The following is a 72,089-nucleotide window of genomic DNA, read 5'->3' on the forward strand; positions in this document are numbered from 1 at the left end:
GAGGGGAGCGCATATACAGTGGAGTGGGGAGCGCATATACAGTGGAGGGGGGGCGCACATATACAGTGGAGGGGGGCGCACATATACAGTGGAGGGGGGCGCACATATACAGTGGAGAGGGGAGTGCATATACAGTGGAGGGGGGAACGCATATACAGTGGAGGGGGGAGCGCATATACAGTGGAGGGGGGGCACATATACAGTGGAGAGGGGCGCACACATACAGTGGAGAGGGGAGCGCATATACAGTGGAGGGGGGAGCACATATACAGTGGAGGGGGGGCGCACACATACAGTGGAGGGGGGAGCGCATATACAGTGGAGAGGGGCGCACACATACAGTGGAGAGGGGAGCGCATATACAGTGGAGGGGGGAGCACATATACAGTGGAGGGGGGGCGCACACATACAGTGGAGGGGGGGCGCATATACAGTGGAGGGGGGCGCACACATACAGTGGAGGGGGGAGCACACATACAGTGGAGGGGGGGCGCATATACAGTGGAGGGGGGCGCACATACAGTGGAGAGGGGGAGCGCATATACAGTGGAGGGGGGCGCACATACAGTGGAGGGGGCGCACATATACAGTGGAGGGGGGGAGCACACATACAGTGGAGGGGGGGCGCATATACAGTGGAGGGGGGCGCACATATACAGTGGAGGGGGGCGCATATACAGTGGAGGGGGGGAGCGCATATACAGTGGAGGGGGAGCGCATATACAGTGGAGGGGGGAGCGCATATACAGTGGAGGGGGGCGTACACATACAGTGGAGGGGGCGCACATATACAGTGGAGGGGGGGAGCACACATACAGTGGAGGGGGGGCGCATATACAGTGGAGGGGGGCGCACATATACAGTGGAGGGGGGCGCACATATACAGTGGAAGGGGGGCGCATATACAGTGGAGGGGGGCGCATATACAGTGGAGGGGGGGAGCGCATATACAGTGGAGGGGGGAGCGCATATACAGTGGAGGGGGGAACGCATATACAGTGGAGGGGGGCGCACACATACAGTGGAGGGGGCGCACATATACAGTGGAGGGGGGAGCACACATACAGTGGAGGGGGGGCGCATATACAGTGGAGGGGGGCGCACATATACAGTGGAGGGGGGGAGCGCATATACAGTGGAGGGGGGAGCGCATATACAGTGGAGGGGGGAACGCATATACAGTGGAGGGGGGCGCACACATACAGTGGAGGGGGCGCACATATACAGTGGAGGGGGGGCGCATATACAGTGCAGGGGGGCGCACATATACAGTGGAGGGGGGGCGCACACATACAGTGGAGGGGGGGAGCGCATATACAGTGGAGGGGGGGCGCACATATACAGTGGAGGGGGGGCGCACACATACAGTGGAGGGGGGGCGCATGTACAGTGGAGGGGGCGCACACATACAGTGGAGGGGGCGCACACATACAGTGGAGGGGGCGTGCATATACAGTGGAGGGGGGCGCACACATACAGTGGAGGGGGCGCACACATACAGTGGAGGGGGGCGCACACATACAGTGGAGGGGGCGTGCATATACAGTGGAGGGGGGCGCACACATACAGTGGAGGGGGGCGCACACATACAGTGGAGGGGGCGTGCATATACAGTGGAGGGGGGCGCACACATACAGTGGAGGGGGGCGTGCATATACAGTGGAGGAGGCGCACACATACAGTGGAGGGGGGCGCACACATACAGTGGAGGGGGCGTGCATATACAGTGGAGGGGGGCGCACACATACAGTGGAGGGGGGCGCACACATACAGTGGAGGGGGCGTGCATATACAGTGGAGGGGGGCGCACACATACAGTGGAGGGGGGCGTGCATATACAGTGGAGGGGGGCGCCCACATACAGTGGAGGGGGGCGCACACATACAGTGGAGGGGGCGTGCATATACAGTGGAGGGGGGCGCACACATACAGTGGAGGGGGGCGTGCATATACAGTGGAGGGGGGCGCCCACATACAGTGGAGGGGGGCGCACATATACAGTGGAGGGGGGGCGCACACATACAGTGGAGGGGGGGCGCACATATACAGTGGAGGGGGGGCGCACACATACAGTGGAGGGGGGGGCGCACATATACAGTGGAGGGGGGGCGCACATATACAGTGGAGGGGGGCGCACATATACAGTGCAGGGGGGGCGCACACATACAGTGGAGGGGGGCGCGCATATACAGTGGAGGGGGGCGTGCATATACAGTGGAGGGGGGCGCACATATACAGTGGAGGGGGGGCGCACACATACAGTGGAGGGGGGGCGCACACATACAGTGGAGGGGGGGCGCACATATACAGTGGAGGGGGGGCGCACACATACAGTGGAGGGGGGGCGCACATATACAGTGGAGGGGGGCGCACACATACAGTGGAGGGGGGGGCGCACACATACAGTGGAGGGGGGGCGCACATATACAGTGGAGGGGGGGTGCACATATACAGTGGAGGGGGGGCGCACACATACAGTGGGGGGGGGCGCGCACATACAGTGGAGGGGGGCGCGCACATACAGTGGAGGGGGGGCGCACATATACAGTGGAGGGGGGCGCGCACATACAGTGGAGGGGGGCGCACATATACAGTGGAGGGGGGGCGCACATACAGTGGAGGGGGGGCGCACACATACAGTGGAGGGGGGGCGCACACATACAGTGGGGGGGGCGCGCACATACAGTGGAGGGGGGCGCGCACATACAGTGGAGGGGGGGCGCACATATACAGTGGAGGGGGGCGCGCACATACAGTGGAGGGGGGCGCACATATACAGTGGAGGGGGGCGCACATATACAGTGGAGGGGGGGCGCACATACAGTGGAGGGGGGCGCACATACAGTGGAGGGGGGCGCACATATACAGTGGAGGGGGGCGCACACATACAGTGGAGGGGGGCGCACATACAGTGGAGGGGGGGCGCACATATACAGTGGAGGGGGGCGCATATACAGTGGAGGGGGGGGCGCACATATACAGTGGAGGGGGGGCGCACATATACAGTGGCGGAGGGGCGCACATATACAGTGGAGGGGGGGCACATATACAGTGGCGGAGGGGCGCACATATACAGTGGAGGGGGGGCGCACATATACAGTGGAGGGGGGCGCATATACAGTGGAGGGGGGGCGCACACATACAGTGGAGGGGGGGCGCACATATACAGTGGAGGGGGGCGCATATACAGTGGAGGGGGGGCGCACACATACAGTGGAGGGGGGGCGCACACATACAGTGGAGGGGGGGCGCACACATACAGTGGAGGGGGGCGCACACATACAGTGGAGGGGGGCGCGCACATACAGTGGAGGGGGGGCGCGCACATACAGTGGAGGGGGCGCGCACATACAGTGGAGGGGGGGGCGCACATACAGTGGAGGGGGGCACATATACAGTGGAGGGGGGCGCACATACAGTGGAGGGGGGGCGCACACATACAGTGGAGGGGGGCGCGCACATACAGTGGAGGGGGGGCACACATACAGTGGAGGGGGGCGCACACATACAGTGGAGGGGGGCGCGCACATACAGTGGAGGGGGGCGCATATACAGTGGAGGGGGGGCGCACATATACAGTGGAGGGGGGCGCACACATACAGTGGAGGGGGGCGCGCACATACAGTGGAGGGGGGGGCACACATACAGTGGAGGGGGGCGCACACATACAGTGGAGGGGGGAGCACATATACAGTGGAGGGGGGCGCGCACATACAGTGGAGGGGGGGCACACATACAGTGGAGGGGGGCGCGCACATACAGTGGAGGGGGGCGCATATACAGTGGAGGGGGGGCGCACATATACAGTGGAGGGGGGCGCACATACAGTGGAGGGGGGCGCGCACATACAGTGGAGGGGGGCGCGCACATATACAGTGGAGGGGGGCGCACATACAGTGGAGGGGGGCGCGCACATACAGTGGAGGGGGGCGCGCACATACAGTGGAGGGGGCGCGCACATACAGTGGAGGGGGGCGCACATACAGTGGAGGGGGGGCACACATACAGTGGAGGGGGGCGCACACATACAGTGGAGGGGGGCGCGCACATACAGTGGAGGGGGGCGCATATACAGTGGAGGGGGGGCGCACATATACAGTGGAGGGGGGCGCACACATACAGTGGAGGGGGGCGCGCACATACAGTGGAGGGGGGGGCACACATACAGTGGAGGGGGGCGCACACATACAGTGGAGGGGGGAGCACATATACAGTGGAGGGGGGCGCGCACATACAGTGGAGGGGGGGCACACATACAGTGGAGGGGGGCGCGCACATATACAGTGGAGGGGGGCGCACATACAGTGGAGGGGGGCGCGCACATACAGTGGAGGGGGGCGCGCACATACAGTGGAGGGGGCGCGCACATACAGTGGAGGGGGGCGCACATACAGTGGAGGGGGGCGCGCACATACAGTGGAGGGGGGCGCGCACATACAGTGGAGGGGGCGCGCACATACAGTGGAGGGGGGCGCACATACAGTGGAGGGGGGCGCGCACATACAGTGGAGGGGGGCGCGCACATACAGTGGAGGGAGGCGCACATATACAGTGGAGGGGGGCGCACATATACAGTGGAGGGGGGCGCACACATACAGTGGAGGGGGGCGCGCACATACAGTGGAGGGGGGCGCGCACATACAGTGGAGGGGGGCGCGCACATACAGTGGAGGGGGGCGCCCACATACAGTGGAGGGGGGCGCACATATACAGTGGAGGGGGGCGCACACATACAGTGGAGGGGGGCGCACATACAGTGGAGGGGGCGCGCACATACAGTGGAGGGGGGGCGCATATACAGTGGAGGGGGGCGCGCACATACAGTGGAGGGGGGCGCGCACATACAGTGGAGGGGGGCGCACATATACAGTGGAGGGGGGCGCACACATACAGTGGAGGGGGCGCGCACATACAGTGGAGGGGGGGCGCATATACAGTGGAGGGGGGCGCGCACATACAGTGGAGGGAGGCGCACATATACAGTGGAGGGGGGCGCACATACAGTGGAGGCGGCGCGCACATACAGTGGAGGGGGGGCGCATATACAGTGGAGGGGGGCGCGCACATACAGTGGAGGGGGGCGCACATACAGTGGAGGGGGGCGCGCACATACAGTGGAGGGGGGCGCATATACAGTGGAGGGGGGGCGCACATATACAGTGGAGGGGGGCGCATATACAGTGGAGGGAGGGAGCACACATACAGTGGAGGGGGGCGCATATACAGTGGAGGGAGGCGCACACATACAGTGGAGGGGGGCACATATACAGTGGAGGGGGGGGGCACACATACAGTGGAGGGGGGCGCATATACAGTGGAGGGAGGCGCACACATACAGTGGAGGGGGCACATATACAGTGGAGGGGGGGCGCACATACAGTGGAGGGGGCGCGCACATACAGTGGAGGGGGGGCGCATATACAGTGGAGGGGGGCGCGCACATACAGTGGAGGGAGGCGCACATATACAGTGGAGGGGGGCGCACATACAGTGGAGGCGGCGCGCACATACAGTGGAGGGGGCGCATATACAGTGGAGGGGGGTGCGCACATTCAGTGGAGGGGGGCGCATATACAGTGGAGGGGGGGCGCACATATACAGTGGAGGGGGGCGCATATACAGTGGAGGGAGGGAGCACACATACAGTGGAGGGGGGGCGCACATATACAGTGGAGGGGGGGCGCACATATACAGTGGAGGGAGGCGCACACATACAGTGGAGGGGGGGCGCACATATACAGTGGAGGGGGGCGCGCACATACAGTGGAGGGGGGCACATATACAGTGGAGGGGGGCGCATATACAGTGGAGGGGGGCGCATATACAGTGGAGGGGTTGGCGCACACATACAGTGGAGGGGGGGGCACACATACAGTGGAGGGGGGCACATATACAGTGGAGGGGTTGGCGCACACATACAGTGGAGGGGGGCACATATACAGTGGAGGGGGGGGGCACACATACAGTGGAGGGGTTGGCGCACACATACAGTGGAGGGGGGGGCACACATACAGTGGAGGGGGGCGCATATACAGTGGAGGGAGGCGCACACATACAGTGGAGGGGGCACATATACAGTGGAGGGGGGGCGCACATACAGTGGAGGGGGCGCGCACATACAGTGGAGGGGGGGCGCATATACAGTGGAGGGGGGCACGCACATACAGTGGAGGGAGGCGCACATATACAGTGGAGGGGGGCGCACATACAGTGGAGGCGGCGCGCACATACAGTGGAGGGGGCGCATATACAGTGGAGGGGGGCGCGCACATTCAGTGGAGGGGGGCGCATATACAGTGGAGGGGGGGCGCACATATACAGTGGAGGGGGGCGCATATACAGTGGAGGGAGGGAGCACACATACAGTGGAGGGGGGGCGCACATATACAGTGGAGGGGGGGCGCACATATACAGTGGAGGGGGGCGCGCACATACAGTGGAGGGGGGCACATATACAGTGGAGGAGGGCGCGCACATACAGTGGAGGGGGGCACATATACAGTGGAGGGGAGCGCATATACAGTGGAGGGGGGCGCATATACAGTGGAGGGGTTGGCGCACACATACACTCTGCAGGCGCTATTATTTATCACTGCCGCACACGTTATTATAACTCTATGTGGGCGGGATCTGGGCGTGTATGTGAGTGACAGCCGCACTCTCCCTCTGGCTCCGCCCCTTGAGTCGCGCGACCTTTTCCCTACTTTCCAGTTCTCTCACCCGGCACACTCAGCACGCTCTCTACACGAGCTGATCACGCTCCCCGGCAGCTCTGCCATTGGCTGTGGAGCTATGGGAGCCGCGCTTCTGATTGGCCGGTGGCTCTCGCTGCCGTGAGAGCTCTGTCCTCATCTTGCCTTCCCCGCCCCCTGGTGGCTGTGTGCGTGCTCTGCACGCCGGCCCTCCCATGCAACATGACATCCCCAATGCAAAGAAGGCGAGCTTGTTATTGCTGATGAGCGCCCAGGCTCCGGCAGGCGGCACCAGGACCTGCTGCTCCTCCATCCTTTGTTACCGTGCACCAGCCAGTCATCATGCTGAACGGCAGCCCAGCAGACAGGCAGCAGCCATCGCCAGCTGTAAGTACCTCAGGGTTGTGTGTAGATCTGCCGGTGCCCCTCAGTATTGGCAGCTGTGTACGTGCACCCTGATGGGTGGACAGTGCCCGTGTAGGAGGAGGGGATCAGCTGTGTCCAGACATGTCTGTAATGGGCTGGGATTGGGGTCAGACATGGCACAATAGTCTGCCAGGGCTGGCATCGATGTCTGTGTCTGCACTGCATGTGGCGAGCAGAGGGTTAATCCTGGGGTGCAGTACCAGGAGCTGGGGTACAGTGGTGGGTACAGTGGTAGGAGCTGGAGATGCAGTGGTTTGGGCTGGAGTACAGAGGTTGGGGGTGCAGTGGTAGGAGCTGGGTGCAGGGGTCTGGGCTGGGGGTGCAGGGGTTTGGGCTGGGGGTACAGTGGTGGGTGCAGTGGTAGGAGATGGGGGTACAGTGGTGGGTGCAGTGGTAGGAGCTGGGGGTGCAGGGGTTGGGGGTGCAGGGGTTTGGGCTGGAGTACAGGGCTGGGGGTGCAGTGGTAGGAGCTGGGTGCAGGGGTCTGGGCTGGGGGTGCAGGGGTCTGGGCTGGGGGTGCAGGGGTCTGGGCTGGGGGCGCAGTAGTAGGAGCTGGGGTTCTTCTGTGCCGGTTGCCATTATTTGTGTGTACACCGCTATGGTCTGTGTTGCTGCCACATAGTAACGCTCCGATCACACCCGATTCTTACAATGACACAATAGATGCAGTTTCTTTGGCATTAACCCCTTGCATCCTGTCGCCGCCCCTGTGTTTTTCTGGCTGGATTTTGAACCCACACGCCGCCCCTTGTTGCCGCCCCTTGTTGCCGCCTGCTTTCCTGGTCCTGCCCCCCTCACATGGCTAGTTTAATGGGTGACGTTTTGGAAAGCTATATTTGGATCCCCCTAGCCGCCGCCCCCATGGGTGGAGAGGGGCAGAGTTTGGGATCCGTTGCCCTCTTGTCTCCTCGGGTGGGGTCACCGCTTGTTGTCTCCGATAAGCTGGTGACACGACTCCCATCGTCCGCTGGGATCAGCGCTGCACTACAACCCCCAGCGTGGCTTCATGCAGAGATTGGACAGTTCTGTGTGTTGTGATTAACCCTTTGTTGTGCAGTGCTTAAACGCATGAAAGACCACAGGGAATGATGACTAAGCTGTCCTGTGGTTGGGGCATGTAAGGTTAACCCTTAGTGCACTCTTGGCCTGCGGAGGACTGGTCACTGGGCCGGAAATGACCCTGGCTGCTGTGGTGGCCGCTTCCTCTGTGCTCTCAGCTCTGCTCATCTGTAGGTGCTGATGTCTGGGATTACACAGGGCTGTGGGTGAACACTGTGGCCTGATGGGTGCAGATGTCCCCGGCTCTGCTGGAGATCACTATTCCTCTATTCTCATAGGATCACTATAGATATATCACTATAGATATGCTGTTATTTCCCACAATCCCCTGCTTGCTGGGTACCTCAGTCTCCATGTTGCTGCAGGTCATCTGAGGACGCCTCACATATAGAACAGGCCGCGCTCCGCTCCATCCTCTTCCCACCATCCATTTCTGGAATAAACCACTGTGTGTGACATCGTTTAGCGTCTCCACATTTTGTTTTCTTTGCTTTTGTCCTGTGACTGATACAATCTGGGCGGCAGGGTGGCTCAGTGGTTGGCACTGTCACTTTGCAGCCCTGAGTACAAACCCCCATCTGTAAGGAGTCTGTATGTTCTCCCCGTGTTCGCCTGGGTTTCCTCCCACACTCCGAAGACCATACTGATAGGGAACGGAGATTGTGAGCCCCGATGGGGACAGAGATGATATCTATAAAGTGCTGTGGAATATGATGGCGCTATATCAGCAAAACGTAACCAAAATAATATAGATATGGCGGCATTCTACATAGAGTGTAGGTAGATGGCATTAAATGTTAAATATGTCATTACAATAGAAGGACTGAAGACACCTACAAGTGACTGTATCGGGGTCTCACGAGGAGGGGGGGGGGCATCACTGCCTTCTGGTCTTTACTTTTCTGTTCCTCTAAGGAAATACAAAGATGGACATAATAGGCGTGAACAAACCTCTAAATATATAGCAATGGGAAGATAGAATATTATTGCTCCACAGCACTTTACAGACATCACCATCGCTGTCCCCATCGGGGCTCACATTGTACATTTATGAGGATGTCTTTGGAGTGTGGGAGGAAACCAGAGGATACCCACGCAAACACGGGGAGAACATACAGACTCATTACAGATGTCCTTGGTGGGATTTGAACCCAGGACCCCAGCGCTGCAGTGCTAACCACTGAGCCACCGTGCTGCCCAGATGGGTAATATATGGGGAGAGATACAGACATTTCATAAATCCATAGTACACATGAAAATAAGCAACTCTGTAGTATATCTTCTCAGGGAAATCTGCTTCTTTCTCCTCCAGGACTCTGCATTTTCCCATTGCTGAGATAGGAGATGACAGTTGGTGCTTTTAAATTTCTATGAAGGGGGAGGAGCTAGCGGAAGGCAGACATTCTGCTGTGAGTTCTCCTGAAAGGACAGTTACAGTTCTGCATAGAACTCTATGAGCACCAACCGTCACCTCTATCTCAGTGAGCGGAAACTCTGGACTCTCGCTGAAGACAGCGTCTACCTGTGAATTACAGATGGATAGATAGAAATGAGCGGTGTGAATATAAGAGGGCTGGATCCAGTGTGTGGGAGTAAAGATTTGTCTGCACTTATAGATATGAGACGATATTTTACATACCATTAATAAAGCCAAGTAGAAGCGTCATTCTGGGAACAGTCACATTTTCTGTCCTGCCGGCTTAGTTCACAGCTGCATGCGCTGCCGGTACAGAACATGAGTGGGTGTGGAGTGACCCCTGACCTGGGTGATGTCATGTTACAAATATATCATAAGTGATTTATAGCTCTATGAAAGTGCTCGATTCCAGAAATGACCTAATTATACTGCACATTTACCTTTATGATGATTATTAGGAACAGCAGCTTCAGTCCTGGCTGCAGTGATATATTAGAACCTGTCATCGGAGCAGTGCTGAGCGCATGGGATCTCATTTAACCCCAGTCCTGACCAGGCACATTTTCAGGTTTCTTTTTTTTTTCCATCATACATGCAGTGTAAAGACCTGCACCTTTTCTTATCCAGACATTCAAATAATTTATTTATTTTCTTTTGAGATGTGGGGCCTAATTTTTGTTTTTCCGATGTGGGTGGGAAAATAAAGAAACATGCGTATAAATTTTTTTGTAATCTTTCTGTAATTATTTTTATTTATTGGACACTCTTTTTAAATTTTTTTTTTTTTTTTTTTTAAAGAGGGGGATGGGGGGGGGGGGGGTGAATGGCTTGCAACAGTGATTTGGATTAGTAGCAACTTTCCCCCCTTCCTATTTATTTATTTAGCATATGGTGCCCACCACGAAGTCATAAAAGACCTTTGGGGACAATTCAATATATATATATGACTGCATAGCAGAGCTGACTGGGTCTCTTAGGGCCCAGCAATTCCTGCTTCCTCGGCGCTTTCTATACAGCGATAGGAGTGGGGAGTCTGGCCGTGTCTGACAGCCAGCTTCCCACCCCTGCAGCTGTAGGAGCTTGTGCATCTTCTATACTATGCAGTGTGTAATGTGAACCACCCAGACTTTAAATCTATTGGTGGTCCATATGTGATTATCTGAAATGTTGTATTTTTTCTTGGTTTGTGTATATTTTGCTTGGGTGTAGCAATGGTTTATAAAACCACCAAGGTGTCATCTTGATTGTAAGATGTTGTCAGTCTTGTATCCCGGTAACGCGTGCTATAATAATGGTTCCGTGGGTTTGTTTTTTTTGTTTTTGGACCATAGGTTGACTTCATGGACATCTGTGAGTCCATACTGGAAAGGAAGAGACATGACAGTGAGAGATCGTCCTGCAGCACCTTGGAGCAGAATGACTTTGAAGCCGTGGAGGCTTTGGTCTGTATGAGTTCCTGGGGCCAACGAAGCCAGAAAGGCGACATGCTGAAGATGCGGCCGCTGACTCCCGCCTCCGACTCCTCCGACTTCATCTTGCATTGTGAATCGCCTCTATCCATGACCAGAGAGTTCCACTCTTTAGCCACGTTGGTAAGAATCTAACACCCAGTGTGGTTCTCCCATGTCTGCGTTGATTTCATCTGAGTACGTCCCACACGCAAAGGCCTACTGATAGGGAAGTTAGACTGTGAGCCCTGATGGGGTCAGTAGTGGTAATGTCTGTACAGCGCTGTGGAATATGATGGCGCCATATAACCAAAGCATAACAAATTGGTTGCTGTGGGCAATAAAGACAGGTTTTACTTTCTAGCCCGTAGCAACCAATCTGAGCTCAGCTCTCATTTCTTAGGCTACTTTCACACTAGCGTTTTCTGCAGTCCGTCACAATGCGTCGTTTTGCAGAAGAAACGCATCCTGCAAAAGTGCTTGCAGGATGCGTTTTTTCCCCATAGACTTGTATTAACGACGCATTTGCGACGGATTGCCACACGTCGCATCCGTCGAGCGGCGAATGCGTCGTGCTTCTGCGGACCGTCGGGAACAAAAAACGCTACATGTAACGTTTTTTGCTCCTGACGGACCGCTTTTTCCGACTGCGCATGCGCGGCCGGAACTCCGCCCCCACCTCCCCGCACCTCCACCTCACAATGGGGCAGCGGATGCGCCGGAGAAATGCATCCACTGCACCCATTGTGCAATACGTTAAACGCTAGCGTCGGAATCTCTCCCCGACGCATTGCGACGGGGAAATTCCGACGCTAGTGTGAAAGTAGCCTTAATCTACTCTGGGAAAATGGAAGCAGAGTTCTGATTGGTTGCTATGGGCAACGGTGGCCATTTAATTGGTAGGCCTCACTTATCAAAACCCTAATGGGGATCTATTAAGTTATTTGGGCCACTTTTACAATGTGGGCAAGAATGGGTGCTACAGGGCCTGACAGGTTTATGTCCGACGTTGACCTAAATTTGGGTGGTAATGCGTACATCTTGGTTTGTGATGTACGGACATCCCAAGTTTTTTGCTTAATGAGACGCTACAAGGCCCCTCAGGTGGACCTGGATCCTCACGTTTGCCATCATTAGAGTTGGAAGGAGCTATTGTTTATGGAGGCTCTTCACCATAGTAACCTCCCTGAGGAGATTAAACCCCTGGAGCATCATATAATAATAATAATAATCTTTATTTTTATATAGCGCTAACATATTCCGCAGCGCTTTACATTTTTTCACCCAGTATCATCACTGTCCCCGATGGGGCTCACAATCTAAATTATGAGCTGTTTGAGGCCTGCGCACCACTGGTAGAGCCTGCAGTTATTTTGACCATGGTTGATAACATTTAATATAATCTAGGCTCCAGACGAATAAATATATCTATAGTTATATATCTATCAGAGTAATCAGAACCTACAAATATGATGCACAACCAAAGAATCTTCAGAAAAAAAAAATATAGTTTATTATTGAACAAATAGTCACAACATTACAGTAAGGGAACAGACCACCAGGTGGCAATAGAGTGCAAGGGTATGGGCAATAAATACATACGGTATATCAAGTTGATGCTAAATGTAATAGATAAAATACAATAAATACCTCTATAATTTACTGAGCATAAAGGATCAAATATCCATTAGATACGTAGAAAAGGCTAGTATGCATAGGCTACTCAGATCTCAAATTTCATCATTTTAAAATATATATATCAAGTGAATACTCAGAATAAAGTGATCGCAGTGCATAAATGCTAAATTTCCCCGAAAGGATAAGCAAAAAGAAGATAAGTAGTTAATATAAACATAGGGGATATCAAGTCAGCAATAGCCTAATCCCTATAGTGCATACCGTATCCATGCATCAGATGTAGTTATCCTACGGTATTATGTTGCCATATTTATACATACCCCGATGGTGAACCCGCACGGCCCGACGCGCGTTTCGCTCCAGCTTCAGACGCGTCCCCTGTTCCGGAAGATGATGGCGGCTGTACCATGCATGGTAATCTAGCTCTGCCGCTCACTTGTTTATCTGCACCGTGCACTTTTTGATTGGTCCCATTTTATATAAAATGCAATGCGATGGGCCTCTTCTCAGTCTCCCTCGTCAAAGCTGAAGCGAAACGCTGATATATATATTTTACATGATGAAATTTGAGATCTGAGTAGGCTATGCATACTAGCCTTTTCTACGTATCTAATGGATATCTGATCCTTTATGCTCAGTACAGTACCATGTAAACCTATGGAAAACAAAATCCGCAGTGCACATGCTGTGGAAAAAAACGCACGGAAACACTGCGTTGTTTATTCCGCAGCATGTCGATTCTTTGTGTGGATTCCGCAGCGGTTTACATCTGCTCCATAATAGGAATCCGCAGGTGAAATCCGCTTTGCGGATTTACGAAAATCAGTCTGGAAAAATCCGCAACGTGTGCACATAGCCTCAGCCTTCTGTATGACACTAATGCAATAATTTTAGGCCTGGAAAAATGCTACAAGACACATAGTATGTTTACGGAGGTTCTCCAGCTTTACTGTGTCCTCAGCTTAGGTCCTCAATGTCAGATTGGGGGTCTAACACCCGGCACCGTCAACGATCAACTGTTTTTGGCTTCCCCAGCGGTTGTATGTGAATGGAGCCAGAACAGCCGAGCTCTGCACACTGTGTAGTGGTCACTACTGTGGTACTACAGATGGGCAGCACGGTGGCGCAGTGGTTAGCATCGTTACACTGCAGCGCTGGGGTCCTGGGTTCTAATCCCACCAAGGACAACATCTGCAAGGAGTTTGAACGTTCTCCCCATGTGTGCGTGGGTTTCCTCTAGGCTCTCCGGTTTCCTCCCACACTCCACAGACATACTGATAGGCAATTTAGATTGTGTGCAAAACTGTAAAGCGCTGCGGAATATGTTGGCGCTATATAAAGAGAATAATAATAATAAATTCAGCTCCTGTGTACTTCAATATGAGTTGATCTGCAGTATCTGAGAACGGCCACTACACAGTGTACAGAGTAGTACTATTCTGGTTCCGTTCACCGTTTACATCCAGCCGCTGGTGGAGCTGAGAACAACAGATCAGTTTGTGCCGAGCAGGGCCGGCACCAGGTTTATGTCGTTTTTTTTTGGTGACAATGGCGTTCCTCTTCGCTTTAGATTTTTTTTCTTCTCCTTCTTTTTTTTTTTTTTTTTTTTTTCAAATCATAGAGAATAGTGATGAGTGAATATGCCCGGATAACGTTTTATCTGAGCATGCTCTGGTGCTAACGGAGTGTCTTCAGTGTGCTCGAAAAATGGGTTTGAGTCCCCGCGGCTGCATATCTCGCGGCCTGTTCGACAGTCGCAACACATGCAAGGACTGCATGTCTAACAGCCGCGAGACATGCAGCTGCAGGGACTCGAGCATATTATTTGAGCACGCCGATGGCACTGTTAGCACCCGAGCATGCTCAGATAACACCTTATCCGGGCACATTCACTCATCACGAGCTGTATCGTGGCTGTCTTCTTGCCACATAACCTGTAATTTATGTCATTACTATTTTGGGGTCCGTATACAACATTCTGATCTCTTATTATTCAAATTTTTTTTTTTTTCATTTTATTTACATCCCAAGAAATAGTGTGGTATAGTTTTTGTATTTTTCCTCTGTACATTTCTTTAAATTATCCCCTATGGGATTTGAAGCTGCGATGACTCAATCTCGTGTATGTTACACCTCAATCCTGTAATCTGGGATACCTAGATTTACAAACATGGCGGCCACAAACGCCCTGCAATCATGTTAGAACACTTGACCCCAATTCCTACTTCTTAGATTCTACAGTCTTGATCTGTAGCGGCATGTAACAGGTTAATATAGCCTGGCTGACCCCTTTAAGCCTGTTCATTTTACATTGAGTGGTAGAGCTAAAGTCGCTTTGCGCGGTCTGCTAGAGCTATGGCTGCAGCTAACTCGCCTCCTCCTATATTAGTAATGGAAATATCTTTGTAATTTTAGTTGCAGTTCAAGAGTTTCCAAAAATGTGCCTAGATGCTGATATCGCACTTTACCTGACCTCACTCGTTGTTTTTTTTTTTTTTTTTCCCAGTGCATGACCCCTCCACACAGTCCAGAATTTGCTGAACCGTGCACCACACTCCCTCCTGCCTCCCAAGTGACCTACTCCAAACCGGTGACCGTGATGGCTAGCGATTCCCATTGTTTGGTGTCCTCCTCATCTGTGTCCAAGTCATTCCCGCAAGGGATCCACAGCCTGGAGTCTTCTCAAGAGTTGGCCGTTTCTACAAAGTCTCAGCCTTGCAGGGCAATGGTGACCAGCGTCATACGCCACACGGCCGACACTTCCGCCTTTCATCACGTTCCCCAACTACTCTCCATGGGAAGCGTGCCGGCTGGTCAAAACTTATCCCATAAGACATGTGAAGTCAAACATTCCAAGCTCACCAAAGAGACACATGCCCACAAGGATGGCTCACAAAGTTCCTCACCTCTGCACCTTCTGCCACAGACTGATATGCCCTGTCCACACGCAGAAATGGGCAGCCGGAAAGTAGCCGCTGCTTCGACAGACACGCCGACGAAATGTGAAAATGAACACTTAACTGAGACCAACCCCATGGCTCCTGTCCCCGTTTCGAGCCCCCCTGTCCTTTGCCAGATGATTCCAGTTGCTGCACAAGCTGGTGTTCTTTCTGCGTTCATAAAGCCTTCTCCGCAACCGATGTGCAATACCGTCAAGCCAATCCTACCCCAAACCACACCGCTCGCCCAGCCAGTCCTTATGGGCACGCCTATATCTCAGGGGGCCGTAATGTTCGTCCTTCCCCAAGCACCTGTTGCACAGCCACCTCCACAATGTTCACAGACTCTAATGACAGTCGGGAGCACAAAGTTACTTCCCCTCGCCCCAGCCCCTGTGTTCATAACCTCCGGCCAATGCGGCCCCCCACAATTGGACTTCTCCCGGAGACGCAACTATGTGTGCAGTTTCACTGGCTGTAAAAAGACTTATTTTAAAAGTTCACATCTTAAAGCACACCTTCGAACCCACACAGGTGAGCCGCGTGTTTGCTTCATGACTATGCCAGGCCTCGATTTATTAAGTCTGTCGTTTCGTATGCCTGTCCTAATGAAGGTTAAGCAGAAATAAGATGCTCTAAGTCCATTAAGAGGAGCATCTTATCAGTGACATGTTCCTCCAGCCCAGAACTGGAGTAACATATTTGGTGAATGCAATTCTAAGGGTATGTGTCCACGTTCAGGCTTGCTTCAGGGTTTTATGCAGGTAAAATCCTGACCAAATCTGCACCTGAGGTCACTGGCAGGTCACCTGTGGTGTTCTTGCGTGTTTTGCTCATTGTAACGACATGCTGCGTTCTGAAAAGATGCGCCACATGTCCGTTTACGCGGGTCTGCCGCATGCGTTTTTTACTGCATAGTGGAGACGGGATTTCATTAAAACCCCTCCACTATGCTGTAACATCTGGACGCTGCGTTTTTGACGCTGTGGCTCTACGCAACGTCAAAAACGCAGGGTATGTTTCCACGTTCAGGAAACACTAACACTTTCGATGGGTGGGCATGTTCACACCCCTTCCTGCTATGACTTCCTCCCCCTACCCCCCCCCCCCCTTCCAGTTCCTGTATTTTGGTAGAGCTGCAGAAACTGCCAAAAATCACAATTTGCGTGCAAATTTTGCGTTGCGCAAAAATTGTGCAACTTTTCAAAGTCTTTTATGGCGCAACCATTTTGATGAATCGGGGCCATGATATATCCTCTGGTCAGCAAGTTTCATCACCCATTACATGCTGGGAAATTAGCCTGGTCGAACTTAGGTCCCTATTGTTTTATAGGGCAGAGGATCCAGAGAAGGAACGTCACCTTTCGGACAATTGCGCAGTGACTTCTGGATTTTTACCAATTCTCAGTGGGACATATTTGGGTTTGGTTCATCCGTCCATATTTCACAGTCTGTGCATACATTGACCGCTGGTATCCTGATATGAACTTACAGCATCATACACACCTATAAAGCTGTACGTTCAGGTCAGGAGATCCGCGATCAGCCAGGGCACTGCCGTCTACATCCAGACTGGGAATTATGGCCCACATTACTACGCCAAAAGCTCTGGAGCTCTGGCTCAATTTATTCCTTACATTCCTTGTTCCAGATTTGTGTTTGAGACATTTTAGCTTATCACTGCACAGTAGCAAAAAAGGGGTTCAACTTAAATAAAAGGGCATGGCTTAATTGTGGGAAAATTACTCCAAAATGTTGATGGAAAATCTTGGCATAAAGTAAGAGTTGGCATGAGATAGATTAAATAAACTTGTCATCATGATAGATGTGGCGTATCTTCTGCATACCAGATCTAGTTTACGTCCAGTATTAACCTGCCTCCAAAAGTCCACATATGATAATTGGGGGTACACGGGTGCCTCATAGACACCTGTGGGTACATTAGTATGACTCCATACAACTCTGAACTTGCAAGTATGCAGTTTGCGTACTTCTGGCCACATTCCAACTAGACGTGTCTGGTCTCCATTGAGGGAGGCTGTGTATGTCTAGTCGGCATGTGACCGCTTTTCCTGGCACCGATGCTGTAGAATCCTGATGGCACGCTCTGTGAGGATACACAAGTCTGCAGTCGCACAGAGTGACCGTAGACTTGTACCCTAAAGGCTACGTTCACATTAGCGTTGTGCGGCGCAGGGTCGGGCGCAGCCGCGGCGACGCATGCGTCATGCGCCCCTATATTTAACAATGGGGGCGCATGGACATGCGTTGTCTTGCGTTTTGTGACGCATGCGTCATTTTGGGGCAACTGTCAGGGCGCAGAGGACGCTGCATGATGCAGTTTTTTATGCGCCAAAATCATGCAAAAAATGAACGCATGCGTCACAAAACCCTGCGTTTTGCATGCGTTATGCGTTGCTGCGCCGCACAACGCAAATGTGAACGTAGCCAAAGACTGACATCCCCTAAGGGTACGGAGTCATGTTTGGCTAAGTCACCAGTGAAACTGAAGACTTGGTGATGGAGGAGGGGACCTGACTTTTTATAGCGTTTTCTAAATTGTCATGTCGTAAACGTGTTTTCTGGGACCGCCGAATCTTTTATTGTTTACTAATTGATCTCTCTTTAACTTGCAGGCGAAAAACCTTTCAGCTGTAACTGGGAAGGATGTGATAAAAGATTTGCCAGATCAGATGAACTTTCCCGACACCGTCGGACACACACAGGGGAAAAGAAGTTTGCCTGCCCCGTGTGTGATCGCCGGTTCATGCGCAGCGACCACCTGACCAAGCACGCCCGGCGGCACATGACGGCCAAGAAGGTGCCCACGTGGCAGACAGAGGTCGGAAAGCTAAACAGAATAACCACGTCAGATCAATCAAGATGCACTGCGCCCCCGCTAGGCATGCTGGTCTCCATGTCTGCGCCAGTGTAAAAGGGACGGGTCGAGCTGGTAGACTCCTTTACCTATTAAGCACCAGAGACTGGACACACAAAACAAATCCTCCCTTCTCGGTTGACTTTACCTTGTCGGATCCCTGTTGCAGTTTTGCTTTGAAGTATATTCGCTTTCCACGTGATGCGACTTCTTATCGACCTTCGTTCCCAGCCTTTTACATAGGAAAATAAATCCTGATATTGTGGCAATAAGCATGTTATGCATTTGTGTATGATTCCGAGCAACAAAAATTTTTATACTTTTTTTTTTTTTATTTTTTTTTAAGTTTTTGATTTGCGATATAGGATGTACAGACTTTTGTGGTCGATTCTTATTAGTATAAGACCCGTTTGATACAACCGATCCCCGCGTGGCTTGCACCGCTTGGTATATCATAGCCTTTGTTATATATATATATATATATATATATATATATATATATATATATATATATATATATATATATATATATATATATATATATATATATATATATATATATATATATATATATATATATATATATATATATATATATATTATTATTTTTTTTTTTTTTTTTTTTTTTTTTTTTTTTTTCAATGTCTGGACAATCTAAAAACTCCTTTTTTTTAATCAGTCTGTAGTTTACAGTTGCACTGTAGTTGGGATTCGGCATTGCCCCTTCTGTTTTTAGAGGTGTGATTTATGCTTACTGGGGTTCTCTGGTGTCGCTCACTCCCCCATTGGGGGCAGCAGGACGGCGGTGCATCGGAACATGTCTACCAGGTCGCCTTCACCATAGGAATATTTCCAATGTGCGCAGGATGCGTGCCTGATATCTGCCAATCGTTCCAGTGTCCTGGCAGACGCACCGTCATCAGGGACGATCACCTCCAATGCGGGAGTGACTGGCACTTGGAGACCCCCTTTTAGAGGGAATTGGCCATTTTTTTTTTTTTTTTTTTTTTTTTAATCAACATAAAAAAACTAAATCCCAAATTCCAGTATCTCCTGGCGGCCCATGGATCAGCACTTGGTGGCCGCAGCCACGTGTCTGCCTCCTCCACACGGGAGGTTCTGCCGCTTGTGCAAAAAAGGGAAGCGGCCGCCCGGTCATCCATATGGCCACCACCTACTTTAGTGTTTTGTACACCGTACCGGCCACCTCTAATGCATGGGCAAAGGATAATCCTGAAACACAGCGTCAGGGGGAAGTGATGGGGTCTAAACAACAGTTTAGAGGGTTTTTTTTGTTTTGTTTTTAGAAATTTGACGAGAAAGTGGCCGAATGCATCTCTTGTACTGGAGTTCACCATTGTGTAGGCTCAACCAGTCGAATTGTCCTGTCTTGGGGAAGTTGGGGTATATGGACAGGAAGTGTTGTCATAGGGACAGTAAGATGAAACAATTTAAGACCTTGGACCGCCAAATATTGCCACTTCCTGTAACTATATACTGTGACCCCTCTGAAAGCTTCTAATGCCATTTTTAAGGGGCGATCATCAAGAATAGTGGATTAGATGTCGCCCGTGGGTGGTCTGGAAGATCAATTCCAAAATGGACAATCCCTTTAAGAATGCTTCTTATTAATTTCGTGATGGAGTCTTCTGGTTTTAATAAACTTTATAGATGTGATTTATTTTCACTTGATGAGTTTAGCAGCGAGTGTCGTCCCTTTTGTACAAATTGATTACACCCCGTAACGGGCTCCAGGCGTCAGACGTCGCCATTGTCTATAGACCCCCACCTGCATGCTTATCAAAGGGAATCTGAGACTTTGTGTCTATTGGATCTATTGCACTATACATTGTATGTTATTACATTTATTTTATTTTAACTGTATTTTAATTTTTGATCTCAAGGCTGGAGAGAGGGGTGACTGTCGCATATAGGGAGATGTAATGGATAGGGTTAACTAGTTGAGGCATGGTCCGGCATCTCTCCGGGTGTCTGCTCCTACATAGAGAAAAGTTATCTACTTGTATATATGGACCGCGCTGGAAAACGACTGAATTCCTATTGTGACTGCTTGTCCACTGTGGCCCCCTGGTGGTCCACGTGTGAAGTGACACATCCGTCTTTCCACATTCTTATTGTGACTGCTTGTCCACTGTGGCCCCCTGGTGGTCCACGTGTGAAGTGACCCATCCGTCTTTCCACATTCTTATTGTGACTGCTTGTCCACTGTGGCCCCCTGGTGGTCCACGTGTGAAGTGACACATCAGTCTTTCCACATTCTTATTGTGACTGCTTGTCCACTGTGGCCCCCTGGTGGTCCACGTGTGAAGTGACACATCAGTCTTTCCACATTCTTAGGGCTCATCTCCACTTGCTAGGAAAACGGACGAGTGCAATCCGATAAAAAATCGGATTGCACTCGGACCAATGTTAATCAATAGGTGACACTCCATTTGCGATTTATTTTTTATTTTTTTTTTTATTTTTTTTTTTTCCCAGCCAAAATCGGACTGAGAAAAATCTGTGTCGGCTGAGAAAAAAAATCGCAGCATGCTGCGTATTGCTGAGATTCTCGGACGAGACTCGCCAATGCAAGTCAATGGGTGCGAGAAAAAAAACGCATGGAATACGGACCATCCGTATTCCATCCGTTTTTTACGGATACCTTACCAGTCTGTGGCACAGAACACTGTAAATAGTCCTGTAAATGACTGTATAAAAATATTTGCAGAGAAAAAAAACGGATTGCATACGGATGTCATACGGATGTAAAAACGGATGATGCGATTAAAAATCGCATTACACTCGCATGACAATCGCACACGTTATATCAGTTTTTTCGGTCCGTAAATCGGACCGTTTTTTTCTCACACAAGTGGAGATGAGCCCTTATTGTGACTGCTTGTCCACTGTGGCCCCCTGGTGGTCCACGTGTGAAGTGACACATCCGTCTTTCCAGTGTTGCCCTTCTGGGTTCACTCAGTATTATTACCTCATACACTGATTATTTTTTTTTTTCTCGTAATCTTTAACTTTGTGTTTCTTATACCTCATTCAGCCACATAGTTAACTTTACTTCCCTTTGGTTTTAGTTGGATAAGTGCAAATCTAGTGAATATTTAGCTTCAGTCCCCTACTATAATGGCGATATTACACCTCCACATTAAGAATACCTTCTTGAGCTTTTCTATCCCCAAAAAAGTAGATTCATGTTTTTTTTTTATTATTAATAATACGGTAATAATAATAAAAAAAGCTTAGCCCATATTCGGAAAAGTGAGGGGTGAGGCCCAGAACGTGTCATGCCTGACTTCTAATGGCGCCTCCTTGTAGCCACACACCTTCTCACTCACCTCTTCTTCCCTCCTGTTCACACACAGTTTTGGTGAAGTACATGTAACATTTAGTACAGAAATCTCAGCGTCCATGAGAGCGGACTGTGTGCAGCATGCCCGGAAATGCGATGTTTGCAGGCTAGTCTAATTTTTTTTTTTTTTGTACTTTGAGCCTATGAGTATTTCCTTATTTGTTAACTATTTCATTACTTTTGTTTTTAACCTATTAAATCTGTTTGTTTCATAGAAATGTAACATTGTCACATTTTTTTTTTGAGACTCATAAAAATTTTATTTGTTTGCATAGCGATTGGTGTTGATTTAATTATTCATAACACGTCAACATGTTCCACAGAACCGCATACAAACCATAACTACTTTTCATATCTGGGTATTAACGCTCCATAAAATCACAGGGAAATTGGTAAACTTTCCAATGAATTTTATGTAGCACAAAGTAATCTCTTGTTTATATATTGAACAGACATCACTGAGTGTTGCCCAAGTGTCATTCTGTTCATCATGTGTCACTTAATGGTAGACATTTACAGCACAGGAACCATAAAGTGCTATACACCCTGTTCTGACCAGTAGGGAGTGTGCTGTTTCCATTGCCTCCTACCTCCTCTGCTGTTTCCTTGTCTCCTCCCTCTGCTCTGACCAGTAGGGAGTGTGCTTTTCCATGTTTTTTTACAGTTACATACTGCGGTTACTGCTCTGCGACTAGTCCGACTCCCAGCAATGTGTGTGTCCCAGCAGGTCAGGAGACTGGGCACCGCCTCTGCACCTCAGCCTGGGTAAGTAAGTCACCTGCCAGGCACGCCACACATTAGGTTGTTGTGACACTGCACTGTCAGCAAGTGTCAGAGCAGGGATTACAGTTAGTTGGCACCATGTGTTCTGACTGCCGCTCTGCCGCCCCCATTTTTAAGGATGCCCCGTCGCCTGAGGCAAAGTATTCAACTTGCCTCATGATAGCAGTGCCCCTGCGTGCACGTCTAGTTGAAATGTGGCAGGAATTTTGCAAATCATGTACTTGCGGTCATGTGACCACCCTCTCTCGACATCATTGGTGAACTGTGATGGCGTGAGATTCTCCATTCTAAACTTGGACAACCACTTTAAAGACTCTTTAACCATTTTATGTGAGTTACTCTTATGCAGACGCATGTGACTTCATGCCGAAAAAGCCTATAAACCAGGGGTCTCAAACTTGGCAGGGTAAATGGGCCACAAATACAAAAAAAATGTGAAATTGATGAGCTGCATTCCTTGCAGGATGAGATGGTGTGATCAGTGAGAAGTTTTTTTTAGATTACCGTATAATGGAAAAGCTAAATTTTTGGCACTTTTTATTGATTCATTTCATAGTGTTCACTATATGGGATGATTGAAGCGCTTGACAGCGTGAAACAGCTGATGTTCGTTTTTTTTCTGTCTGTATCCTCCACCCTGCATGTGATAAAAGAATAACTTATAAGCCACAGGGTAAGTGTCACTGTTTTTTCTCGGTTTCTAGTTTTGTAAATTGGGTCATTCCGAATGCAGCAATACATCACATCCACTATTTTTGGTTTAATTTAGTTTTTACATAAAACACATTTTTAGAGTAAAAATTTTTCCGCTATATTTTTTTTATACTTTTTTTTTTTTTTTTTATTTCTTTTCATTTTTCTTTTTTTCTTTTTACTTCATCCATTTACGGGACATTAACTTTTACTTGCCTGATCACTTATCTGTACTGTAGGATATTAGATCTGTCCGTTTTAAACTGACACTCCCTCTTAGACCTAGTTTATTGCAGAGCCTTACAAGGCTACCATAGATGAATGACCCAAAAGCCAATATATGGCCTTGGGTTGTCAAGTCAACTATCGGCACCTTAGGATTGAGAGCAGTATAAAGGGTTAAACGGGTGTGATCGTTGCTAATACCTGTCGGGGCTGATACATGCTGTTGACGTTGCTGGCTCTGCTTGTGAGCAGACACCATTGTTGAGCAGTATATGTACGATAGTATTCGGCTCCTTGGAACTTTTCAACCTTTTCCCACATATCATGCTTCGGACATAAAGATATCAAATGTACATTTTTGGTGAAGAATTAACAAGTGGAACACAATTGTGAAGTTGAACGAAACTTATTGGTTATTTTAAATTTTTGTGGAATTTCAAAAACTGAAAAGTGGGGCGAGCAATATTATTCAGCCCCTTTACTTTCAGTGCAGCAAACTCACTCCAGAAGTTCATTGTGGATCTCTGAATGACCCTGTGTGTATTCTGATCATGCATAGATTATGACAAATGGTCCCCCTTGCTTTTTGCCAGCCTTTAGGGAGAAGAGGAAGCAAATGGCAGGACATAGCACATTACTACAGGCATTTAAAGGGGTTGTCCAGGATAGAGGCCTGCAGTCTGTGATGCTGAGTCACTTCTCATGGACAAGCTGTGAAGTGGAGAAGGCCGAAGTCAAAAGCCAGTAGGGTACGTCAAAGGGATAAGACAAAAGAATAGAGGCAAAATCCGGGGTCAAGTAACTAAGGTAGGTCAGAGGGCATCAAAGGCAAAAGGAGTAATACAAATGAGTACTCAAAAGGCAAATTCAAGGTCCGGCAACAAAGATCAGAAAATCAGAACACAAAGCAAGCACACCACAGAGCAAGGCTACAACTGCCAATGTTCTGAGCATTGCCAGCCAGCTATATAGCCAGGTAATCTCCCTGATTGGGTGACATCTGTAGGAAACCACACAGGCCTTGCCAGATGGGACAGCTGTGCTTTCAATCACAATACAGCCCAACACGACCCCACCTCAGATTGGATGACTGGGCTGTCACTCAAAATACTGACAGTTCAGCACGCCCATAATCCTATAGGGCGGCAGAGCTGTCACTCAGTGTCCTTTGTGCCACAATTTCTCCACTTATGGTGTCCTGTCACTCTAATCTATCGAATCTTCACAGCCGGTGCCGGATGGTCACATGACCGCAAGTATGCAATTTGCATACATGTGGTCACATGCCAACTAGACGTGCACAGCCTCGGTCAATATAAGTAAATAAATAAGTATAAATATAGGCTGCAGACACCAGGCAACGCCAAGTGCATCTTTGTCAATGTGGTAATATTTTTCTTGACCATTTTATAAAATCACTATGACTGGATAAATTAAGAGAGGCATTAAATATAAAGAGAGAGAGAGTGCCTTCTGCGGCTCAAATGGAGGACATTTATTAAAATTAGTGTAAGGGAAAAGTGGAGAAGTTGCTCATAGCATCGAAACGGTTTCCACTTTTTATTTTTCAGAGGTGTTTTGGTAAAAGGATGGACTAATTCAATCAATTAGAGCTTCATGTTTTCACTGCAGTGATCTCGATACGTCTAAACCAAATGTTGGGAAAATAAAATTAAATTATGCATTTAAACTTATAGCATTTACAAAAGATTGGGTATAATGGGGAAAATAAGTATTTGATACACTGCCGATTTTGCATGTTTTCCCACCTTCAAAGGATGGAGAGGTCTGTAATTTTTATCGCAGGTACACTTCGACTGTGAGAGACAGGATCTTTAGAAAAAATCCAGAAAATCACATTGTATGATTTTTATATAATTAGTCTTTTATTGCATGAAATAAGTATTTGATACAATAGTGTTGTGAATTCCGCTCTTGGGCTCCTTCCGGTGGTTGTAAGTGGCACTTTTGTGAGTTCTGCTCTTGGGCTCCCTCTTGTGGTTTCTCGTGGTATGGCTGCTCCTTGGAGTTAGTTGTCATCAGCTGCCTCCACTTATCGTCTCTTCTGCTCCGCTATTTAAGTCTGGCTCTTTCTTCAGCCTGTGCCACTTGTCAATGTTTCCTGGCTGGATTCACATCTCTGCTTGGATTCTCCTGGTTTCCTGACCAGTTCTGCAAAGATAAGTTCTGGCTTTGCTCATTTCAGTCCACATGTTGTGGACTTATTGTTCTGTGCATTCTATATTTGTCCAGCTTGTCAGTATGGATTTTTTCTGTTAGCTGGAAGCTCTGGGAAGCAGATTTACCCTCCACACCTTTAGTCAGGTGTGGAGATTTTGTAAACTCTGTGTGGATTGTTTTGTAGTTTTTATACTGACCGCACAGTATCCTTTCCTGTCCTATCTATCAAGCTAGACTGGCCTCCTATGCTAAAATCTGATTTCATATCTGCGTATGTTATTTTCCCCTCCTCTCACCGTCAATATTTGTGGGGGGCTATCTTTCCTTTGGGGATTTTCTCTGAGGCAAGATAGGTTTCCTGATTCCATCTTTAGGGGAAGTTAGATCTTAGGCTGTGCCGAGGGGTCTAGGGAGCGTCAGGTACCCCCCACGGCTATTTTTAGTTGCGCTGCTAGGTTCAGGGTTTGCGGTCAGTACAGATACCACCTCCTTCAGAGCTTGTCTCATGTTGTTCCTAAACCACCAGATCATAACACAATAGAAAAATAGAAGTTAATATTTTGTACAGAAATCTTTGTTTGCAATTACAGAGGTCAGACATTTCCTGTAGTTCTTGACCTAGCTTGCACACACTGCAGCAGGGATTTTGGCCCACTCCTCCATACAGATCTTCTCCAGATCTTTCAGATTTCATGGCTGTCGCTGGATAACATTGAGTTTCAGCTCCTTCAAAGATTTTCTGTTGGGTTCAGGTCTGGAGACTGGCTAGGCCACTACAGGACCTTGAAATGCTTCTTACGGAGGCACTCCTTAGTTGCCCTGTGTGTGTGTTTTGGGTCATTGCCATGCTGGAAGACCCAGCTACGACCCATCTTCAGTGCTCTTACTGAGGGAAGAAGGTTGTTGGCCACAAATCTTGCAATACATAAACCTGTTTATCTTCCCTTCAATACAGTGCAGACGTCCTGTCCCCTTTGCAGAGAAGCACCCTCAAAGTATGATGTTTCCCCCAACATGCTTCATGGTTGGGATGATGTTTTTCTCTAGTGGTCAGAGCAGAGGGAGGAGACAAAGGAAACGGCACACTCCCTAGTGGTCAGAGCAAAGGGAGGAGACAAAGGAAACCCTCCCCAGTGGTCAGAGCAGAGGGAGGAGACAAAATAATTTCACCCTCCCTAGTGGTCAGAGCAGAGGGAGGAGACAAAGGAAAGGGCACACTCCAGAATTTTTGATGGTTGGTAGATCATCAAATACTTAGTTCATGCAATAAAGGCAATTTAATTATGCCAAAATCATACAAATATTTTTCGGGTTATTTTTAGATTCTGTCTCTCACAGTTGAAGTGAACCTACAATAAAATTTACAGATCTCTCCATTCTTTGTAGGTGGAAAACTTGCAAAATCGGCAGCGTATAAAATACTTATTTTCCCCACTGTGTGTGGAAATCCAGCCTGCCTGATCCTTCTTTCTCTTGACATCTAACAGACTTCAACTCAGGACGCAAAATATAAGGCCTCATCTTGCCCTAGATCCTGCAAATTGAAAATGTTGCGGGTCTTGGAAAATGGCGACACAAGTAAATATTTTAGAAACATTTTCAGATTTTTTTCAGCAATTTAATCCCAATCTATAATATCTATCTATCTATCTATCTATCTATCTATCTATCTATCTATCTATCTATCTATCTATCTATCTATCTATCTATCTATCTATCTATCCTTATATACACACATATACATACATATTTGGTGGTATCTGCATAATTGTTCTGACCTGGAGAATCATATTGCCAGGTCATTTTTTTTTTTTTATTTCCGTAAAGTGAACATGGTAAATACAAAAACCTCAAAAAAATCGTGAAATTGCACTCTTTTTTTACCAATTTCAACGCACTTAGAATTGTTTTTCCAATCTTCAGTGGATCAATTGATAAAATGAACGATGTCATTCAAAAGTACAACTCGTCATGCAAAAAAACAAGCCCTCATACGGCTATGAGGGGGGAAACATAGTTATGGCTCTTGAAAGAAGGAAAGTAAAAACCAAAAATTAAAAAAATTCAAAATTGCCCGGAGTGAAGGGATTAAAAAATAAATAAATGACCGTTTAGTTACTTTTTAACTCCTCCACAAACACACGTTTGGCTGAATTTCTTACATTTTTCCTTATATTTTTCATTCCACATTTACATTATATTATCAGCTTGTCCCACTGAAATTGTCATACCAGTACTTGATCAACAGTATATGGTCAACTAAAAGGGGTTGTCCACCTTTGTGGACATTTTTTTTATTTAAGTGCATGTAAAATCATGTTTTAATTGGGTTTCATTGAATATTTTGCACCATTTGCTTTCTATAGCCTTCGTGTTGCACGGTTTATTGCTGGCTGCAGAATGAGTTAACTAAGAATCAATCAGTGAGCTCATTCTGACTAGAGAGATTGTCATTTTTTGTGTTTTTCCAAGCTCTTCTCAGCTGATTTACCTTCAGCTTTCCTTTAATGCGGTTTATGATCATAATTCAGCTTCTACCCACAAAGTCCTTGTTAACACATTTTACTGTCAACAATAGACAATGCAACACAGAGGCTAATAGAAGCAATTGGTGCTACATTTTTAATGAAACACAATTACAAAAATTATATTTAGTCCAATATATAGGCACTTAAGTAAAAAATAAGAAAAAGATTGCCCCGAACGTGACAAACCTTTGTATGGTAAAACTTTCCAAAACACCACTTGTTTATTAGGCCAGATTTCCTTTAAGAGGCTTTTCAGTTGCATCATACGCTATACTGGCCTCTTCCTTGAGAGGATCACACCTCAAAAACACCATTTTTCATTTCTATTTGGGCGGCTGTTTCTAACACATCTAACCTTCCCCAATAAAAATTAATAATTTTACTTCAAGCAACTTCTCGTGGTGTTTTTGGATGGTTTTGGTGCTGTTTGGACTAATGTCACGGACGACTCAACCTGGGATTAGAGCTAAATTGGAAGTATTTTTTTTACACTTCTGGATCTGTTTGAGACTGCAGATCATTGGCCTGCCAGAAGTGGAAGAAGTATTTTTCAGTCTATTGCACTACTTCCTCCTGGCCTGCGGGGGCAGCGTGTACATATCAAGGTATTGGTCTTTTGCTATTTCCACAACCCAGAGGTGGGACGGGATGGAGTTGTGTGTATTCTTGTTCAATGCTGTCCATCAGGGCTTCTTCTGTGTCATCATATGCTATAGGGGCTGGTGCTTCCGTATGAGCCAGACACGTGTGTGACTGCCTGAAAATAAACAGGAAAATGCAGAATTTAATCAGAGTTAAAAAGCGCGTGGACATGCAACTTTCCACATTCTCATTGTCCTTCACAAAAAGCTGTTTTTTTTCTCAAGTATTTAATATAACTTTTTTGGTGGTGTTTTACCTGAGCATAACAAGAGCTTGTGGGAAAACAGCCAGAAAAATGCTATACCCAGAACAGTCGGTGTTAAAAAAATAAAATAAATAAATAAGAAAATAATGCCACTGACCTGAAAAACCAAACACATTATGTGTAGTACATTTTATATTATAAAGAACCGTACTAGCTCTATGTGTAATGTTTCCATCTGTTAGCTATTATTAATGTGTGGACAGCGTGTGCACTAAAATACTTCCACATCATTGACGTCCCCCGTTTACAGCGCTGCGCCAGTGCTCTGCTGCATTATGTCACTGCAATTGTGACCACCTGGCTCACACAGTGTCTCGTGTGTGGAGCAGAGGAAAGCGCTCATAGACTTACATTACGAAAGCTCCGTCATCTGACCGGCAAGTCAGAGCGGTCATCAAATTATGTAGGAGAGGACCAGAGCGGCGCTGGAAACGGCAAAAACAACAATGGCAAAGTATTTAACCCCTTAGTGACAGAGCCAATTTGGTACTTAATGACCAGGCCAATTTTTGCAATTCTGACCACTGTCACTTTATGAGGTTATAACTCTGGAACGCTTCAACGGATCCCGCTGATTCTGAGATTGTTTTTTCGTGACATATTGTACTTCATGACAGTGGTAACATTTTTTCGATATTACTTGCGATTATTTATGAAAAAAACGGAAATATGGCGAAAATTTTAAAAATTTTGCATTTTTCAAACTTTGTATTTTTATGCCCTTAAATCAGAGAGATATGTCATGAAAAATAGTTAATAAGTAACATTTCCCACATGTCTACTTTACATCGGCACAATTTTGGAAACAAAAATTTTTTTTGTTAGGGAGTTATAAGGGTTAAAAGTTGACCAGCAATTTCTCATTTTTACAACACCATTTTTTTTTTAGGGACCACATCACATTTGAAGTCATTTTGAGGGGTCTATATGATAGAAAATAACGAAGCGTGACACCATTCTAAAAACTACACCCCTCAAGGCTCTCAAAACCACATTCAAGAAGTTTATTAACCCTTTACGTGCTTCACAGGAACTGAAACAATGTGGAAGGAAAAAAATGAACATTTAACTTTTTTTTGCAAACATCTTAATTCAGAACCATTTTTTTTATTTTCACAAGTGTAAAAACAGAAATGTAACCATAAATTTTGTTATGCAATTTCTCCTGAATACGCCAATACCCCATATGTGGGGGTAAACCACTGGTAGGGCGCACCGCAGAACTTAGAAGTGAAGGAGCGCCGTTTGACTTTTTCAATGCAGAATTGGCTGGAATTGAGATTGGACGCCATGTCACGTTTAGAAAGCCCCTGATGTGCCTAAACAGTGGAAACTCCCCACAAGTGACCCCATTTTGGAAACTAGACCCCTTAAGGAACTTATCTAGATGTGTGGTGAGCACTTTGAACCTCCAAGTGCTTCACAGAAGTTTATAACGTAGAGCCGTGAAAATAAAAAATCGCTTTTGTTTAAACAAAAATGATCTTTTCGCCCACAAATTCTTATTATCACAAGGGTAGCAGGAGAAATTAGACCACAAAAGTTGTTGTGCGATTTCTCCTGAATACGCCAATACCCCATATGTGAGGGTAAACCACTGTTTGGGCGCACCGCAGAGCTTGGAAGAGAAGGAGCGCCGTTTTACTTTTTCAATGTAGAATTGGCTGGAATTGAGATTGGACGCCATGTCGCGTTTGGAGAGCCCCTGATGTGCCTAAACAGTGGAAACCCCCCACAAGTGACCCCATTTTGGAAACTAGACCCCTTAAGGAACTTATCTAGATGTGTGGTGAGCACTTTGAACCCCCATGTGCTTCACAGAAGTTTATACTGTAGAGCCGTGAAAAAAAAAAAAATCGCATTTTTTCTACAAAAATGATCTTTTTGCCCACAAATTTTGATTTTCACAAGGGTAACAGGAGAAATTGCACAACAACTTTAGTGGTCTAATTTCTCCTGAGTACGTCGATACCCAATATGTGGGGGTAAACCACTGTTTGGGCGCACCGCAGAGCTTGGAAGCGAAAGAGTGCCGTTTTACTTTTTCAATGTAGAATTGGCTGGAATTGAGATCGGATGCCATGTCGCGTTTGGAGAGCCCCTGATGTGCCTAAACAGTAGAAATCCCCCACAAGTGACCCCATTTTGGAAACTAGACCCCCCATGGAACTTATCTAGATGTGTGGTGAGAACTTTGAATGCCCAAGTGCTTCACAGAAGTTTATAATGCAGAGTCGTGAAAATAAAAAATATTTTTTTTTCCACAAAAATGATTTTTTAGCCCCCAAGTTTTTATTTTCACAAGGGTAACAAGAGAAATTGGACCCCAAAAGTTGTTGTCAAATTTGTCCTGAGTATGCTGGTACCCCATATGTGGGGGTAAACCACTGTTTGGGCGCACGGCAGAGCTCGGAAGGAAGGAGCGCCGTTTTGGAATGCAGACTTTGATAGAATGGTCTGCGGGCATTATGTTGCGTTTGCAGAGCCCCTGATGTACCTAACCAGTAGAAACCCTCCACAAGTGACCCCATTTTGGAAACTAGACCCCCCCAAGGAACTTATCTAGATGTGTGGTGAGAACTTTGAATGCCCAAGTGCTTCACAGAAGTTTAGAATGCAGAGTCGTGAAAATAAAATATATTTTTTTTTCCACAAAAAAGATATTGTAGCCCCCAAGTTTTTATTTTCACAAGGGTAACAGGAGAAATTGGACTGCAATTGTTGTTGTCCAATTTATTGCGAGTACGCTGATGCGCCATGTGTGGGGGTAAACCACTGTTTGGGCGCACGGCAGAGCTTGGAAGGGAAGGAGCGCCGTTTTGGAATGCAGACTTTGATAGAATGGTCTGTGGGCATTATGTTGCGATTGCAGAGCCCCTGATGTACCTAAACTGTAGTAACCCCCCACAAGTGACCCCATTTTGGAAACTAGACCCCCCAAGAAACTTATCTAGATGTGTGGTGAGAACTTTGAATGCCCAAGTGCTTCACAGAAGTTTAGAATGCAGAGTCGTGAAAATAAAAAATATTTTTTTTTCACAAAAAAGATATTGTAGCCCCCAAGTTTTTATTTTCACAAGGGTAACAGGAGAAATTGGACCACTAAAGTTGTTGTCCAATTTATCCTGAGTATGCTGATGCCCCATATGTGGGGGTAAACCACTGTTTGGGCGCACGGCAGAGCTCGGAAGGGAAGGAGCGCCGTTTTGGAATGCAGACTTAGATAGAATGGTCTGTGGGCGTTATGTTGCGTTTGCAGAGCCCCTGATGTACCTAAACAGTAGTAACCCCCCACAAGTGACCCTGTTTTAGAAACTAGACCCCCCAAGGAACTTATATAGATGTGTGGTGAGAACTTTGAATGCCCAAGTGCTTCACAGAAGTTTATAATGCAGAGTCATAAAAAAATATATATATATTTTTCCACAAAAAAGATTTTGTAGCCCCCAAGTTTTTATTTTCACAAGGGTAACAAGAGAAATTGGACCCCAGAAGTTGTTGTCCAATTGATCCCGAGTACGCTGATGCCCCATATGTGGGGTAACCCACTGTTTGGGCGCACGGCAGAGCTCAGAAGGGAGGGAGCACCATTTGACTTTTTGAGCGCAAAATTGGCTGTCGTGTTTGGAGATCCCCTGATGTACCTAAACAGTGGAAACCCCCCAATTCTAGCTCCAACCCTAACCCCAACACACCCCTAACCCTAATCCCAACCTGATCCATAATCCTAATCACTAACCCTAACGATAATCACAACCCTTACCCCAAAACAACCCTAATGTCAACCCTAACCATAACCCTAATCAAAACCCTAAATCCAACACACCCCTAATCCTAATCTCAACCCTAACCTCAAACCTAACCCTAATCCCAATACACCCCTAATCACAACCCTAACCTTAACCCTAATCCCAAACCTAACCCTAATCCCAAGCGTAACCCTAATGCCAACCCTAACCCTAATACCAACCCTAATCCAAACCCTAACCCTAATCCCAACTCTAACCCTAACTTTAGCCCCAACCCTAGCCCTAACTTTAGCCCCAACCCTAACCCTAAGGCTACTTTCACACTTGCATCGTTTGGCATCCGTCGCAATCCGTCGTTTTGGACAAGAAACGGATCCTGCAAATGTGCCCGCAGGATGCGTTTTTTGCCCATAGACTTGTATTGCCGATGGATCGTGACGGATAGCCACACGTCGCGTCCGTCGTGCACTGGATCAGTTGTGTTTTGGCGGACCGTCGGCACAAAAAAACGTTAAATGAAACGTTTTTTTGTACGTCGCATCCGCCATTTCTGACCGCGCATGCGTGGCCGTAACTCCGCCCCCTCCCCCCCAGGACATAGATTGGGCAGCGGATGCGTTGAAAAACTACAGCCGCTGCCCACGTTGTGCACAATTTTCACAACGTGCGTCGGTATGTCGGGCCGACGCATTGCGATGGCCCCGTACCGACGTAAGTGTGAAAGAAGCCTAACCCTAAATTTAGCCCCAACCCTAACCCTAAATTTAACTCCAACCCTAACCCTAAATTTAGCCCTAACCCTAGCCCTAGCCCTAACCCTAACCCTAACCCTAGCCCTAACCCTAGCCCTAACCCTAACCCTAGCCCTAACCCTAACCCTAGCCCTAGCCCTAGCCTAGCCCTAACCCTAGCCCTAACCCTAATCCTATTTTCTTTTGCCGGCGGCCAGGAGGAGCAGCAGGAGGATCCAGGGACACAGGTGAGTATGATAGGGTCCCCGAATCCCCCTATTTCTCTGTCCTCTGATGTGCGATCACATCAGAGGACAGAGAATTACACGTTACTTTTTTTTTTTGCGATCGCCGGTAAACAGTTAATTACCGGCAATCGCAAAACAGGGGTCGGTAAAACCGACCCCGATCATGTTCTTTGGGGTCTCGGCTACCCCCGGCAGCCGAGACCCCAAAGATTCTCGCGGGGCTGGCCGGCGGGCGCACTGCGCATGCGCCCGCCATTTTGAAGATAGCGGCGCCCACCGGGAGCCACGAGGAGCATTGGGGGAGATAGGTAAGTATTGGGGGGCTACCTGGGACCCCTTTTCTCTGTCCTCCGATGTGCGATCACATCGGAGGACAGAGAAATTAAAAAAAGATCGCGTTTTTTTTTTTTTGCGATCGCCGGTAAACGGTTAATTACCGGCGATCGCAAATGCGGGGTGGGTAAAAAACCCCCCGAATCATGTTCTCCGGGGTCTCGGCTACCCCCGGCAGCCGAGACCTCGGAGAAAATCCGACTCTGGGGGGCGCTATTGACTTTTTCCACAGCGCCGTTAATTAACGGCGCTGTGGTTTAAGTACCCTTAGCGGCCGCCGTTAAAAGGCGTATCGGCGGTCGCTAAGGGGTTAAATGCACACACATTACTGATGACAAATAGAGGGGACAATAAATAAAGCATGGAGTGGTCCTTTTATATAGAATGTAAAGAGAAAGGTCCTAATCAGTGATTGACAACCTTTGCTGTATGCATACAGGGATGTCAGTCCTGATTAGGACCACCCACTGGACTCCTGAGCCCAGAATTAGCAGGAATATTAGTGAATTAATTATACTAAGTCTTTTTTTCACATACCTCTACATTAATCTCAGCTCTGCAGCATGCTGCTGACAGATTGTACAGCTGGCAGGTTCCCTTTAAATATAGTTTTGAATAATAAAAATGGTCTTGAGATACCAAATGAATTGCTCTATGGCACAGTCCACGGATCTCTTGAACTTCGCATTCTACAGCTTTAACTCCTTAACCGCCAAGGGTGGTTTGCACGTTAATGGCCGGGCCAATTTTTACATCTCTGACCACTGTCCCTTTATGAGGTTATAACTCTGGAACGCTTCAACGGATCCCAGTGATTCTGACATTGTTTTCTCGTGACATATTGTACTTCATGTTAGTGGTAAAATTTCTTTGATATTACCTGCGTTTATTTGTGAAAAAAAATGGAAATTTGGCGAAAGTTTTGAAATTTCGCAATTTTCTAACTTTGAATTTTAATGCCCTTAAATCACAGAGATATGTCACACAAAATACTTAATAAGTAACATTTCCCACATGTCTACTTTACATCAGCACAATTTTGGAACCAAAATTTTTTTTGTTAGGGAGTTATAAGGGTTAAAAGTTGACGAGCAAGTTCTCATTTTTACAACACCATTTTTTTAGGGACCACATCACATTTGAAGTAACTTTGAGGGGTCCATATGATAGAAAATACCCAAGTGTGACACCATTCTAAAAACTGCACCCCTCAAGGTGCTCAAAACCACATTCAAGAAGTTTATTAACCCTTCAGGTGTTTTACAGAAATTTTTGGAATGTTAAAAAAAAAAAATGAACATTTAACTTTTTTTCACAAAAAGTGTACTTCAGCTCCAATTTGTTTTATTTTACCAAGAGTAACAGGACAAATTGTACAACAACTTTTGGGGTCCAATTTCTCCTGAGTACGCTGATACCCCATATGTGGGGGTAAACCACTGTTGGAGAGCCCCTGATGTGCCTAAACATTGAAATTCCCCACAAGTGACACCATTTTTGAAAGTAGACCCCCTAAGGAACTTATCTAGATGTGTGGTGAGCACTTTGACCCACCAAGTGCTTCATAGAAGTCTATAATGTAAATAGATTTAAAAAATCATATTTTTTCACAAAAATGATCTTTTCGCCCCCAATTTTTTATTTTCCCAAGGGTAACAGAAGAAAGTGGACCCAAAAGTTGTTGTGCAATTTGTCCAGAGTACGCTGATACCCCACATATGGCAGAGCTCGGAAGGGAAGGAGCGCCGTTTGACTTTCAAATGCAAAATTGACTGGAATTGAGATTGGACGCCATGTCGCATTTTGAGAGCCCTTGATGTGCCTAAACAGTGGAAACCCCCCACAAGTGACACCATTTTGGAAAGTAGACCTCCTAAGGAACTTATCTAGATGTGTTGTGAGAACTTTGAACTCCCAAGTGTTTCACTACTGTTTATAACGCAGAGCCGTGAAAATAAAGTCTTTTTTTTTCCACAAAAATTATTTTTTAGCCCCCAATTTTTTATTTTCCCAAGGGTACCAAGAGAAATTGGACTTCAAAAGTTGTTGTCCAATTTGTCCTGAGTACGCTGATACCCCATATGTTGGGGTAAACCCCTGTTTGGGCGCACGAGAGAGCTCGGAAGGGAAGGAGCACTGTTTTACTTTTTCAATGCAAAATTGGCTGGAATTGAGATCGGACGCCATGTCGCGTTTGGAGAGCCCCTGATGTGTCTAAACAGTGGAAACCCCCCAATTATAACTGAAACCCTAATCCAAACACACCCTAACCCTAATCCCAACGGTAACCCTAACCACACCCCTAACCCGAACACACCCCTAACCCTAATCCCAACCCTAACTCCAACACACCCCTAACCCTAATCCCAGCAGTAAATGTAATCCACACCCTAACCCTAACTTTAGGTCCAACCCTAACTTTAGCCCCAACCCTAACTGTAGCCCTAACCCTTACCCTAACTTTAGCCCCAACTCTAACTCTAACTGTAGCCCCAACCCTAACTGTAGCCCTAACCCGTACCCTAACTTTAGCCCCAATCCTAACCCTAACTTTAGCCCCCAACCCTAACTGTAGCCCTAATCCTAACGTTAGCCCCAACCCTAACCCCAACTTTAGCCCCAACCCTAATGGGAAAATGGAAATAAATAATTTTTTTTAATTTTATTATGTTTCTCTAACTAAGGGGGTGATGAAGGGGGGTTTGATTTACTATTTATAGCGGGGGTTTTAGCGGATTTTTATGATTGACAGCTGTCACACACTAAAAGACGCTTTTAATTGCAAAAAATAGTTTTTGCGTCTCCACATTTTGAGAGCTATAACTTTTCCATATTTTGGTACAGAGTCATGTGAAGTCTTGTTTTTTGCGGGACGAGTTGGCGTTTGTATTGGTATCATTTCCGGGAACGTGACATTTTTTGATCGCTTTTTTTTCTGATTTTTGTGAGGCAGAATGACCAATAACCAGCAATTCTTGAATTTATTTTTTTATTTTGGGGGGGGAGCGTTTATACTGTTCCGCGATTGGTAAAATTGATAAAGCAGTTTTATTCTTCGGGTCAGTACGATTACAGCGATACCTCATTTATATCATTTTTTTATGTTTTGGCGCTTTTTTTATACAATAAAAACTTTTATATAAGAAATAATTATTTTTGCATCGCTTTATTCTGAGGACTATAACTTTTTAATTTTTTCGGTGATGTTGCTATATGGCGGCTCATTTTTTGCAGGACAAGATGGCGTTTTCAGCAGTACCATGTTTACTTATATCCGTCTTTTTGATCGCGTGTTATTCCACTTTTTGTTTGGCGGTATGATAATAAAGCGTTGCTTTTTGCCTTTTTTTTTTAACAGTGTTCACTGAAGGGGTTAACTAGTGGGACAGTTTTATAGGTCGGGTCGTTACGGATCCGGCGATACTAAATATGTGTACTTTATTGTTTTTTTTATTTAGATAAAGAAATGTATTTATTGGAACAATATTTTTTTTCTTTATTTAGGATTTTTCTTTTTACACATGTAAATATATATAGATATATATATATATACTAGATTGTGGCCCGATTCTAACGCATCGGGTATTCTAGAATATGCATGTCCCCGTAGTATATGGACAATGATGATTCCAGAATTCGCGGCAGACTGTGCCCGTCGCTGATTGGTCGAGGCAACCTTTATGACATCATCGTCGCCATGGCAACCATTATGACATCATCGTCGCTGTGCCCGTCGCTGATTGGTCGAGGCAACCTTTATGCCATCATCGTCGCCATGCTGTGCCCGTCGCTAATTGATCGAGGCAAATTCGCGGCAGACTGTGCCCGTCGCTGATTGGTCGAGGCAACCTTTATGACATCATTGTCGCCATGGCAACCATTATGACATCATCGTCGCTGTGCCCGTTGCTGATTGGTCGAGGCCTGGATTTCCAGAGGCGGGATTTCCAGGACAGACAGACAGACAGAAAGACAGACAGACAGACAGAAAGACAGACAGACGGAAAAACCCTTAGACAATTATATATATAGATATATAATTGCCTAAGGGTTTTTCCGTCTGTCTGTCTGTCTGTCTGTCTGTCCTGGAAATCCCGGCTCTCTGATTGGTCGAGGCCGCCAGGCCTCGACCAATCAGAGACCGGCACAGCATCGACGTAGAAATCCCGCGTCTCTGATTGGTCGAGGCCGCCAGTCTGATTGACACTTCTATATTGATCAGTCCTCCTGACACTTCTGTATTGATCAGTCCTCCTGACACTTCTATATTGATCAGTCCTCCTGACACTTCTATATTGATCAGTCCTCCTGACACTTCTATATTGATCAGTCCTCCTGACACTTCTATATTGATCAGTCCTCCTGACACTTCTATATTGATCAGTCCTCCTGACACTTTTATATTGATCAGTCCTCCTGACACTTCTATATTGATCAGTCCTCCTGACACTTCTATATTGATCAGTCCTCCTGACACTTCAATATTGATCAGTCCTCCTGACACTTCTATATTGATCAGTCCTCCTGATACCTCTATATTGATCAGTCCTCCTGACACTTCTATATTGATCAGTCCTCCTGACACTTCTATATTGATCAGTCCTCCTGACATTCTATATTGATCAGTCCTCCTGACACCTCTATATTGATCAGTCCTCCTGACACCTCTATATTGATCAGTCCTCCTGACACTTCTATATTGATCAGTCCTCCTGACACTTCAATATTGATCAGTCCTCCTGACACTTCTATATTGATCAGTCCTCCTGACACCTCTATATTGATCAGTCCTCCTGACACTTCTATATTGATCAGTCCTCCTGACACTTCTATATTGATCAGTCCTCCTGACACCTCTATATTGATCAGTCCTCCTGACACCTCTATATTGATCAGTCCTCCTGACACTTCTATATTGTTCAGTCCTCCTGACACTTCTATATTGATCAGTCCTCCTGACACTTCAATATTGATCAGTCCTCCTGACACTTCTATATTGATCAGTCCTCCTGACACCTCTATATTGATCAGTCCTCCTGACACTTCAATATTGATCAGTCCTCCTGACACCTCTATATTGATCAGTCCTCCTGACACTTCTATATTGATCAGTCCTCCTGACACTTCTGTATTGATCAGTCCTCCTGACACCTCTGTATTGATCAGTCCTCCTGACACTTCTATATTGATCAGTCCTCCTGACACTTCTATATTGATCAGTCCTCCTGACACTTCTATATTGATCAGTCCTCCTGACACTTCTATATTGATCAGTCCTCCTGACACTTCTATATTGATCAGTCCTCCTGACACTTCAATATTGATCAGTCCTCCTGACACTTCAATATTGATCAGTCCTCCTGACACTTCTATATTGATCAGTCCTCCTGATACCTCTATATTGATCAGTCCTCCTGACACTTCTATATTGATCAGTCCTCCTGACACTTCTATATTGATCAGTCCTCCTGACATTCTATATTGATCAGTCCTCCTGACACCTCTATATTGATCAGTCCTCCTGACACCTCTATATTGATCAGTCCTCCTGACACTTCTATATTGATCAGTCCTCCTGACACCTCTATATTGATCAGTCCTCCTGACACCTCTATATTGATCAGTCCTCCTGACACTTCTATATTGTTCAGTCCTCCTGACACTTCTATATTGATCAGTCCTCCTGACACTTCAATATTGATCAGTCCTCCTGACACTTCTATATTGATCAGTCCTCCTGACACCTCTATATTGATCAGTCCTCCTGACACTTCAATATTGATCAGTCCTCCTGACACCTCTATATTGATCAGTCCTCCTGACACTTCTATATTGATCAGTCCTCCTGACACTTCTGTATTGATCAGTCCTCCTGACACCTCTGTATTGATCAGTCCTCCTGACACTTCCATATTGATCAGTCCTCCTGACACTTCTATATTGATCAGTCCTCCTGACACTTCTATATTGATCAGTCCTCCTGACACTTCTATATTGATCAGTCCTCCTGACACTTCTATATTGATCAGTCCTCCTGACACTTCTATATTGATCAGTCCTCCTGACACTTCTATATTGATCAGTCCTCCTGACACTTCTGTATTGATCAGTCCTCCTGATACCTCTATATTGATCAGTCCTCCTGACACTTCTATATTGATCAGTCCTCCTGATACCTCTATATTGATCATTCCTCCTGACACCTCTATATTGATCAGTCCTCCTGACACTTCTATATTGATCAGTCCTCCTGATACCTCTATATTGATCATTCCTCCTGACACCTCTATATTGATCAGTCCTCCTGACTCTTCTATATTGATCAGTCCTCCTGACACTTCTATATTGATCAGTCCTCCTGACACCTCTATATTGATCAGTCCTCCTGACTCTTCTATATTGATCAGTCCTCCTGACACTTCTATATTGATCAGTCCTCCTGACATTCTATATTGATCAGTCCTCCTGACACTTCTATATTGATCAGTCCTCCTGACACCTCTATATTGATAAATCCTCCTGACACTTCTATATTGATCAGTCCTCCTGACACCTCTTTATTGATAAATCCTCCTGACACTTCTGTATTGATCAGTCCTCCTGATACCTCTATATTGATAAATCCTCCTGACACTTCTATATTGATCAGTCCTCCTGACACTTCTATATTGATCAGTCCTCCTGACACCTCTATATTGATCAGTCCTCCTGACACTTCTATATTGATCAGTCCTCCTGACACCTCTATATTGATCAGTCCTCCTGACACTTCTATATTGATCAGTCCTCCTGACACTTCTATATTGATCAGTCCTCCTGACACCTCTATATTGATCAGTCCTCCTGACACTTCTATATTGATCAGTCCTCCTGACACTTCTATATTGATCAGTCCTCCTGACACTTCTATATTGATCAGTCCTCCTGACACTTCTATATTGATCAGTCCTCCTGACACTTCTATATTGATCAGTCCTCCTGACACTTCTATATTGATCAGTCCTCCTGACACTTCTATATTGATCAGTCCTCCTGACACTTCTATATTGATCAGTCCTCCTGACACTTCTATATTGATCAGTCCTCCTGACACTTCAATATTGATCAGTCCTCCTGACACTTCTATATTGATCAGTCCTCCTGACATTCTATATTGATCAGTCCTCCTGACACTTCAATATTGATCAGTCCTCCTGACACTTCTATATTGATCAGTCCTCCTGACACTTCTATATTTTTTCCAATAATGCTTTTATTAAACTTTTTTGACAATACAGATATAAAATTTAGATAAAACACACACAAAAAAAAAAAAAAAAAAAAAAGGGGAATACAATTTGCACATTCTTGTATCAATCAGTAAGTAAATAAAATAATTTGCCTAAACATAACAAAGAAAAAAAAAAAAAAAAAAAAAGGGGGGGGGAGGGGGAGAAGAACACATGAGGGAAATGAAGGAAGGGGGAAGGGGGAAGAGCACACGGCTTCCACTCCTACATCCTCAGGTTTATATGTCTCAATCCGCGAATCATCCTCACAGAGGCGGACGACCTGCTATTGTTTGTTCCAAGAACCAAGTAGTCATCTCAAAACAATCTCTGATTCCTTGCTTAGTGTGAGCCGGAAGAATCGCTATAAATGGTTCCCATGTGTCAAAGAATGTCTGAGTCCTTCTCTCTTTCTGGAGGGAAGCCTCTATCCAGTCCATTCTAAACAAAAAAGCAAGTTTCTCTAGGAAAAGTCGCAATGTGGGCACTTTAGGCGCCAACCAGTTTTGCAGAACTGTTTTACGAGCTGCAGCTGAGATAATAAAAAGGAATTTTTTACCATGATATGGTATATGGACATCACTATCTGTAATATGACCAAAGAGAGCCCAGGCTGAAGTAAGTGTGATGTTATATGAGGTGTGCGTCAACACGAAGGTATGTATACGCTGCCAGAACAATTGAATTTGTGGACAAGCCCAAAAGCAGTGATAGTGGTCCGCTTCAAATTCCCCACATCTAGAACAGGCCGGGCTCGCCAGATTCCCCATCAGATAACTACGTTTTGGTGAAACATAGGTTTTGTGCAGGATCTGTAACGCCATTTCCCAATAAGAGACAGAAGGTATATATTTGAGTGCTTTCTGTAATGCCCGCAAGATAAAAGATGGTGTAAAGGAGACATCATCCACCTGCCATTTTGTAATTCCCACCCCTACGGCATCATACTGCATCAGAGGACGAAGGAATGTATAGTACCCCGAGACCAGACCCTTGTTCTGAGTGCATGTATTTAACTTGCTCAGTAACTCGTCCTGCCAGTCATTGTCGTTGAAAGCATGTATGACACTATGTGCGTAGCTTTGCAGCTGCATGTAGTGAAAAGGGTGTGCGCGTATATAGTCGAACAAAGTGCATGCCTGAGCAAATGAAATGACGGTTCTTGTCTGTGTGTCAACTATGTCCCTAATGGACTGTAAACCCCCTCTCTGCCATCTAGAGAAGATGGGGTGTGCCTTTCCATCCTGAAAACTAGGATTATTGGAAAATGATTGTGCAAGCGAAACACCACTGGACAAGTGTAGCCTCCTACGCACCACCACCCACGTCCTCCACATTGACATGAATAAGGGGTTATTTTCGTGGTCTGATGATAATGAGGGATAAGGGGAATGTAATAAGCTTACCAGGGACCCATTACCTATCAGAGATGATTCTACGGTAGTGGATGAATACGTGGATGTACCGTTCAGCCAGTCCCTAAGGATCCGCATATTGGCTGCCAGATTATATAATTTAACATCTGGGAAATTGATTCCCCCATTAGTCTTAGGCTGCTGGAGGATGTACAGTCCAATTCTAGGTCTCCTTCCCTGCCATATGAAATTGCGGAATAGTCTATTGATGTTGCGTTCATCTACAGGTCTTAAATAGAACGGCAGGACATTAAACAGGTATAACAACCGCGGGAAAGAGATCATTTTTATTAGGTTTGCCCGACCTATAAAAGATAGGGTGAACCTGCTCCATGCATTCAAGTCATCTTGCAATGACCTGATAAATGCCTGCAGGTTGGTCCGCTGTAGTTCTACTGGAGATCTAGTAATTTGAACACCTAGATATGTAATAGATTGGGTTTTCCACTGAATAGGGTACTTTTGAGCCCACGTAGGTTTTGCGGGTCCCGAGAGCATCAAAGCTTCAGATTTTGTCACATTTATTGAGAAACCCACTAGTGCTCCCTTTTGCTCTACTATTGAAAGCAAAGGGCCCAGATTGATCCGAGGTCTTGACATAAAGATTAAAATATCATCTGCGAAAGCCATCATTTTAATTTCTGTGTTCCCAAATTGTAATCCCTGAAGGCCTGGCCACTCCTGCAGGTACCTTAATAGTGGGTCTAATGCCAAATTAAAAAGTATCGGTGAGATTGGGCATCCCTGTCTTGCTCCCCTTTCCAAAGTGATTGGAGGAGATAATAAATTATTTATGGATAATTTAGTGGTTGCGTTATGTTGTATGATGTATAAAAGTCTAAGAAAGATGTCGCCAAAGCCTCTGTACCTTAAAACCGTGTTCAGAAAGCTCCATGATATTGAGTCAAATGCCTTCTCAGCATCAAGGCTGAGTAGCAGTGTGGGAGGACAATTTTGTTGTTTAGCAAGAACTGTTGCGGCTACAGCCGTCCTAACCCCCAGAGCAGAGTGACGGCCTCTTGTAAAACCCAGTTGTGAAGGTATGAGTAAATCTGGCAGAAACTCTTGCAAGCGATCCGCCAGGATTTTAGTGAGTATTTTATAGTCTACATTTAGTAGGGATATCGGACGATATGAGCCTACCTCAAGAGGGTCTTTATTTGGTTTGGGTAGAAGAATTGTGTGGGCTTCATGAAAGCCTTCCACTTGTTCCCCCTGTGTGTATATGGTATTAAGTAAGTCCACCATCGTGGGGATGATATTTGGCTGCAGCATCTTGTAATACTCAGCAGTTAGACCATCAGGTCCTGGTGATTTGTTATTGTGTAGGGACTCAATCGTCGACCGCACCTCCTCAGTAGTTATTGGAGCTGACAACTGCTCCCTTTGGTCTCTCGTTATTTTTGGAAGTGCGGTCGAGGATATAAGATCCCACGTGTCCTGTGAGCTATATGGTCGTTCTCTGTATAGTTCAGTGTAATATTTTAGGAAGGCCTGTTGTTTGTCCCTTTCTGATGTGACCACTTGATGGTTCTCTGGGTGTCTCACCTGTACAATTGTGCGTCTAGAGTGGAACGGCGACACTTCTATATTGATCAGTCCTCCTGACACTTCTATATTGATCAGTCCTCCTGACACCTCTATATTGATCAGTCCTCCTGACACTTCTATATTGATCAGTCCTCCTGACACCTCTATATTGATCAGTCCTCCTGACACCTCTATATTGATCAGTCCTCCTGACACTTCTATATTGATCAGTCCTCCTGATACCTCTATATTGATCAGTCCTCCTGATACCTCTATATTGATCAGTCCTCCTGACACTTCTGTATTGATCAGTCCTCCTGACACTTCTATATTGATCAGTCCTCCTGACATTCTATATTGATCAGTCCTCCTGACACTTCTATATTGATCAGTCCTCCTGACACTTCTATATTGATCAGTCCTCCTGACACTTCTATATTGATCAGTCCTCCTGACACCTCTATATTGATCAGTCCTCCTGACATTCTATATTGATCAGTCATGTTATAGCATCAGATCGCTGATCTGACACTTTGCAATGCACTGTGTCAGAAAGGCAGTGTAAGCTACCTCCCTGCAGGACCTGGAAGGAGCCCTGCGGCCATTTTGGATCCGGGGCCCACAAGGAGGAGACGTTCGGAACAACACGATCACAACGCGTTGTTCCGAGGGTCTCAGGAAACACGCAGGGAGCCCCCTCCCTGCCCAATGCTTCCCTATGCCGCCGGAACGCTACGATGTTTGATCGCAGTGTTCCGGGGATTAATGTGCCAGGAGCGGTTTGAGACCGATCCTGGCACATAGTGCCGGATGTCAGCTGTAATAATCAGCTGACACCCGTGAGCGCGGCCGAGAGCCTATGACGTACTATCCCATCCCTGGGAATTAAGTCCCAGGTCACCTCAACAGGATAGTACGTCATATGGGATTAAGGGGTTAAATAATACTGTATACGTTTTATTAAGAAAAATTGCACCATTCTTTTGTCTACCTTTCCTGCAGTTCTGCCACTTACAGCTGCTTGTGAAATTATTCACCCTTTTGGCTTTTTACCTATTTTATTACATTGCAATCTGCATTTAAATATTTTTGTAATGTGATTTGTGTGTGATGCATCAGAACTAAATAGTCAAAGTTGGTGAAGTGAGAAAAATATAGGTATAAATTAAATTTATGGGAGTAAATAACTAAAAATTGGCATGTGCGTATGTATTCATCCCTTTTGAGATTAAGCCCTTAAAAATGTCTGGTGCAAGCAATTTCCATCCATAACTCCCATGCTTAGTGACAGGAAGTTCCCTGTGTGCAATCTAATTGTCACCTGTCTGTCAGTGTATAAACTTTATCTTTCCTGAAAGGCTACAGAGGCTGCAGCACCATTAACAAGAGGCGCCACTAAACAAACACCATGAAGACCAAGGAGATCTGCAAATAAACTATACGAGCACAAAATAAGACATACACTCCATAGAGGTGGCCTTTATGGAAGAGTGGGCAGAAAAAGTCTTTACTTACACACAAACTTTTTAAGACTCATTTTGAGTTTGGGAAACTCACCAAATGTATGGAGGAAGGTGCTGTGGTCAAATGAGGCCAAAATTGAACTTTGTGGCCATCAAGGTAAAAGCTGTCTGGCACCAAACGAACGCAGCTCATCGCCCCAAGAACACCATCCCCACAGTGAAACATGGTGGTGGCAGCATCATGCAGTGGGGATTTTGTTTTTGTCAGCAGGAACAGGGAAAATGGTCCGAGTCGAGGGGGAAGATGGATGGTGCGAAATACAGGGATATTTTTGAGCAAATCCTGTTTCATTCTGTCAATGATTTGAGACTGGGAAGGAAGTACTGACTTTAGAGGGGTGAATAGTTATGCACACTGACGTTTTCAGTTATTTTGTCCTATTTGTTGTTTACTTCACAGTAAAAAGAAAACCAAATGTTCACAGTTGTAGGCATGTTCTTTACATGAGCTGATACAAACCCTCAAAAAAAAAAAAAAAGTTGTGAAGTAGCAAAACACAAAAAAATGCTAAGGGGAGGGTGGGGGGAAGGGGGGGGGAATACTTTCACAAGCCACTGTACATAGAAATAAGACCTTACAGGAAGAATCACTGAGATTTTTTTTCATACGTACATGGGTAAGTTGTTGTTTTCCAGTTCAAAGGCCATTCTGGTTCCTGGGGCCTAAAATGGAGAAAGCATTGTTAATATGTTGAGTCATGTTGACTTTGGTAACCAATTGTGGTTGACATATCTTCCAGAAAACACAATACAATGGGTGCTGATATGATCCAGTCTGCCCTGACAAACATGCAGCTCTTCTTTAACTTCCATTTTATATTTAAAGGGCTTATCTGGTAAAAACAAGCTGTCACCTATCCAAAACAGCATAACATATTCATCGATTGGTGTCCGACTGCTGGAACCCGCGCTGATTAGCAGGGCAAATAATGTTTTATCTCCTGGGGCACTTTTATCCCCATTAGATCGAGCGGAAGAGCACATGCCCAACCAATGCACCATTTATTCTTCATGGGGCTGCAAAAAAAAAAAGCCAAGCATATTGGCAGTCCCTTGAGGAATGAATGCGCTGATTGTCAAACATGCGCATCATCACATCAATCAAATGGAGATAAGAGTGCACCGTCAGGGATAAATATTTCCCGACATTAGGAAGTAGAATGCTTTTTTCACAATTAAATCTTGTAGATGAGTTATGTGTTGAGCGTTAAAATGCTTGAAAATAAAGTAACAACATATGCAAAAAAAGAAGCAAAATTGTTTTAAACTGTCAATCATATGATAGCAACCGTCTGTAGGAGGTGTGATGATATTTCTCAATTTCATGATGATACAGATTTTGTTGTTAACTGGAAGCACTTACATATGGATCATTCATTGAATCTCACTCATTTGGTGCTTAAAGAAACCCTCCTCCTCCTCCTCCTCTTCTCATCAACGTTTTTATCTTCTTAATATATTGCAGTCATCATATTATATAGCACTGTATACTTACAATTGCTCATTTTGCCTTTCTACCCAGCTAATTCTCTATGTAGAAACAGGAGGTTTCTTGTCCCTGCAGAAATCATTCCCTTCTTCAACTCCTGACCCGGCTGCCTCACTGCTCCCTCCTGCCATTGACTTTTGCAGTGACTGATGAGTCATACAAGTAAAATTAACCTCCAGTTTCTACATAGAGCTTAGAAGGTTTCAGTTAGAGTACCGTCACACAGTGGCATTTTGATCGCTACGACGGCACGATTTGTGACGTTCCAGCGATATATCCATGACGTTCCAGCGATCTCGCTGTGTCTGACACGCTCGTGCGATCAGGGACCCCGCTGAGAATCGTACGTCGTAGCAGATCGTTTGAAACTTTCTTTCGTCGTCTAGTGTCCCGCTGTGGCGGCATGATCGCATGGTGTAACAAAGGTGTGCACGATATTGTATATGATGTGCGCATAGTAACCAACGGCTTCTACATCGCACATACGTCATGAAATTATCGCTCCAGCGTCGTACATTGCAAAGTGTGACAGCAGTCTACGACGCTGGAGCAATATTGTTACGATGCTTGAGCGTCACGGATCGTGCCGTCGTAGCGATCAAAATGCCACTGTGTGATGGTACCCTAAGTCTGTTAGTAATCACGTGATGTCAGACCTAATGGAAAAGAGATTATCTGGGTAGAAAGACAAAATTAGCAATTGTAAGTACACGGTGATATATAGTATGATTATTGTAATATACAGTCTTGGAAATAATTTTTTGATCCCTTGCTGATTTTGTATGTTTGCCCACTGACAAAGACATGAACAGTCTATAATTTTAAGGTTAGGTTAATTTTAACATTGAGAGATAGAATGTCAAAAATAAAATCCAGAAAATCACACTGTATAAATTATATACATTTATTTGCATTTTGTAGTGAGAAATAAGTATTTGATCCCTCTGGCAAACAAGACTTAATACTTGGTGGCAAAACCCTTGTTGGCAAGCACAGCAGTCAGACTTTTTTTGTAGTTGATGATGAGGTTTGCGCACATGTCAGGAGGAATTTTGGTCCACTCGTCTTTGCAGATCATCTCTAAATCATTAAGATTTTGAGGCTGTCGCTTGGTAACTCGGAGCTTCAACTCCCTCCATAAGTTTTATATGGGATTAAGGTCTGGAGACTGCCTAGGCCACTCCATTACCTTAATGGGCTTCTTTTTGAGCCACTGCTTTGTTGCCTTGGCTGTATGTTTTGGGTCATTGTCTTGCTGGAAGACCCAGCCACAACCGATTTTTAATGTCCTGGCGGAGGGAAGAAGGTTGTCACTCAGTATTTTATGGTAATGGCTCCATCCAATCTCACACTGATGCGGTGAAGCAGTCTTGTGCCCTTAGCAGAGAAACACCCCCAAAACATAATGTTTCCAACTCCATGCTTGACAGCGGGGATGGTGTTCTTTGGGTCATAGACAGCATTTCTCTTTCTCCAAACTATTGCACCAATAGTTGTCTCCTTCTCGCCCAACATCTTACTTATGGTTTTGTAGCTCATTCCAGCTTTGTGTAGGTTTATGATCTTGTCCCTGACATCCTTAGAAAGATCTTTGGTCTTGCCCATGTTGTAGAGGTTAGAGTCTGACTGATTGAGTCTGTGGACAGGAGTCTTTTATAAAGGTGACTATGTAAGACAGATGTATTTAATGCAGGTAACGAGTTCATTAGGAGCGACTAACTGGTCTGTAGGAGTCAGAACTCTTAATGGTTGGTAGGGGATCAAATACTTATTTCCCACTGCAAAATGCAAATAAATTTATATAATTTATATAATGTTATTTTCTGGATTTTATTTTTGATATTCTATCTATCAATGTTGAAATTAACCTACCCTTAAATTATAGACTGTTCATGTCTTTGTCATCATCAGCAAGGTATCGAATACTTATTTCCCCCACTGTATTAAGAGGATACAAACTTTGGTGGATGTGCTTTTTTAATTGCACCAAAGGTCGAAATTCACTAACCGGAATGTATCTTTCCTTCAATCCAAAGTCAGCATATGCACAAAGGGTTAACATTTAGCTCCTCCCATTTATAACAGAAGAAAACTATTAGATTAATTTACTCAAGTAACTAATTAACCAGTCGGACCCCATAAAAAGAAGAAAGCGAGAGAGACATCATCTTTGAATACAGCAATGAATTAAGTTATAAGCTGAGACAACAGACCCTTTGATCCGCCGGGCTAGCATAGATTTACTACCCTTAAAACTTTTCTTTTGGCCCTGAAATTGGAGAAACAAAGCAGTCTCAGTGCGGAATTATCTGGGCCTGTCTTGATAGGGCTCTTTTGAGTGCATCTACCTACCTTCTATCCAAGGATAGAGGATCTAGAAAGAAGATAGGTAGATCAATATCTTGATTAATATTCCTTTCTGATGACACTTTGGGTATAAAAAGGGGACAGTCCTTAAGCAAATGCCATCGAGTTTTATTCTAATGCAGGTTGTTTTTTTTTACAAGAAGGAGTTTACCATTCCAATACACGAATGGCTGACGAAAGAGACTTTAAAGGGAACCTGTCACCCCGTTTTTTCAAGATGAGATAAAAATAGCGCTAAATAGGGGCAGAGCTGTGCTTTAAATTCGTGTATTTTTGGAGCCTTTATTCCCCACCTATGCTGTCGAAATACCTCTGTAAAGTCGCCGTTTTGGGCTGTCACGCTGGTCTGGTCATATGGGCGTGGTGACATCGCTGTTTCTTCCCCCAGGATCTTGGTCATCTTTCCGTTGGTGGCGTAGTGGTTTGCGCATGCCCAACAGGCGAATCCAGTGCGCAGTTGAAGGAAAAGAGCGCGATCTACGCTATTCCGTGGTTTATCGGTGGGCGCGGCTTTGTGAGGCCGCGCGTGCGCAGATGGTACTTCTCGGCTTCCCGGGGCTTCAGGAAAATGGCCGCGGGATGCCGCACGTGCGCAGATGGAGATTGCGGCGGCCATTTTCCTGAAGCAGAGTTCGCCGCCGATACAGTTACCATAGTGTAGCTCGGGTGGGCCCCCTCTGAGCACCGGGCCCGGGGCGCATGCACCCTCTGCCCCCCCCGGTAGCTACGCTACTGGCTCACCACATAAGCTGCAGAGGGAACCCGGATACATGGAGCGCGCAGGCTGATCACCTGTTCGGCTCCGCAGCTGCGTGTGTCGCGGTTGTGTGACAGTCACAACACATGCATGGAGAGGCCGTGTGTTGGGCTATTCTAAAATACTGACCAAATACTGAAAGTGTGAATGTGGCTTAAGATGGTCTCTCTGGTGAGACGTCCCCTAGCTATTGGCGAGGCTCAGCTGGGAGGGGGCAGTTGGGTTAAAAGTGAGTCTGTGCTGCACAGCCCTTTCTCTGGCTGCACTATTTTTTGGTTTAGTTCACTTTTGTTCTCCCTACGTTCTGTAGATATAATATTATGACAACATTTTGGATGGTGAGGCCATAGTAGAAAAAGATTGTGAAGCCCCGGTCTATGCAATAGAAATATGACGTCTAAACAACTGATTTTGGCAGGAGTCCCTTATACACATTAGTCCTTAATAAATATTAGGGTCTTGTGTACCCCAGAGGTTCTGGAACTCGGTAGTGCTGTAGTTTCCCACAGCAAAACTTCTAGGAATGATTACTCCTGTAATATGGGATTGGATTGAGCAGGAGCTTTGTATGTAGGCCTCCAAATTGAAATCTGAGGTATTTTGAGCCCCATAGATGAATAATATGGACATGTATTACGTCTTTGTGCACTAAGCCTCCCTCGGATTCACCACAGGGTGGCGCTAGAAGCATTTATTCCCGTTCAGATGTAATAGATTTCCTCTACATTGCAGCCAATCCTGCATATTTGTGTTCCCAGTGAAGGCCTCAGTTTCCAGTCACCTGTGACATCTCTACACACTGGACGTTATCAGATCACAATGAAGATTAACAAAAATATCTCAAGTTGCACATTAGGTTTATTTGCTGTTCCAGATTTTGGTAGAAAAACAATGATCGCTATCATAGCGGCCATATTATTTATTAGCATCATTTTTTTTCTGTCAAAGGAGTTTTTTATTTTTGTGTGTCAAGTGGTTTTTATTACTACCATTTTGGGGTGCATATGATGTTTTGATCACTGTTAATTCCATTTTTGCAGGGGATGCAGCGTCCAATAAACGGAAGTTGTGGCATTTTGATAGTTTTTTTACTTTTTGGCATTTACCGTATGGGTTAAATCATTTTATACTTTGACATAATTTACTTATATGGATATGGTGCTACTAAATTTGCATAGTTTTTAGATTATTTTTAATGGGAGGAAAATGGGTTTGATTAAAATTTTTAGTATTTGGTTGATTTCTTTTTTTACCCTTTACCTCTTTTTTTAGACCCATTATTGGCCTGGATTCTGTGATTGATTCCATGGGCTATACACCACAATACGACTGTATTCCATAACTTAGCTAAAACCAAGGTCTCCTATGAAGGGCTTCATTGCAGTTCAACATGGCAGCCATGGGGGCTTTCAGCAGACCCCTGGCTGCCATTCCAACTTAGCAGCACCCAGCAATTCCAGGTCCACTTGCCATAAATGCTGCTGTGAGAAAGTAACCGCGGCATTAATGAGGACCTTTGATCAAATTTTTGATGTTCAACTGGACACATGTTGTAAAAATCGCTGCAGGGAAGAATAATTTTAAAAATTTTTTTTTTTATTTTGCAGGTTAGCAAACAAACTATTGGAACCTAATGAGTTAACTTTGTTAAGCCCAAATGGGTGTTATCAAATAGCAACTCAAACAGGGAGAAGTGCCAGCCCCCAGTGAAAACTATCTGGTAACACCCACTTCAGCTTAAAGTGAACCTGACAGCTGATACATGCTGCCCAATCCACGGACAGTAAGTAGTGTCATACAGTGGCTGTATAGTCTCAGCAAAGTATGTTTGACGATGCGGCATTTCAGAGAAAAGCATACTTTAAAAGCTGCCAAGGATCCCTGGCCAGATTATTGTTGGCTTTCCCTTCAGCAGCGTCCAATGATGTGCTGCTAGATTTTGGTACAAAACATGGAGCAGGGAAATCAGAACTCGCTCCCAACTCGTAACAGCTGATTACATGGGGTTTAGCAGGAAACTTCCACGCTTAATTTGCTTCCTGACATAGGTTGTCCTCTGTCAGGATCGGGGTCAGAAGTTGAGTGCAGTCCACAAATGGCAGGTGCTGGCTGTGTTATACAGCTGGCTCTGCTGCTAACCAATGCTTGCAATATCGCTGGATATAGAATAAGCCATCATACAATTGCAAAGTCAATAAAGTAATTCAAAAACAATAAAAAAAAAAAAAGGTTTTGGAATATTCACCAGTTAAAGCAAAAATGTGCATCATCCTGTTTTCATTAATAATAAAGAAATATAAAAAAAATTATACATGCGATATTGTGGTATCACTGTGTCCACAGAAGTCCTATTTATCAAAATATAAACATTTTTGAACCTGTGTGTTATATGCTGTGAAACAAAAAAAATTGAAATGCTATAGTATCTGTTTTTTGGTTGCCAGATCATTTCCTAAAAATGGATTACATGTATCCCGAAATGCCACAAAAAAATAAGCCCTCCAACAGCTCCATCAATAGGAAAAAATGTTAAGGAACTCAAAAAAATGGTCAAACAAACAAAGCAATTTTTTTTTCTTGTTACAAGTTTCTGAATTGTTTTTGACCACTTATAAAAAAACTATACAAGTTTAGTATATTGTACTGACCAGGAGAAAATTTCCGGACAACAAACTGAAAATGACACCCCAAAAACATTGCCAGAATTTATTTTTTTCCCTATTTCGCTGAACTTGGAATTTTTTTTTACCATTTCTCAGTACATTATATGATAAAATTAAGGGGGTCATTGAAAACTACAACTTGTCCCTCAATAAAAAAAGCCCTCATCTGGTTATATCGATGGAAAAAAAAAGTATTGACTCTTGTAAGAAGGGGAAGAAGGAAAGGAAAGTGCAAATAATAAAATTGGCAGTGTTGGTAAGGGTTTACGGAAGATGCAGAATTTGAAACGGGTTGTCGAAAAAATATGACCATTTTATGGCACGTGCAATGACAGATTAGATGCAGGAGCTCAGCAGGAAAGTATTCCCAGCAGTTATAGGAATTAGGCCGGGATCACACATGCGAGAAACACGTCCGTGGCTCGCATGTGAAATCCAAGCTCTGGCGCCGGCACTTCAGAGCGGAGCGTGCGGTTCCATGTGTTCCTATGCGGCCGCACGCTCCGCTCCACAGTGCCGGCGCCAGAGCTTGGATTTCACATGCGAGACACGGACGTGATTCTCGCATGTGTGATCCCGGCCTTAGTGGTAACTAGAGCCCTCAGCTTTTAGCATTGTGAAGCCATCCCCCTCTTTCAGGTGGTAGGTCAGCTTTCTACTCACTGTTTTGCTGTCTTCTATATGTTGCGGTCTGTGTTGGGTTTCTCTACTCTCAGAAGGTTCAGGTTGTAGCTCTGATGTGGTTTGTAGCATCCTTGGAACTTTTTTACGCAGTTTTTTATTTTCTTGGCATTGTGACAGCAAGTCAGGATGACAGTCAGTATGGGGTGAGGTTGTCATCTTCTGTCCTTTACATATGGGCTCCTGCCAAGACAAGGAATCCTCAGACTCAGTCAGTATGTCATCTAGTAGCTGAAGATCTGGGTCATCTGTAGGGGACCTACTGTCTTTCATCTCTTGACCAGGCTGGGTGGCCTTTGCTGTCTTCCCGTCATCTTCTTCATTTTGCTTACTGGCAACTCTTCCTTGTATAGAACTTTCATCTTTGAGAATCTCTGTAGGACGCAGGGGCTGTTGGCTGCAGAAGTTGATGACTCTTCTTTTGCTCTTACTGCTGCCACTGCCCATAGCAGCACAACACACAACTGTGGAGTTCTACATGAAGCACTTCTAGTCAAATATCCTTAATTTTTAGTATTCGTCTTAGGATGTGTCTTTGAAGAACCATAAAATTAATGAAAATATCTTCGGTGGATCCAACCATCCATGTTCAGGTCTTGAGAATCTCTTTCAAGATCACTGCTCCTGCACAGGCAAATTCTCACTTTTAAAATATGCATTTCTTGGTTTGACTTGTGTTAACACCTCTCTTCCTTTCTCACTCTCTCTCTCCTCCACAACATCCAGGATCTCTCTGTCAGGCACCAGACTCACACAGTTAAATATTAAAGTCAGCCTGGAAGGAAAGCACTTTGCTCTGAAGCCAGAATCTGCAGTAAAAAGTTAACTCAGACAGAGGAGTGTCTGGGCCAACAACAGGCGGAGCAGGAACAAGAGCCTAAAATAATACAGCATGGAAAATTCGAAACCTTGGAATTTAGGCTTAAAACAGGAACGGAAATTGGGTGGAACTGGTGGATTTTCACCAAAAGTAAAAATGTGTAAAACACATTGCTAACATTTCCCAGCGTATGTGAAATGTATCTGTATGTGTATTCTGGGACAATTAAATCTAAAGTATGGAGCACAAAGGATTATTTGAGGTAAATATGAAATGGCCCAACATATGGCCAAAAAGTGCATCTACTGTATAATAACCTTGGGCCTGAAAAAATGGACTTTGCAACCAGCTCACACGATAATACCAGATCTAAAAAATATAAAGAAATGAAGTTCAAGCAAACATAAAATGAAAAGTGCACAATCAAGCTGGGGCTCCATGATGACACCCAATAATTGCAATGTGGCCTCAACGATACCCAATAGTCTTGAGCAAAAAGATTCATAGGACCCTAGTGCAGCAGCCGTAGTCCGCGGCATGAACCCTGCAAAGCTTCTACTATCTGCAGCATCCCTGACGCCTCTTGACGAGTAGGTTCCACAACATCAATTATGCTATAGCACAATGCACATGTGGGGTCTGACTAATCTGTTAGGTGGAGGTGCTTCGGAAGGCTCTAGTCTGGTGATCATGGAGTTTTTGTTCAGCTCAAATACCTAATAGAAAAATAGGTTTATTTCACCACTGCAAAAAAAAATATCTTTTTTTACAAAGCTGAGTTTTTTGCAATAGTCACAAACTTTTCCCTATAGGGGAGATCATGGTAAGAAATGTTTTTCACGTTTTGCAACTAATGCTGACAATTTAATATTACTAATGTTTTCTGTGGCGATGTACAGATACTATCACCATTCACCATCAGTGCCTGTCCCCAGTGGAGAGGACAATACAGCAAATTTCTTGGGTCAGGAATGCATTAGAGAAATATACAGTGGGGAAAATAAGTATTTGATACACTGCTGATTTTGCAAGATTTCCCACCTACAAAGAATGGAGAGGTGTGTAAGGCTGGAGTCACACGTAACGTATAAAGAACCGGTCCGTTTTTCACCCCCGAGAATTGCACAAATGTTCCCAAACAGTGATCCGTATGTCATCCGTGTGCAATGTGAGGATGCGATTTTCTCGCATCAAAGTATCCGTGAGACATCCGTATGGCATCCGTATAGCGAGATTTTCTGGCAACCTTGCAAAATGGACATATAACGGTTTCTAGGCCTGAAAATAATTAAAATCCTAATCGACAATCCTATTTATTGCCTCTACAACAGGTGGCAGCCTCCAATCTTGGCATTAGAGTCCATGCTTATGTTGGTGTATTTCTGCTTTGTGACAAACATGTCAGACTTCCATTTAACACTACTGAGCAGGTGCTTTACAACTGGGTGCTGTCACAATGTTTTGGGGAGCCATACCCAGTGATTGTGGATCCGAAGAGGTGGAGACGAAAGTGGGTACATCCACTTTTGAGGCAACGGCTCACTAAAGGCCATTTCCACCGTCGCTATGCATCTTTGCGTACCCATCCTGACAAGTTCTTCCAATATTGTTGGATGAGCCTTGCCACCTTTGACATTCTGCTGGAGATATTGCGCCCTGGGATCACCTTTAAGGACACCAGAATGTGCAAGTGTATTTCTGCAGGGGAGCGCCTTATACTTATGTCTTCATCCTCTATGTTGATGATGTATCAAACACCCATGTCTATTTAATGCAGTTATACCTTACTTTTTTGCTCCTTGTTTTACATTTTAAAAATACACCATTTGGACATTCTCAATATATTATTGTATTAAAGGCCCATGCTTTAAAAAAAAAAACAAACAAAAAAAAAAACATGCAATGGCTTTGCTCTACATAATACAAGAATATATGTCAAAGGCTTCTTAGCTATTGACTTAATGAGTAAACTTTTTTTTTGGTGGAATGTATTCTAATTTTTTTCTTTTTCGGTTTACTTTTAGCTTCCTTTCCATTGGCCTTTCATATGTAGCACTGCATCTTGAATTTTAAATTGGAAAATCAACCATCTCTGGCATTGTCTGGGCTATGTGCTCAGAAATATGGGCCCGACTACAGTTCAGAGCAAAAGTTTGGACACTCCTTCTCATTTAAAGATTTTTCTGTATTTTTATTACTATGAAAATTGTACATTCACACTGAAGGCATCAAAACTATGAATTAACACATGTGGAATTATACACTTAACAAAAAAGTGTGAAACTTTTGAAAATATGTCTTATATTCTAGGTTCTTCAAAGTAGCCACCTTTTGCTTTGATGACTGCTTTGCACACTCTTGGCATTCTCTTTATGAGCTTCAAGAAGTAGTCACCAGTAATGGTTTTCACTTCACAGGTGTGCCCTGTCAGGTTTAATAAGTGGGATTTCTTGCCTTATAAATGGGGTTGGGACCATCAGTTGTGTTGAGCAGAAGTCTGGTGGATACAGCTGATAGTCCTACTGAATAGACTGTTAAAATTTGTATTATGGCAAGAAAAAAGCAGCTAAGTAAAGAAAAACAAGTGGCCATCATTACTTTAAGAAATGAAGGTTAGTCAGTCCGAAAAATTGGGAAAAACTTTGAAAGTGTCCCCAAGTGCAGTGGCAAAAACCATCAAGCGTTACAAAGAAACTGGCTCACATGAGGACCACCCCAGGAAAGGAAAACCAAGAGTCACCTCTGCTTCTGAGGATAGGTTTATCCGAGTCACCAGCCTCAGAAGTTGCAGGTTGTGATGTATGCACTTATGGTCTCAGATCCAGAATGGGAGCCAGAAAAAAAAGCCTATCGAAGTATATGTACTTCCTTTTACTCGGTGCTGCATCCCCATTCCTGGCCCGCTGCGGACGTTCGCGCCGGTACTGGTCCCTGATGGTGCGCCAGCGTCTCGTCTATCATTCACTGTAACGTAACATAATCAAAATTTTTGAAACAGAAAATTTGATTTGTTTAAAAGATAAAATGTAGTTTACACTCATGTGGCATCATACTTTGCAAGTTTTAGCTCAGTAATATACCACATATTCTAAAAAAATAATCACATATTATGAATCTGATGGTAACACTTGTTACTTTGCTCAATAATATTATTAAACGATTGTACTTATTAATTTGCTGCTGGGCCTCACGAGGTTTGTCCTCATAGTCAGGGAACATCTGTACACATATCCTCCTCCATGCTGCCTCCTTTCGTGACCGGTCGGCATAATGGGCGTCCCTCTTCCTGGTTTTTCATTGAGCTTCCCAAGCGTGCCAATGCCTCCTGATAATGTAGGATTCTATTTCCTGTCACCTGGAGAAGTCTTGCGTATTTCTCGCAAGTCACACTGATGGTCCATGTGGTGTCCATTTTTTTTTCTCACACCCGTAGACTTGCATTGGCGAGTCTTGGCATGCTGCGATTTCTCTCACATATAATACGCATTAGAAAAAAACGGATGATGGGAGCTGCCCCATAGATTAACATTGGTCCGAGTGATAAAGAAAAAAATTGCATATCACATAGCACTCGTCCGTATTACTCGCTAGTGTGACTCCGGCCTAATTTTTATCGTAGGTATACTTCAAATGTGAGATACAGAATCTTAAAAAATATCCTGAAATTAAATTGCATAATTTATTTGCATTTTATCGCATTAAATACCGTATATACTCGAGTATAAGCCGACCCGAGTATAAGCCGACCCCCTAATTTTGTCACAAAAAACTGGGAAAACTTATTGACTCGAGTATAAGCCTAGGGTGGAAAATGCAGCAGCTACCAGTGAATTTCAAAAATAAAAATAGATGCTCCATACTGTTCATTATGGCCCCATAGCTGTGCCATATAGTGCTCTGCACCGTTCATTATTTCCCCATAGATGTACCATAGAAAGCTGTGCCATATAGTGCTCTGCACCGTTCATTATTGCCCCATAGCTGTGCCATATAGTGCTCTGCACCGTTCATTATTGCCCCATAGCTGTGCCATATAGTGCTCTGCACCGTTCATTATTGCCCCATAGCTGTGCCATATAGTGCTCTGCACCGTTCATTATTGCCCCATAGCTGTGCCATATAGTGCTCTGCGCCGTTCATTATTGCCCCATAGATGTGCCATATAGTGCTCTGCGCCGTTCATTATTGCCCCATAGATGTGCCATATAGTGCTCTGCGCCGTTCATTATTGCCCCATAGCTGTGCCATATAGTGCTCTGCACTGTTCATTGTTGCCCCATAGCTGTGCCATATAGTGCTCTGCACCGTTCATTATTGCCCCATAGCTGTGCCATATAGTGCTCTGCACCGTTCATTATTGCCCCATAGATGTGCCATATAGTGCTCTGCGCCGTTCATTATTGCCCCATAGATGTGCCATATAGTGCTCTGCGCCGTTCATTATTGCCCCATAGCTGTGCCATATAGTGCTCTGCACCGTTCATTATTGCCCCATAGCTGTGCCATATAGTGCTCTGCGCCGTTCATTATTGCCCCATAGATGTGCCATATAGTGCTCTGCGCCGTTCATTATTGCCCCATAGCTGCCATATAGTGCTCTGCACCGTTCATTGTTGCCCCATAGATGTGCCATATAGTGCTCTGCGCCGTTCATTATTCCCCCATAGATGTGCCATATAGTGCTCTGCGCCGTTCATTATTGCCCCATAGCTGTGCCATATAGTGCTCTGCGCCGTTCATTATTGCCCCATAGCTGCCATATAGTGCTCTGCACCGTTCATTGTTGCCCCATAGATGTGCCATATAGTGCTCTGCGCCGTTCATTATTGCCCCATAGATGTGCCATATAGTGCTCTGCGCCGTTCATTGTTGCCCCATAGCTGTGCCATATAGTGCTCTGCACCGTTCATTGTTGCCCCATAGATGTGCCATATAGTGCTCTGCACCGTTCATTATTGCCCCATAGATGTGCCATATAGTGCTCTGCGCCGTTCATTATTGCCCCATAGCTGTGCCATATAGTGCTCTGCACCGTTCATTATTGCCCCATAGCTGTGCCATATAAAGCTGTGCCATTGCTGCTGCAATAATAAAAAAAAAAATGCCATACTCACCTTTCTTGCTTGCAGCTCCTCTGCGTCCCGTCTCGTCGCACTGACTGATCAGGCAGAGGGCGCCGCGCACACTATATGCGTCATCGCGCCCTCTGACCTGAACAGTCAGAGCAAGAGGACGCAAAGACAGAGCGGCGCCCGGCGTGTGGAACGCGGACAGGTGAATATTACATACTTACCTGCTCCCGGCATCCCGCTCACGTGACCGCTGAACAGGTGAAGAGCTGCGGCACCCGAGGACAGTGTGACGGGCAGGGGGAGCGTCAGGATCGCTGGGACTAGGTGAGTATGCCTCAGCGCCCTCTCCCCCTCACCCGCCGACCCTGCCGCCCACCAAAATTTTGGGCTGAAAGTCTCAGCTTATACTCGAGTATATACGGTAAGTATTTGATACAATAGAAAAAGAGAACTTAATATTTGACACAGAAACCTTTCTTTGCGATTAGAGGTCAGACGTTTCCTGTAGTTCTTGACCAATTTTGCACACTCTGCAGCAGGGATTTTGGCCTCCTCCTCCATGCAGATCTTCTCCAGATCTTTCAGGTTTCGGGGCTGTCGCTGGGTAACACTGAGTTTCAGCTCCTCCAAAGATTTTCAATTGGGTTCAGGTCTGGAGACTGGCTAGGCCACTAGAGGACCTTGGAAATGCTTCTTACGGAGACACTCCTAAGTTGCCCTGGCTGCGTGTTTCTGGTCATTGTCACACAGGAAGACGCAGCCATGACCCATCTCCAAAGCTCTTACTGAGGGAAGGAGGTTGTTGTCCAAAATCTCGCAATACATGACCCCATGCATTCTCCCTTCAATACGGTGCAGTCATCCTGTCTCCTTTGCAGAAAAGCACCCCCTAAGTATGATGTTTCCACCACCATGCTTCACGGTTGGGGCGTTGTACTCATCCTTCTTCTTCCTCCAAACACGGCAAGTAGAGTGGATACCAAAACGTTTCATTTTGGTCTCATCTGACCACATGACCTTCTGCCATGCCTCCTCTGGATCATCCAGATAGTCATTGGCTAACTTCATGCAGGCCTGGACATGTGCTAGTGTGAGCAGGGGAACATTGCGTGTCCTGCAGGATTTTAATCCATTACAGTGTAGTGTGTTATTAACAGTAATGTTTGAGACTATGGCTCCAGCTCTCTTTGGGTCATTGACCAGGTCATCCCGTGTAGTTTTGGACTGATTCCTGATCTTTCTCAGAATCCTCTTTACTCCAAGAGGCAAGATCTTGCATGGAGCCCCAGACCGAGGAAGATTGACAGTCATCTTGTGTTTCATCCATTTTCTAATAATTGTGCCAACAGTTGTTGCCTTCTCATCGAGCTGCTTGCCTATTGTACTCTATCCCATCCAAGCTTTGTGCAGGTCTACAACTTTGTCCCTGGCGTCCTTAGACAGCTCTTTGGTTTAGGCCATGGTGGAGAGGTTGGAGTGTGATTGATTGAGTGTGTGACAGGTGTCTTTTATACATGTACCAAGATCAAACTGGTGCAATTAATAGATTTGGGTCTCTCACAGTTTAAGTGTACCCAAGATAAAAATTACAGACCTCTCCATTCTTTTTAGGTGAGAAAACTTGCAAGATTGTCAGTGTATCAAATACTTATATATACATGATGAATCAGGACACTGCAATGAATGAACACATGAACTCCAATATTGCCTCATGTTAAAAGCGTAAGGTACTTAGTTAGCTTTTTTTTTTATCAAAGTGTGCAAAAAGCCATCAAGCCACGCCAAGGTGTAACTTTTAATATGGATTGTCCCTAACCACTAAATGTCCTATCTATGTGCCAGACCAGGCCTCAAGTGAATGTGGAGTGAAGAGGAAACCAGACATAGCTTGCAATTAAAACCTTGCATGGGAAAGATGTGTAGACAAGGGTGCTGAGCTCTGGAAAAGGGGTACTACAAAAATAAAAAATAGGGCCCGCACCCCTTAAGTATTAAATTAAAGCAAGTGAAAAGTAAAATAAAAATGTTTCTCAAAAAATATATATAAAAAATTAATATAGAAGTTCAAATCAACCCCCTTTTGCCCCATTCAAAATAAAAAAATAAAAATCCACAAATTTGGTATCGCTGAGCTAGAATTACATTTTTTTGGTTGCCGCAATATTACAACAAAATGCAGCAACAGCCGATCAAAACAGGCCCTCACCCAGCCCCAAATCCCCAAAATAAGGATGCTAGGGTTCTCGGGAAAACGGAGCCATTTTTTTTCTCAACAAAGTTTGAATTTTTTTTCTCCACTTAAAAAAAAAGAACCTAGACATGTTTGGTGTATGCAAATTCATAATGACCGTGTGATCAGCAGGAGCTTTACCGTGCAGGAGCCTGTACCGTGTGATCAGCAGGAGCATTACCATGCAGGAGCCTGTACCGTGTGATCAGCAGGAGCTTTACCGTGCAGGAGCCTGTACCGTGTGATCAGCAGGAGCTTTACCATGCAGGAGCCTGTACCGTGTGATCAGCAGGAGCATTACCAAGCAGGAGCCTGTACCGTGTGATCAGCAGGAGCATTACCATGCAGGAGCCTGTACCGTGTGATCAGCAGGAGCATTACCATGCAGGAGCCTGTACCGTGTGATCAGCAGGAGCATTACCATGCAGGAGCCAGTACCGTGTGATCAGCAGGAGCATTACCATGCAGGAGCCTGTACCGTGTGATCAGCAGGAGCATTACCATGCAGGAGCCAGTACCGTGTGATCAGCAGGAGCATTACCATGCAGGAGCCTGTACCGTGTGATCAGCAGGAGCATTACCATGCAGGAGCCTGTACCGTGTGATCAGCAGGAGCATTACCATGCAGGAGCCAGTACCGTGTGATCAGCAGGAGCATTACCATGCAGGAGCCTGTACCGTGTGATCAGCAGGAGCATTACCATGCAGGAGCCAGTACCGTGTGATCAGCAGGAGCATTACCATGCAGGAGCCTGTACCGTGTGATCAGCAGGAGCATTACCATGCAGGAGCCTGTACCGTGTGATCAGCAGGAGCATTACCATGCAGGAGCCTGTACCGTGTGATCAGCAGGAGCATTACCATGCAGGAGCCTGTACCGTGTGATCAGCAGGAACATTACCATGCAGGAGCCTGTACCGTGTGATCAGCAGGAGCATCACCATGCAGGAGCCTGTACCGTGTGATCAGCAGGAGCATTACCATGCAGGAGCCTGTACCGTGTGATCAGCAGGAGCTTTAATGTACAAGAGCCTGTACCGTGTGATCAGCAGGAGCATTACCATGCAGGAGCCTGTACCGTGTGATCAGCAGGAACATTACCATGCAGGAGCCTGTACCGTGTGATCAGCAGGAACATTACCATGCAGGAGCCTGTACCGTGTGATCAGCAGGAGCATTACCATGCAGGAGCCTGTACCGTGTGATCAGCAGGAGCATTACCATGCAGGAGCCTGTACCGTGTGATCAGCAGGAGCATTACCATGCAGGAGCCTGTACCGTGTGATCAGCAGGAACATTACCATGCAGGAGCCTGTACCGTGTGATCAGCAGGAACATTACCATGCAGGAGCCTGTACCGTGTGATCAGCAGGAACATTACCATGCAGGAGCCTGTACCTTGTGATCAGCAGGAACATTACCATGCAGGAGCCTGTATCGTGTGATCAGCAGGAACATTACCATGCAGGAGCCTGTACCGTGTGATCAGCAGGAGCATTACCATGCAGGAGCCTGTACCGTGTGATCAGCAGGAGCATTACCATGCAGGAGCCTGTACCGTGCGATTAGCAGGAACATTACCATGCAGGAGCCTGTACCGTGTGATCAGCAGGAACATTACCATGCAGGAGCCTGTACCGTGTGATCAGCAGGAACATTACCATGCAGGAGCCTGTACCTTGTGATCAGCAGGAACATTACCATGCAGGAGCCTGTATCGTGTGATCAGCAGGAACATTACCGTGCAGGAGCCTGTACCGTGTGATCAGCAGGAGCATTACCATGCAGGAGCCTGTACCGTGTGATCAGCAGGAGCATTACCATGCAGGAGCCTGTACTGTGTGATCAGCAGGAGCATTACCATGCAGGAGCCTGTACCGTGTGATCAGCAGGAACATTACCATGCAGGAGCCTGTACCGTGTGATCAGCAGGAACATTACCATGCAGGAGCCTGTACCGTGTGATCAGCAGGAGCATTACCATGCAGGAGCCTGTACCGTGTGATCAGCAGGAGCATTACCATGCAGGAGCCTGTACCGTGTGATCAGCAGGAGCATTACCATGCAGGAGCCTGTACCGTGTGATCAGCAGGAACATTACCATGCAGGAGCCTGTACCTTGTGATCAGCAGGAACATTACCATGCAGGAGCCTGTATCGTGTGATCAGCAGGAACATTACCGTGCAGGAGCCTGTACCGTGTGATCAGCAGGAACATTACCATGCAGGAGCCTGTATCGTGTGATCAGCAGGAACATTACCATGCAGGAGCCTGTACCGTGTGATCAGCAGGAACATTACCATGCAGGAGCCTGTACCGTGTGATCAGCAGGAACATTACCATGCAGGAGCCTGTACCGTGTGATCAGCAGGAGCATTACCATGCAGGAGCCTGTACCGTGTGATCAGCAGGAGCATTACCATGCAGGAGCCTGTACCGTGTGATCAGCAGGAACATTACCATGCAGGAGCCTGTACCTTGTGATCAGCAGGAACATTACCATGCAGGAGCCTGTATCGTGTGATCAGCAGGAACATTACCGTGCAGGAGCCTGTACCGTGTGATCAGCAGGAACATTACCGTGCAGGAGCCTGTACCGTCTGATCAGCAGGAGCTTTACCGTGCAGGAATTTGTACCATGAAGAAGCTGTACTGTGCGAACAGCATGATGTGTATATCCGCCTTGGAGCACTAGCTGAACTGTGGTCATGATGGATATTCATACATTATATATATATATATATATATATATATATATATATATATATACACACACACATCATGTAACATTAAGGGGTTAAACAAATATATACTGTATAAGAAATGTTTAAACACTAGAAACAGGAAAAAATTCAAGTCCCCCCCCCCCCCCCCAAAATGCAATAAAAAAGCAATCAAAACATTGTATGTACTCTAAAACATTATCAATATAACCATCTCCTCGCAAAGTAAAAAAACAAGTCCTCATACAAGTCCATTGATGGAAAAATAAAAAAGTTATGGATCTCAGAAAATGCTAAGAGAAGCGAAAACATTTTTTTTTTTTTTACAAACGTTTGACTTTTTTAGTTACTAAAATATGAAGAAAAAAATATAAGTTTGGGGTTCACTGTAATCGTTCTGATTGGAGAATCATGTTGCCAGGTCATTTTTACTATACAATGAAAGCTGTTAAAACAAAACGCAAAAAAAGAGACAGAATTATGTTGGTTTTTTTTCACCATTTCTCCACATTTGGAATTTTTTTTCCCACTTTTCAGTACATTATATGGTAAAATGAATGATGTGATTCAAAAATACTACTTTTACTGCAAAAAAATAGCTCTCATACAGATATGTTGGTGAAAAAATAAAGTTGTTATGGCTCTTAGACAAATAAGAGAAAAAAAATAAAGCGAAACAACAAAAAGAGCAAACACCAATCATCATCTGTATAAAGTCTTTTTTGTTTTTCCATTTTATTTTGACTCATATTTCGTTCTTCCATCAAACTGATGAAAATATCATCTGTGCCAACACTGTGTCCCTTCATATGCACATGTTGCTTGGTGTCGCAGTGGTAGTGGATTGAAATTCCCATTGTATAGAGTTAAATTGGTGCATTCCATCCCGGGACCTGGAGCTTCCCGGAGATCAGAGAACAAAAACTCATTCAGCTACCTCTTTAACAAGAAAATATGAGGGAATTCCTTGTCTGTGCCAACTTTTCATAACCGGTAGGCCTAACATTACAGCAAGGCAGTTGACGACATAAGTCACTTTAAAGGGAACCTGTCACCCCGAAAATCGCGGGTGAGCTAAGCCCACCGGCATCAGGGGCTTATCTACAGCATTCTGTAATGCTGTAGATAAGCCCCCGATGTTACCTGAAAGATGAGAAAAAGACGTTATATTATACTCACCCAGGGCAGACAAAGTACGCCTGCGCCGGAGCCGTGGCTGAAGATCAGAAGAGGACGTCATGGAAAGAAGATGGGAGGCACCGCAGCAGACCAGAGACGCCCATCCGACCTGACCAGCAGCGGGACCGCCCCTGGGTGAGTATAATCTAACCTCTTTTTCTCCTCTTTCAGGTAACATCGGGGGCTTATCTACAGCATTACAGAATGCTGTAGATAAGCCCCTGATGCCGGTGGGCTTACCTCACCTGCGATTTTCAGGGTGACAGGTTCCCTTTAAGGTAATGTGCACAAGCCATCTTTTTCCAGCGGATTACTCTAGGAACCACCTGTGAAAGAGCTTAATACAATGTCAAAAATAATGAACATATGCATATGTGCTGCAATGTAAAAAATATGCACATCTTTTAACCTTTTCAAACTTTGAAAGTCATGAAGTGGCTAAAAGAAGTGACCTGACCATTCTTTAGGCTGCTTTTACCTATTTTACATATAAAATTTGTGAAAAAAGAAACCTCAAAAACCCCAAGAAATATAACAAAGAAGATGTCTTAGGAAAAACATAATCCTTAACACATCTATGAGATGGCATGTGCACACATTCTTAGGATCAGTTTATGTTACTGCATCCTGTTGGAAGTTTAAACTCAATCTGTGCGCACTAAGGCCGGTTTCACATTCGCGTTTTGCTGATCTGCGGAGGGCTGCGGACTTCCTCCGTGAAGCCCCACCCTCGGCTGCACCTCCGCCCCAGCTCTGCCTACTTCTGCATGCGGCATGCATGCAGCCTGCGTACCTATCTTTAACATTAGGTACGCAGGTCGTGCCACTATATGCGGATGCTTCTGCATGCGTCGTTTTGACGATGCGGCGACCACCGTAGGACGCAGCTCACGCCTCCAGAAGAAGCGAACGCGAAACGCACGTCGGGGCAGAGGGACGTCGAGGCATTCACCCTGCATACACCACAAGGTAATTAGTGTAAACCTGCATCTACAAACTGTCAATTCCACCATTGCCACTTGTGCATAGGAGTACGACTATACATCTTTTTAGGTCACTTCTTGTTGGAATAACGTACATATTCCTCCTTACAGTGGGGCTTTTTTAGCTCCTTATTCAGGATATTTCCTATTTATCTAGATTGTTTTTGTAGATGGTTATTATTGATGTAGGCGTATATGCAGATTTGGGTTTTGAATTTGCCTATGAAGGTTATGTCCCTCTTTTTGTGGATTCTTTGCACCTTTTTTGAATTGTAGTTTTGTACTTTACATGTTTTAATATTTGACTTCAATAAATTGTTATCTTTTAACTAGTACCATAGTGTGGATCAATTTACTTCTCTGGTCACACTACATGTGAGAAAAATATTGCTAGTGGGTACTTTACCTCCCAGTTGGGAGGAATGAGTGTTTAACTGTGAGAGCAATTATGGTGAATGTAGGACGCAGCTTGTTGCAATTTTTTTTTCTCCACATCGTCAAAACGACGCATGCGGAAGCATCTGCGTATAGCGGCATGACCTGCGTACCTAATGTTAAAGATAGGTACGCAGGCCGCATACACCAGTAGGCGGAGCTAGCAGTGGAGGTGCCGCCGAGGGTGGGGCTTCACGGAGGAAGTCCGCAGCCCTCCGCAGATCAGCAAAACGCTAGTGTGAAACTAGCCTTAGCCTAAATGACAGCTCCTCAGTGTCTCTCCTGTCTGCCGAAATCCCATACAGTCAGGCTTGCTGGGTAAAGGCTTCATGATATGATAAAAATTACAGACCTCTCCATTCTTTGTAAGTGGGAAAACTTGCAAAATCGGCAGTGTATAAAACACTTATTTTCCCCACTGTATACATAGCAATCTGAGTAGTGTGTCCAATGTGATGTACACAGCAGTGTCAGTGTGTCCTGTGATGTATGTAGCAGGGTCAGTGTCTCCTATGTGATATACATAAAGCAGTTGTAGTGTCTCAGATGTGATGTATACAGCAGTCTCAGTGTATCCTATGTGATGTATACAGCAGTCTTAGTATCTCCGTGATGCATACCGCAGAATTTCAGGGTTTCCTATGTGATAGTAAATACAACAGTCTCAGTGTCTCCTATATGATGTATATATACCAGCCTCAGTGTATCCTGTGTGATGTTAAGTGGGTGAAATAGAAAATTGGTGAGGTGTACAATATTAAAGTAAATATATTTCTACAGGTGTTATTGACATGAAATTCTCACCAGATATATCGGTAACAATCTATCTAATCCACACAGGCAAAGAAATAAAACCATAGATGTCCATAAATTAAGCTATATGTAATAATGAGAAATGACACAGGAAAAAAGTAATGAACGCACTTACTGAAATTTAAATAATACATTGTACAGAAGCCTTTGTTTGTGATGACAGCTTCCGTATTGAGAAACTAGTCACAGGTATTGCTCAGCTGTGATTTTGGCCAATTCTTCCACACAAACACTCTTAAAATCCTGATGGTTCCGTGGATTCCTGCATCTAAGTTCAGAACAACTTACTGCTGTGAGTTCTTTTCAAAACTTGGTCTGTGCTCCAGTCCAATGCAAACCTGGAAAGCAGTCGCAAGTAAAAACATAGTTATTACCACCTAACATAACAGCTGCACCAAAGAGAAGCAGCTCCAGCCATCACGTTAGGGGTGTTATGTGAATGTTTGAACAAAGAAAGCAGGATCATTTTCAAGTTGATAATTTTGTATGATGGTATAAATATCCAAACGGCCATTGACAGGAAAAAGATTCCCCACACCTGGTATAGACTCTAATCATGATTCCTCCATTGTTGCTGTTTCCTCAGCTCACATGAAATCCTGTGGTGTACAGGGACAGATTGTGCAGTGATGTTTCCACAGTTCTGGAGTGTGTCAGTTAAGTACACAGCTCTACTATGGGATCTGGCCAGACAAATGTTTACTCAAAACCCATAGCAGCCGCTCAAACACAGGGAGGTGAAAGAATTGAAAAATCAACACTGCGATAAAAGTGCAAATGATGACAACTTAATTGATCATGTTTGATCAAGTCTTAAAGGGAGTGTATCATTAGAAACTGACCTATTACTTAAATCATGTAAAGTAGACATGTGGGAAATGTTATTTATTAACTATTTTGTGTCACAACTCTGGTTTAACAGAATAAAAATTCAAAATTTGAAAATTGCGAAAAAATTTTTTCACAAATAAACGCAAAAATTATCGACGTAAATTTACTACTAACATGAAGCCCAATATGTCACAATAAAGGGACACTGGTCAGAATTGCAAAAAATGGCCAGGTCATTAAGGTCAAAATAGGCAGGGTCATGAAGGGGTTAAATAGTTGTCATTGCCATTATTTACAGTGATTCTGATTAACCCTATATAAAGCTTAGCTGTTCTGTTTTCCTGACATTTTCTTAGTTGCATTTTACAGGAAAAGTCATGGTCCATAAACAGCTTACAACATAGCAAAGGATCTCATTGTTTAAAGTTATCAGTTAGCAGAAGGGTGCAATTTCCCCCCCCCCCCCAAAGCATTAGATATACCATGAGATATCAAACAGAAGCTTTAACTTAGTGAAACATTTATTTATTTATTTTTTTTTAAAAAAGGCATTTAAAGGTTTTGCCTCACAAAAATATAAAAATATTGTATTTTTCGGACTATAAGACACAGTTTTTTCCTAAATGGGGGGGTGCGTATTATAGTCCGGATGTACCGACTCTGGCCGATGCCGCTCCCCCACCCCCCAGTTATAAATACTCCCTCCTGTTGGGAGCAGCCTTGCTCTCCTTACACTAGATGGGTGCGGCCTCAATGAATACTAGTGCATGGAGAGCAAGGCTGTGCCCAGTGGGCGGGAGTATGTATAACTCACACATACCCTCCGGTTCCCTCTCAGAAATCGGCGAATCCCTCCAGCGCACAGTGTGTGCGCACTTGGGGAACTCATAAGTCTGCAGTCACACAAAGTGACTGCAGATTTTTCATTTTGGACCGGACAACCCCTTTAGCATGAGACACAGATTAGCTGCGCCGAGCTGTCACTGCACCTTTGTATGAACACACCTGTTATATCCATTAGAATACACTGAATTCACAACATTTGGACTTTAGCGCAACCGCAGCAAAAATGACCAATACATTTCGTGCAACATTAATCTTCCACTTTTATCAAAGAACTAGTTTCAGCAGTGTCTCACGTCTACAGTAGGTAAGATAAGATTCTGCTGTGATCACTTGCCGGGATTATTAGTGGACAGATGTTGGAGAGCGGAGACCTAACCTAGGACATCGCACAATGCATGGTGCAATGTCGCGAGGAAGGTGGCGGCCTATGTGGAGGTCAGTGCTATTTCACATGGGTTAATATTAAACCAGTAATGAAGTCAGGAGAGGGGGAGGTAGTGAACTGGAAAATGTTACTATAGATCTCATCACTATAAAGTTTTCAGTGTTCTGGTTTGTTTTTCTACATTCCTTTTGTCCAGGAGGGTAATCATTGTACTAAATGAAAAAATGTCTAGTTTTGGGACCATGGATAAGCCCACTGGCGGACAAAGACAGGAGAGCGCCGCTGTGCAGCAACAGTACATTGGCCATCTGCAGCCCAAGAGCTCGTGATAAAGCTTTGAATATGATAATGGCCCCCATACAGCTCGGGCCCTTGTGCACCAGTGATATGTCCACCCCTGGTTAACCAGACACAGGATTTTGGAAACAGACCACACTCCCAAAATTCTGTCTGGCTAGGGGTAGCTTCACATGACGGTATACAAATATCAATCAGATCATTGTACGATTTTTTTCTCACTTGTCACCTGAGTACAATCTGGTTTTTTTTTTTTTTTTTACAGCAGCTATGAATCATTTACTGTTTCCTATGTTACAGAATTGCAATGTATCTGTAAAAATTGGCGCTATACTGTGGCGTCCATTTTCTTAACACACCCATTGACTTGAATGGGTGACTCATCCGATTTCCGCAAGAAAATCGTGCACACTGCAATTTTTTTTTCACACACAGATTTGTCAGTGGAAAAAAAAAATTGGTTATCTACACTGCCCTACTGAATATCATGGGTCCATTTTTTTAACGGATAGCACTCGGACTGAAACTACCGCCGTGTGCACGAGCCCTGACTGATGTGCCGACTGGCATCATGGCTTTTTCAATGATTGATATGACAAATCAATTTTGAACGGACTCTTATCCAATTTTCTGTAACTTTTTTATTTTTTCTGTCAATAGACCTATATGAGCATTCTTTTTGCAAACTGATGATTTTAGTGACACCGTTTTAGAGCACATGTGATGTATTCAATTACTTTTTCATGCATTTTGTGTAAAAATGTGGTAAATGGGAAAAATGGCAATTCTGGACTTTTGCTTAGTTTTTTGCCTAATGGTGTTTACCTTATGGGTTAAATATTTTTATATTTTCATAGATCTGACTTATGAACACGACAGAACCAAATATATTTATTTTGATCTTTTAGATTTATTTTCCTTTACATTTGGAAAAAGGGGTGGTTTAAAATATTATTTTGTTCACATTTTTAAAAACATTTTTACTTAATTTTTTTACTCCTTCAGGGAATTGACCCTGCAATCATTTTTTATTACATATCCCAATTTTAAACAAGCACTCTATCAAAATGTTTATCCTCTTAATAAATTGAATTCATCATATTATATAGCACCGTGTACTTACAATTGCTCATTTTGCCTTTCTACCTAGTGAATTCTGCAGTTTTCCATTATTCTGTTGTCACCACGGTCTCCTTGCCCTACACTAATAAAGCAATTCTATCTTAGACTAAAAGGTTATCTTTTGGATTAATTCCTCCCCCCAGTTTTCCATTATGTTTATGACATCCCATGATTAATAACTGATTAGCTGAATCCTTCTAAGCTCTATGTAGAAACAGGAAATCTATTTTTCCTGCATGAGTCATCATTAGAATTATAATCCTACATCGCTGCAAAGTCCCTGGCAGGGGGAAGGAGCAGAATGGTGGGTGGAAATGGTCGTAAAAGTTGTAAAATAACTTGTAATGACAGAAACATGGCATATTAAGTGTGAGGAAATTGTGACTCTTGACCTGCTCCAGCCTGCACAGCCTCTGT

General features: G+C 45.1%; 2 protein-coding genes across 2 annotated transcripts; one reads left to right on the top strand and one right to left on the bottom strand.

Moving 5' to 3' along the window:
- Positions 1–6,893: 6,893 nt before the first annotated feature.
- Positions 6,894–18,769, top strand: KLF11 (KLF transcription factor 11). The gene is made up of 4 exons (XM_069728084.1): positions 6,894–7,079; positions 10,926–11,186; positions 15,187–16,153; positions 18,256–18,769. Exons 1-4 carry the CDS (start codon positions 7,035–7,037, stop codon positions 18,552–18,554), a joined length of 1,572 nt encoding a protein of 523 aa, XP_069584185.1. The 5' UTR covers positions 6,894–7,034; the 3' UTR covers positions 18,555–18,769.
- An 8,726-nt stretch (positions 18,770–27,495) lies between these two features.
- On the bottom strand, positions 27,496–54,779 carry LOC138638625 (uncharacterized). Its single transcript, XM_069728086.1, has 3 exons — positions 53,918–54,779; positions 46,592–46,641; positions 27,496–29,031 (listed from the first exon to the last, which is right to left on the bottom strand). Exons 1-3 carry the CDS (start codon positions 54,380–54,382, stop codon positions 28,875–28,877), a joined length of 672 nt encoding a protein of 223 aa, XP_069584187.1. The 5' UTR covers positions 54,383–54,779; the 3' UTR covers positions 27,496–28,874.
- Positions 54,780–72,089: the final 17,310 nt, after the last annotated feature.

The sequence above is a fragment of the Ranitomeya imitator genome, chromosome 5 (assembly GCF_032444005.1).
Source record: "Ranitomeya imitator isolate aRanImi1 chromosome 5, aRanImi1.pri, whole genome shotgun sequence".
NCBI lineage: Eukaryota > Metazoa > Chordata > Amphibia > Anura > Dendrobatidae > Ranitomeya > Ranitomeya imitator.

Bases quoted from the DNA above. Each gene is read 5' to 3' on its own strand.
- LOC138638625 (XM_069728086.1), bottom strand. From the start codon at position 54,382: ATGGGCAGTGGCAGCAGTAAGAGCAAAAGAAGAGTCATCAACTTCTGC. The intron at 46,642-53,917 runs GTGAGTAGAAAG...TCTCCATTTTAG, and splicing joins ATATAGAAGACAGCAAAACA to GCCCCAGGAACCAGAATGGC. The intron at 29,032-46,591 runs GTACGTATGAAA...GTTTATTTTCAG, and splicing joins GAAAACAACAACTTACCCAT to GCAGTCACACACGTGTCTGG.
- KLF11 (XM_069728084.1), top strand. From the start codon at position 7,035: ATGCTGAACGGCAGCCCAGCAGACAGGCAGCAGCCATCGCCAGCT. The intron at 7,080-10,925 runs GTAAGTACCTCA...TTTGGACCATAG, and splicing joins GGCAGCAGCCATCGCCAGCT to GTTGACTTCATGGACATCTG. The intron at 16,154-18,255 runs GTGAGCCGCGTG...TTTAACTTGCAG, and splicing joins ACACCTTCGAACCCACACAG to GCGAAAAACCTTTCAGCTGT.